Source organism: Tenrec ecaudatus, chromosome 6, assembly GCF_050624435.1.
Source record: "Tenrec ecaudatus isolate mTenEca1 chromosome 6, mTenEca1.hap1, whole genome shotgun sequence".
Lineage (NCBI taxonomy): Eukaryota > Metazoa > Chordata > Mammalia > Afrosoricida > Tenrecidae > Tenrec > Tenrec ecaudatus.
Genome location: NC_134535.1, coordinates 98,437,326 through 98,509,414, shown reverse-complemented (window position 1 = coordinate 98,509,414; position 72,089 = coordinate 98,437,326). Strand labels below are relative to the sequence as shown.

At 40.7% G+C, this 72,089-nt stretch overlaps 1 protein-coding gene across 1 annotated transcript; it reads right to left on the bottom strand.

Moving 5' to 3' along the window:
- Nucleotides 1–16,951: 16,951 nt before the first annotated feature.
- LOC142451109 (aldo-keto reductase family 1 member C4-like) lies at nucleotides 16,952–60,385 on the bottom strand. Its single transcript, XM_075553033.1, has 9 exons — nucleotides 60,302–60,385; nucleotides 44,500–44,667; nucleotides 42,692–42,808; nucleotides 42,013–42,090; nucleotides 38,123–38,245; nucleotides 31,931–32,040; nucleotides 30,505–30,670; nucleotides 20,281–20,363; nucleotides 16,952–16,994 (listed from the first exon to the last, which is right to left on the bottom strand). The coding sequence occupies exons 1-9, from the start codon at nucleotides 60,383–60,385 to the stop codon at nucleotides 16,952–16,954; spliced, it is 972 nt and encodes a 323-aa protein (XP_075409148.1).
- Between the last annotated feature and the right edge of the window lie 11,704 nt (nucleotides 60,386–72,089).

The following is a 72,089-nucleotide window of genomic DNA, read 5'->3' as shown; positions in this document are numbered from 1 at the left end:
CTGGTTAAGCCAGCTATCTTTGGTTTGGCCTCTCTGCCTCCGTGGCAGTCTGTTTGCTCGGCCTTTACTTTCACCTTCTCTGATGTGGTCCACCTTGCAGAGCCTTCTGCTGTCGGTGTTGCTTTACTGGAGCCAGAATTTCCTGACCTTTCCTCTGGACACATTGGCAAGCATAAACGTGACCCATTATTTTCAAAGGGCTATGGACGATAGTGAACGCCCCAAATCCATTTGCAGGGTCCCCACATGGATTGCGGCTCTGGTGAACCCCCTCTGACCATTGACAAGGAGGGAATGGCTTTGCCCTGAGTGCACTGGAAAGTGGATTAAATAATGCAGTTGTAATTAGGTTAAGATTTGACACTATCATTAATTTTCTCTTTTGACGTATTTTAAATTTTTGTTAGCTTGAAAGTTCACAGAAGCAATATAATTTTCATAAGCCCCCATCCCCGCAATTTCTTCCTCCGCTTTGGCACAGGTTTAAACTCTGTCTTAGTGGGATGGTGCATTCTGGATTACACAGCATCCATTCCTGCAGTGGAGAGATTTCGGTCTTAGTATCTGTGCCTTGTTCAATGTTTTAAAGTTTCTTTCTTTTTTACCAATAAGATGGCCCACGTCTTAAAGGCTTGAAGATAAACAAGCGGCCATCTAGCTCAGAAGCAACAAAGTCCACATGGAAGAACACACCAGCCTGTGTGATAGAGTGGTCCCGAAGGGATCAGTTATCAGGCATCAAAGAACAAAAAAATCATATCATTGACTGCACACCTCCATGATAAGATCGCTGAAGACAAATGGGTGCATAAGCAAATGTGGTGAAGAAAGCTGATGGTGCCCGGCTATCAAAAGAGATAGTGTCTGGGGTCTTAAAGGCTTGAAGGTGAACAAGTGGCCATCTAGCTCAGAAGCAAAAAAACCCACATGGAAGAAGCACACCGGCCAGTGCGATCACGAGGTGCCAGGGGACCAGGTATAAGGCATCATGCAAAAAAAAAAAGATATATGTGTGTGTGTGTGTATGTGTAAATGTGTGTATATGTATGTATATATACATATATATACCATATTGAATGAAGGGGGAAGTGCAGAGTGGAGACCCAAGGCCCAAGTGTCAGCCAATGGAGATCCCCTCACAGAGGGGTTCAGGAGAGGAGATGGGTCAATGAGGGTGCAAGGTAGTATCAATGAAGAACACAGCTTTCCCCCGGGTCCTGGATGCTTCCTCCCCCCAACTACCATGATCCGAATTCTACCTTGCAGGGCTGGATAGGGCAGAGGTTGTACACTGGTGCATATGAGGGCTGGAGGCACAGGGAATCCAGGGTGGATGATACCTTCAGGACCAAGGGTGTGAGGGGCGATGCTGGGAGAGCGGAGGGTGAGTGGGTTGGAAAGGGGGAACTGATTACAGGGGTCCACGTGTGACCTCCTCACTGGAAGAGGGACGGCAGAGAAGGGGGAGGGAGGGAGATTCCAGATAGGGCAAGATATGACAAAATAACAATGTATAAATTACCAAGGGCACATTGGGAGGGGGGAGCGGGGAGGGAGGGGAAAAAAAAGAGGACCTGATGCAAAGGGCTTAAGTGGAGAGCGAATGCTTTGAGAATGATTGGGGCGGGGAATGTATGGATGTGCTTTATACAATTGATGCATGTATATGTATCGATTGTGATGAGTTGTGTGAGTCCCTAATAAAATGTAAAAAAAAAAAAAAAAGACTGCCCACAAGTTATCATGGGCTAGCATATTCAAGGGACTTTTTTTTCTTTTTAAAAAATCATTTTATTGGGAGCTCGTGCAACTCCTATCACAATCCACACATCTATCCACTGGGCCAAGTACATTTGCACATTTGTTGCCATCATCATTCTCAAAACATTTGCTTTCTACTGAGCCTTTGATATAAACTCCTCATTTCTTCCCTCCCTCCCCAGTCACCCCTCCCTCATGAACCCTTCATAATTTATAAATAATTATTATTTTGTCTTATCTTATATGTCCAACGTCTCCCTTCACACATTTTTCTGTTGTCCATTCCCCAGGGACGAGGTCACATGTAGATCCTTGTAATCGGATCCCCCTTCCTACCCCACCTTCCCTCCACCCTCCTGGTATTGCCACTCTCACCACTGGTCCTGAAGGGATCATCTGTTCTGAATTCCCTGTTTCCAGTTCCTATCTGTACCCGTGTACATCCTCTGGTCTAGCCAGATTTGTAAAGTGGAATTGGGATCATGATAGTGGGGTGTGGAGGGGGGAGGAAGCATTAAAGAGCTAGAGGAAAGTTGTATGTGTCATTGTTGTCAAGGGACTTTCTAATGTGGACTTTTATACCTGGCGCTGCCTTATGACTGATCTGAAGAATAAATGTACAAGAGGTCACGGTGCACTCAAGAGGCGAGAGAATAGTCATTGACTTCTCAGCAGCACCTGCCTTCTCTGTATGATGAACATCAGCTCTTTCCCGTCTCTATTTGGTGATGTTTCCAATGTTGGCACCTCCTTTTCCTATTGAACAAATTGGGTGGGAACCAGCAGCTGCAGAGGCAAGTCACATGGTTTTGCTTGGACATTGATTGTGGGGACCCTCTGCCTTGATGGTGCTGTCTACCCAAACCTGGTTAATCTCAAGATGCTGGGAGTTATGCTGGGAAGTCACTTCATTGGGCATGTAGGTCATTTCACCCTGAGGTTGTCTAATGGCAATCCATCCATTGAGTCTTGTTTGGCTACCTTGGTCCTTACTGGAATGGAATACAGTGGCATCTGCAGCCTCTGATTCGGTGCTTATTTGCTCATATCTCTCCGTTAATCCATACATTAATCTGCAGGAAACTATTCAATTGATGGCAGAAGCTTCCTGATCCTTTGCCTATTGAGAACCGCATGTTCAACTTCCATAAAATTTCCATGCAGTTTCACTTAAGAGCATCCCCATGGCCTCAAAGGCTCAGTTCTCATTTGGGCAGTCCACAAACATGGAGCCCACTGCAGCAGGAAGTGTCCTCATAGGGAATCTTGGCTCCCTGGTGATACTTTCTAGTCTGAAGGAAAGTTTCTGACACACAATTTGCTCATTAGAAAATTGCTTGTTTTAATAAACTAATAAGAGAAAAAAGAAAAAAAGACTAAAACTACCCACAATGACGGATAGATTGGGTGGTTTTGTTCCCTCCATTAAAAAAAAAATCAAGGGCAAAAAGCGAGTGAAAAATCAAATGTGAGGATTCTTGCTTCTTTTCTAGCTATTTGACTTCTTACTTTACAATGCTTTTCTAACAGTTATATAACTGGGTGAAAGGGTTAGGGAAAGTGTAGGGCTCGTTTGGGTATTACAAGGCGATGTTGAAAAACCGCTAATCATTTATATACTTGAGAAAGGACCATGTCAACAAGCAGATGGATCCTTGGCTCTTGCTTAATTCTGGCTCCGGCCCCAAACCAAGAACAGTTATCTTTTTTTAACATGGTGCTGCTCAAGACTGATCTGCATGAAGAGATCACTGAGCGTGAGGGTGCTATAACAAAGTGTGGGGAAGAAAGCAGATGGTGCCCAGCTATCAATTGGAAGTGTCTGGGGGTTCTTAAAGGCATGTATTCACACAAGCGGCCATCTAAATAAGCCGTCAACTAAGTCCACATCAAATGAACACACTAGTCTGTGAGATCCAAAGATGATGATAACAAAATCCAAATATGACAAAGGAAAAAGTGTCAGAGCTTAATTGTGACCACCCACTTTGTAGAAGGCTATGGCAGACAATGGGAATCCCAAAACCATATGCAGAGTATCTAATCAGATTAAGCCACTGGCAGATCTCTAGCCACAGGGATTTGAAAAGCTTTCATAACAGACAGAGATTATTTTAAATTTGATTATGGTTGATGGAACCATGGTATAATATGATCCTTGCTTGTTGAACTTCTTCTTGACCCAACCTGCGTTTGTTCTAGGCTCAAATATTTCTTGTTTGTTCCACAACAAAAATGTATTCGCTGTTTTTTTAACATATTAATGGTGGTATTTTCTTCCTTACTCTTTATTTTTATCTTCATGTTATTATTATTTTCTTCCTGCTGTCTTGTTTTATTTTTGTATTTTATTGTTTCTATTTATTTTATTGTTTCTATTGGGTTTCCCAGTTTGTGAAATACAAAAGAAGTGGATGCATAGAGACAATAACTGATGCAATGATTTATGGGTGACATGGGGGTGTAGGGTTGGTGGTGGTGAGGAGATGTGGGCAACAAACAATGAATGTGGGAGGGGGGAGGGAGCATTAGAACTGATTGTGATGAAGTATGTGCAACTCTTTAAAAAAGCTATTTAACTATGGAACTGTAGATATATGAATATTATATCAAGAAAACTCAAAAAGAAAGAAGCTAAACATCACAAATGGTTACTATACTTGAAGGAAGAAAAGTGCTTAAGAGGGATTGAGTTTATGTTAATGCTAGTGGAATAATTTGGAAAAGTATATCAATAATGATTGTACACCATTACGAGTATAATCAACGGCACTGAATTATACATGTAGAAGTTGTTGAATTGGAGAATATTTTGTTGTGTATATTTTTGTCACAATTATAAAAATAATTACATGAATTACAGTGAGCACAAGGAAGAAGAAAATTTAGAATCAATTATGGTGATGATTGTACAACTCTTCATGATATGACTAAATTATTGAATTGTATGACATATGGAAGAAATGCCAATAAAACTTTTTAAAATTCATGGTTGAAGAGAATCTGATCTGTATACAGTTTTTGATTGTATGAATAAAGCTGCTATGTATATTTCTGTAAAACAGGAAGAAAGAAAGAACTAAAGGAAAGATCATTTTTAAGAGCCCTTTTTTTAATTTGCAAAGCTGTGGCAGGAATACTGTATACACCATGTATGGATCATTCCTCATCTATCATGTGCCCTCATTCAAGTTCGTTTTCCAAATGCCAATGAACCAGACACAGAATCTAGACCCAGCAGAAGGTGAAGGGGCAAGAGAGGGCTCAGTCTTCTCAGGTCTCTTGTTTACAAAAGATCACACCCTCAAGAGGTGCCATCAAGCGGAGACCTGATCGATGAGCTGGGATCACCCTACCACCAAAGCAGGTACAGATGAGCTGGGGTCCACCCAAGTATGTCAAGTTGACATAACATCTAACCATTACAGGAACCAAGGCCCCAAACTTTTAGCAGTAGTTTTGCCTCAGTCGTCAGAATATGAGTGATCACTTATTCCTCCTTGGATAACTCTAGATTTACTATTTCACATTTTAAGTTGAATAACTGAGTACCGATACCTCTAATGTAACACATGTTTGAATTTCAGAAATCTCCTGGAATTGATCTAGGCTAGATTTCCTATGATTACTTCTCTCTCTAGAACTCAGTTTTTAGGTAAACATTTTGATTTCAGGTCTGAACAAATCCAGATCCTGGAATCTCCCAAGTAGCCTATCTGTGTATGCTACAGTTTGTTAAAATCCCTACCGGAATGGCCTGGCCTTGGGACAATAATCACCTGCTTCCCAAAGTACACCAAGATATATATTTTTTCAAGAGTTGGAATACATTTTGTTTTATATCATTTTATTAGGGGCTCATACAACTCTTATCACAATCCATACATGTATCAATTGTGTAAAGCACATTGTATATTCATTGCCCTCATCATTCTCAAAACATTTTCTCTCCACCTAAGTCCCTGGCATCAGCTCATTTTCCCCTACCTCCCCACTCTCCCCTCCCTCATGAACCCTTGATAATTTATAAATTATTATTTTGTCATATCTTGCCCTGTCTGATGTCTCCCTTCACTCACTTTTCGGTATGTAGGTTATATGTAAGACCTTGTAATCAGTTCCCCCTTCCCAACCCACCCTCCCTCCACCCTCCCAGTATGGTCACTAACACCACTGGTCCTGAAGGGATCATCCACCCTGGATTCCCTGCGTTTCTAGTTCCTGTCTGTACCAGTGTACATCCTCTGGTCTAGCCAGACTTGCAAGGTGCAATTCGGATCATGATAGTGACGGCGAGGAGGGGTGGGGTAAAAGCATTTAGGAACTACAGGAAAGTTGTATGTTTCATCATTGCTACATTGCACCCTGACTGACTCATTTCCTCCCTGAGACCCTTCTATAAGGGGATGTCCAGTGTTCTACAAATGGGCTTTGAGTCTCCATTCTGCACTTCCCCGCCCCTCATTCACAATGATAAGATTTTTTTGTTCTGGTGATGCCTGATACCTGATCCCTCGACCCCTCGTGATCGCACAGGCTAGTGTGCTTCTTCCATGTGGGCTTTGTTGCTTCTGAGCTAAATGGCCGCTTGTTTACCTTCAAGCCTTTAAGGTCTCAGATGCTATATCTTTTGATAGCCAGACACCATCAGCTTTCTACACCACATTTGCTTATTCACTCGCTTTGTCTTCAGTGATTGTGTGAGGAAAGTGAGCATCATAGAATGCCAATTTAATAGAAGAAAGTATTCTTGCGGTGAGGGAGTACTTGAGTCAAAGCCCGATGTCCCTTTGCTGCCTTAATACCAAACCTGTAAATATAGGCACATAGATCTATTTCCCCATCCTCATATATAAATATATTTACATATGTATATGCCTTTATTTAGACCTCTATAAATGCCCGTTGCCTCCTGGCTCTTTCCTCTATATCCTTTGACTTTCCTCTTGTCCCACTATCATGCTCAGTCTTCATTTGCATTTCAGCAATTCCTCTTGGTGACATTACCCTTGATCATGCCCTACCAGGCTTCCTACACCCTCCTCACCACCGATTTGGATCACTTGCTGTTCCCTTGTCCCTAGGTTTTTTTAACACCACTACCTTTCCCCCCACTCCTCCTCTCCCATGTCCCCCCGGAACTGTCTGTCCTGTTGTTTTCTCCTCCACATTGTTCATCCAGTCTATTTTATTTAGACAGACCTGTGGAGAGACTAGCATGCACAAAAACAAGACAGAGAAAAACCAAGGAACATTATACAACAAAACAACAGCAGCAGCAAACCAATGACAAAAAACAACCAAACAAACCCAAAACAAAACACAACAAGAAAGAAAAGCTTGTGGTTTGTTCAAGGACTGTTTGTTGGCCTTTAGGCATATTTTCCAGTCTAGTCTGTTGGGGGACCAAGCCCTGGCCCCCAAATCCACCTTTGGCATATCCTGGGGACCTCAGCACTCAGTTCCCTTGCTGTTCTGTTGCACCTCCTTATTGTTTTGCCTCAGTGTGCAGGGATCAGATGGGGCACAATTCCCACACTGTGTCTCCAGTGTTGTCCCCAGTAGCGCTATGGGTCAGTGAGGGTGTCGTGTCTCATAGTGGAGCCGGCCATGTGGTCCTCTCTGTGGACTGGTAGCTCTAATTGGGAACATCGTCCTCAAGGCTTGGTGAGCCAGGATGTGCTCCACTCTCTCCTCCTCCCCCTTCATCTGCTCCCGTGTGCTCTGATCAGATATGTCCCTCTCCTGGAGCTGCATATTCAGTTACATCCTTTGAAATAAATTCTTCTAGGGGGAGAGGCAGGTGTCCACATAGTATTTTGTACTGGGGCCAGCCCCTCAGAACTCTCCACTGGTTCCCTACTCCTTGCCGGCATGTTGCATTCACATCTTGGGGCACTGGGTTGAAGTCTGGTCCCTCTTCCCCTGTGACAATATGAACAATACCCTCCCCCCTGGGTGGGTTAGTGCCCTTACATCAGGATATTCTATGATTTCTCTCAATAATCTTCATTAGTGACCTCTGTTTCTCTTATGCCTTTCAGAAAACTCGCATTTCCCATAGAACACATCAGAAATAACTGTTGTGATTCTGTGGGCAGGATGATCCTTAGTACCCCATGCAGGTGTCCAGAAGTGTCTTAGAGACTTCTCCTTTTCTTGTTTCTTGAGTGCAACCTACCACTATTAATAATTCAAGACCTCTTTCTGTGCTTCTATAATTCCAGGAGAAATAGGATTTTGGAAAAAGATAAATATGCACACTTATAGACTCTCAAGGCTTAAGTAAGGTCAAATCGAAGCACAGAATAAGTATCAGCATTAGATGACACAATGCTATGACAATGGAGAAGAAACTTCACTGGAAAATGGATTTATGTTAATGTGTAAGAAAAATTTTCAACTTCTCAAAAGAAGAATGCTACAGGAAACATTTGTGACTAAAACAAAGTACAAATATCTGCTGGCATTCATCCAGCCTGGGCTCAATGAGAGCAACTTCACCATGTGGGTGGACTCCACTGTACTAGCAATGTTTCAATAGAGAGTGCACGTAACTTTTCACCCACGAATTCAAGTATGTTAAATGTAAGCACAGTTATTTGTTTTCTTGAAATTGGTTTGATTTTGGATGTTTCTATTTGTTCAGAGTGAATTTCATGAGAGATGACATATTGTCTCGTAGACTGAGGAGCAAGACTCTGGAAGGTCCCTCTGATCAATGTTTACACGGAGAAATTGATGGCTTTCAACCCGTTTGTCCATTGAAGTGTGTACGAATTAAGCATATGTACCTGAATAAACCTGATTTCAAACATAGTGTAATGGGGGTTTGTATCACAAAGAGAAACTATGTTGAGAGAAAGCTCCTGTTATAGTTAGCTAATGCCAACCAGGAGTCTTTGTGAGTAGTGATTACATGTTGGACTGTCAACCCAAGGTGAGGAGTTTGAAACTGCCAGTCTATCTGCAGGAAAAAGTGGAGGGTTTCAACTCCCATAAATATCACAGTCTCAGAAACCCACTGGGGAAGTTCTACCCTTCAGACTCATGCAGCGCATGCAATGATGCCGAATTCAGGAAGATCACAGGACAATGGGCGGGAAGTCAGGTGGATCCAGTGGCGGTAGAGGCATCTCAGCATTGGCAGGGTTTCCATGTGGTTCCTCCAGCTCAGGGCACTAGTGTATTCCATGTTTTTGTCAGCTGCAATGTCTCCCAGGAAGTGAGCCAAGAGAGAGTGTCTCCCACCTCCAAGGAAAAATACAGCAGTTCCTAGAATCCTCAGGAGAAGGCCATGTCCACACAGTGGCCTCATTGGTATGACCTGATTGCCAGGCTAGACTCCACCCCTTCACTCTGAGTCCTCAAATTGACACCAGATTATGTAACTACCACACCTTATTTGCTCACAAGCTTTCGTTTTGCTTCAACAACACTGGTCACCTGTGTTCCTGATCTCTAATCCAGGCTCTTTGGTCTTCCATATCAGGAAACCATCCTAATTTCCTGAAAAACTATCTAACTAACTGAGTCAGGGATTCAGTGTAAGGCAGCTTATTACTGACAGCTCAGCAAAGGTGTTACTGTAGGGTGAGATAATGCGCCCAAATGAAAACATTAAATGCGATGAATTGTGCTGCCACTGCACACCCAGAAGAATGATTCAACACATTTTGTGGAAAACTGTAAACATGCAATTCTTTATTCCAGGTATACATCCAGCCACATAGTCATCACACAATCATTATCTTGACCTGCTTTATTGCATGCATAACCCATAGCATATTTTATCTACCAACATGCTATCCATTTCAGTAGGACGTCAGATCAAGGGACCCACTTCACATCTGCCACCATCAACTTTACAATGATCTCTGTCTCTTATCAGGGCTATTCACACCCCTTGACTGTGGTCAGAGGAGAGTCACCAGAGACTTAATCCATGTGGGGACCCTGAAAATGGACTGTAGACTTCCACTGTTGCACATAGCCTTCTGAAAGCTGGGCATTCACAATTTAAGTTATGATACCATTCCCTCCTTTGTATTTGGGTTTTATTATTTATAATCCTTGAATTACACAGTCTGCTGTGCTTCCTTCATGTGACCATAGTCGGCTGCTTGTTTGAAGACAAACCTTTGAAATGCTGGAAATACACTGAGGCTGTGTCACCGCGCCCCCTCCCCGCCCATGATCCCTGAAGACAAAACGGGTGCATAAGCAGATGTGATGAAGACATAGGATGGTGCCTGGCTATTAAAAGATGTCGTGTCTGGGGTCTTAAAAGCTTGAAGTTAAACAAGTGGCCATCCAACAGTGAAGCAACAAGCCCACATGGAAGAAGCACACCAGTTGATGCGATTGTGAGGTGTTAAGAATGGGCAATGGGCACCAGAAGATTCACAACAAAAAGTAAACAAAAACCAAAAATGCGTTGGTGATAATGGAGTGGGGTTGGAGCGGAGACCCAAAGCCCATCTATGGATAATAGAGCATCTCCCCACAAAGGGTCTCAGGGAGGGGTTGCATCAATCAGGGTGTAGTATAACACTAAATAGTCATGCAATATACCTCTGTTTCCTGAAGGCCTCCTTACCACCGCCCCTACACTATCATGACGTCAATGTCACCTCCCAATCTAGATTAGACGGGAGCATGTACATAGGCATAGGCAAGAGATAAAATTCATAACATATAGAACCCAGGAACAGGAATGGAAATAGAGATACCTAAAGGGTAGGGGGAAGGGGGAAAGAAGTGGGAAGACAGGGGGGCACCAATCACAATGAATGGCACATAACCACTCCCCCCCCACCACCCAGTCATGGGGAAGATCAACAGAAGTCAGTGGGAAGGGACACAGCAGTGGAGTGAGATTTGAAAATAATTAACAATCTACAATCTTTCAGGGGGCCACGAGGTTTGGGGTGGGGAGGAAGGAGGGAAAAAAGGAGGGGCTGATCCCAAGAGCTCAATGTCTAGAAAAGAATGATGGAATATATGTACAAATATGTCAGATACAATTGATGTATGGTTTGCAACAAGAGTTGTAAGTGCCCCCAATAAAATGGAAAGAAAGAAAGAAAGAAAGAAAGAAAGGAAGGAAGAAAGAGATGCTGGACACTATTCTTTCTGATAACAAGGCCCTATCTGGTTTCTTTTCCATACTTTGCTATAGGACCCATATTGTCAGTGAGTGCAAGCATTGAGCAGGGCCATGTCGTCACCATGGATTTTATTAAAAAAATTTTTTAATCGCACTAAGGTTAGTGTACTTTCTTCTGCATTAACTGGGTGCTATCTCCTTTATTAGGAAAAAACATGTCTCCCCTCACCCCCCTCAGGGCAGCTCATATTTTATTGTCATTAAAGCTTGGGTGAAGAAAGGCAATGTCCAAAGATGGACATGGTGGCTATGGAAAGGCTGGAAAAGACTGCTAATGAAGTGGGAGAGGATGAATGTGGTAGGGGGAGCTAGAGGCAGCCTCCCTTCTCTGAGTTTTGGATGGAGGGGGTTTTAGATGGAAACCCTACATAGCCAGTGTAAGTGGGAGCCTACATCCTGTAGCTCTAAAATTAGACTTTCAACGGACTTGGATGGGGATTTGGCAAGAGGTGGACCCGAGGAGGAGCTAAAGTTTGACAAGGCCAAGGCAGGAGTTGACAAGGATGCAGGAGTTGGGACACAGTGACGTCAGACAGGGAACTCACAGAGTACCTTAGTTCTTGGTTGGGGGTAGCAAAGCCCCCATCTTTCTCATTGATCAATTGATTTCTTCCTCGTTCTCGTTAACCAGTTTCTCTATACTGATCAAAGGAAAGGAGAACTGGTGGCAAAATGGTTACCTGTTCAGCTAACCTAAAAGCCAGCATTTCAAAATCACCAACTGCTAGGTGGGAGAAAGCTGAGTCCTTTCAGTCCTGTAAAGACTTACAGTCTCAGAATACCCACAGGACTGTTCTACCTGGTCCTGGAGGCTCGTGGAGAGTTGGAATCAACTGGGTGCGAGTGAGCTTGGTGATTGGTTTGATCAAAGGAAACATTTGCAGCAAGTTCTCTGTGGCGCCCAGGCAGGAAAGCTTACTGGCAGCTTCTGGAAAGAAATGACAACCTCTGAAGAACATAGATGGTATCCTGTTTCATATCTGGCACCTCTGTGTCTTCATCGAGCTTTACAGCAGCACCCAATCATCAGTGGTAAGTATGGAGCAGGCACATATTGGAAATACTATTGGACCAGTGGTTAAGCCATGTATCTTAAAGAGGGAGTTCAAGTCTATCCATAGAACTAATGAAGTACCTACCTACCTACCTACCTACCTACCTACCTACCTACCTACCTACCTACCTATAGTTATATATGTGATTTGCTTATTGAGAACACATGTGAGCTTTCTGAGAATTAACATTTGCAATAACTTTTATGCAAATCGAGGAATTCTAATAATATCATTATTAGATTAAATTACTGCTGAGAAAAAGATAAAGGGAGATTTTCAGTTGAAATATATGGACTTCGGGAGAAGGGGAGGTGGGAGGAAGGAAGGGGGTGGGAAACCAACCTAGGGACAAGGGAACAACAAGTGAACTAAAATCAATGGAAAGAAGGGCATAGGATGCCTAGTGGGGCTCAATCAAGGGCAATGTAGCAGTGAGGAATTACTAAACCTGAATGAAGGCTGAACATGATGGTGGGTAACTGATCACAGGATCAAATATAACCCCTCCCAGGGGGAGGAATAACAGAAAAGTGGGTGAGGGGTGACGGGGGACTATGTAAGATATGAAAATAATAATCTATAACTTATCAAGGGTTCATAAGGGAGGGCGGGTGGGGGAGAGGGGGAAGAAATGGCTCAAGTGGGAAGAGAATGCTTAGAAAAAGATAATGGCGGCATATGTGCAAATGTGCTTGACACACTGGATTGTGGTAAGAGATGTAAGAGCCCCTAATAAAAGTAAGAAAAGAAAAACTGCAAATGAGCAGAAATAAAACAAATATACGGATGTATATGTATTATATATACACATTAGTCATAGGCACTCGCCTTGAGGCTCTGGGTCTAGCCCACGAGGAACTGTCTCAGAGAGCTTGCTCAGCAGCGGTCACCATGGTGTTAATAGTCCCACTCGCTCTTTTCCTGAGGCAGCCACCAGCTGTCATGCGGCAAGTTTGAGCAACAAGAGGCCGCTCAGGCATTGACATGATTGCTGTGGACACGGTGTAGGGTGGAGGGTAGGAGGAGAAGAGCCATCCTTCAGGTTCCTTCTGGGAGCTCAGCTCCATTATGCTTTAGAAGTGCAGGCAAGGAGGCGGAGCGAAGTGATGGGGTGGATGATTGTGGATTCTTCAGTGGGACCAAGGGCACTCCTATTGTAATCGGAAATCTTTAAATATAGCAGCGGGGATGAATGAACAGCTTCTATAAGGGCTAAATTCAAATGCTGATCCAAATTTTAGGCAAAGAGCTTTGGTTTATTTCAACAGTTAACAAGTTCCCCCATGACTGGCAGGTGTGTGCCAGGCTCCCTAGTTCAGAAGACATACAGTGATGATGGCCTAACATTCTTCTGTTTTCAAATAAATATAACATCAAGTTAAATATAAATATATACACAGAATGAACTACTGTGAAAGCACAATAATTAGGGAGATGCTCATATGTTGGCTTCAGATTGAGTACTGGACCTAAATCCAAGAGAGTAGATCTGCTTCTCTCAACCCTCATGGTTTCAGATTGTGCATTGCTGGATCAAGCTATCAGGCATACATCAGAGGAGGCTTTCTGTAATTCTTCATGAAAAGATAGCATGGGGGAGCAGTTCAATCCAAGTCCGGTGGAATCATAGTATCAAACCTTACAAAATTATCAGTATGCTAATTCAGAAGTGACAAGTTAATACCTTGAAGTAGTTGGGGTTTATGTCTCTTGGCTAGACTTATCTCTTATCCTTTATAGCTAGTGACATGATTAAAAATATGCTGCTAGGTCATATGTCAATTGAAGTGCTATGGGAAGGAGTATGTGACTATTTATTTAAACTTGCAAATAAAGGAATGGATCCTGTTGATACAGTGAAACTACTAGAACATGTCAAGTATTTCAGGACTGGGGGAAGATGTTGATGGTCAGTTTTCTAAGTTGGTCAATGGAATGGGATAGTCACTAACAGTTGAACATGGACAAACTCACTGCTCTTAGTTGATTCTGAGTAATAGCGGTCCCATAGGACAAGACAGGACTGCTCTGTGGGTTTCTGAGACTGTGACTCTTATGGGTGTAGAAAGTTTAGTTTCTCTCACTAGTCTGTTCATGGTTTTAGCTGTTCCTGGTTTCGAACTGCTGATCTTATGATTAGCAGCCAAATGCATAACCACTACCCCACCATGTTTCCTTTTCCATTGATCGTTACTTGGATAAAATTTACTAAGAAGAGGGCTATTAAGAACATTCAAGGAGCACTCCAAACTGCTGCCACTAAAGTAGCACTGAAGGTGCAGCTACTAACTCATGCGCATGGCGGCATGTCCTCTAACATGATGGGTTTGTTATCGTTACCTCCATATTTCCAAACAACTGGCAGTGCTTTCAAATCACAAAAAATCTAATGTAAGCAATCATATTGGCCATTGTGAAAAAATTAACCATGATAAAAAATTCTCACTCCCTGGGAGACATTGCAGCTGACAAGGCACATGGAGCTACGCTAGTGCTCTGCTCTGGAGGAGCCACATGGAGACCCCTGCCAGTGCTGAGAAGCTTATAGCCACTGGATCCACCAAACTTCCCGCCCACTGGCCTATGATCTTCCTGCATTTGGCACCATTGCATGTGTTTCATGAGTCTGAATAGGAATTGATAGCTTTATTTTGGACATAAAGGCTAATTTCGGACTTATGGACGAGCTGGGATGTTTTCTCAATATTCAATTGCTCTTTTATATAAAGCTCTTTCTTATACACATATGAGTCTCCCTCTGGATTTGTTTCTCTAGCCAACCCAGACTAACACAATATGGAGCAAGAAGGGATATCATTACTGATGTCAGATGAATCTCAGCTAAAGTAGAGAACTCCAGAAAGATGTTTACTTGTTCCCATGACTATGCAAAGGTATTCAACTGTGGGGACCATAGTAAACTGCGGCTCACCTTGAGAAGAACGGGAACTTCAAAACACTTCATTGTGCTCTTCAGAAACGAGTACGTGCATCAAGAAGCAGTGAGGGACTAGAACAAGATCACACTGCTTCGTTTAAAATCGGGAAGGGTGTGCATCAGGGTTGTATTGTCTCATCATACGTGTTTAGTCTGCATGACAGGCATACTGTCAGAGAAGCTGATCATATGAAGAAGACTATGGCATCAGGATCGGAGGAAGGCTTAGTCACAAGTGTGCTGTGCAGATGACACAGCCTTGCTTGCTGAAAGTGAGGAAGACTTGAAGCACTTGCTGATACAGATCAAGGATCGCAGCCTTCACTATGAATCACAACTCAGCGTAAAGAAGGCCAAAATCCTCACAACTGAACTGATAGGTAAGATCATGATAGTGGAGAAAAAGTTGAAATAGTGAAGGATTTTACCTAACTTCATCCCACAATGAATGCTCAGGGAAGCAGCAGTCAAGCGATAAAAATAGGCTTGGCATTAGGTAAATCTGCTGCACAAGACCTTTTTAGAGTATTTAAGAGCAAGGATGTTACTCTGAGGATTAAGCTATTGCTAACCTAAACCATGGTATTCTCCATTGCGTCATGCATGTGAAAATTGGACATTGAAAATAAGGACGACTAAAGAATCAATGCATTTGAGTTGGTGGTGCTGCAGTAGAATTTTGAAAGTACCATGAACTGCTCACAGGACAAACTGATCTTCATTGTAAGAAGTAAAGCCAGAGTGCTCCTTAGAGGCAAGGATGGCAAAACGTTGTCTTACGTACTTTGGAAATATTATCAGAAGAAGACCGGTCCCTGGAGAAGCACATTTTGTTTGGTAAAGTGTAAGGGCTGTGAAGAAGAGGAGAGTCTTAAAGAGATGGATTGACACAGTGGCTTCACCAATGGGCTCAGGCACAGGGACAATTGTGAGGATGGTGCAGGACCGTGCAGTGTTGTCTTCTGTTGGGTCTAGGGTGGCTGTGTGTCAGAGCTGACTGGCTAGCACCTAGCAACAATAGTTGCGACATGGTTAGGTACATTATAGCTTGTTCCAAGTACATGAGTAACAGAGACCAGGCAGAACTTAAAACAAACAGTCTTTGTTGACCTATAGTTCACAAATCAAACAATTCAACATTTAATTTTTATTACTATTTTTAATAGTTTTATTAGGGGCTCATACAACTCTTATCATAATCTATGCATACATCATTTGTATAAAGCATGTTTGTACATTCATTACCCTCATCGTTCTCAAAACATTTGCTCTCCACTTAAGCCCCTGGCATCAGGTCCTCCTCATGAACTCTTGATAATTTATAAATTATTATTTTGTCATATCTTGCCCTGTCTGATGTCTCCCTTCACCCACTTTTCTGTTGTTCATCCCCTAGGGAGGAGGTCACATGTAGATCCTTGTAATCAATTCCCCCTTTCCAACTCACCCTTCCTCTACCCTCCCAGTATCGCCCCTCACACCCCTGATCCTAAAGGGATCATCTGTCCTGGATTCCCTGTGTTTCCAGTTCCTATCTGTATCAGTGTACATCCTCTGGTCTATCCAGACTTGCAAGGGAGAACAATTCAATATTTTAATCTTATTAAAAGGAGTTGTGCAATTATCACAACAATAAATTTTAGAACATTTTTTCTTTCTTGTAGTCAGAGTTAGCTCTGCATTGCCCCGCACCATGAAACTCCCCTGCCATGCCTCTAAGAAATGATTGATCTAACTACTGTTCTTATTGATTTGTCTATTCCGGATCTCATCTGAAGAAAAATGTATTAAACAAAAAGCAAAAGAGCAAAACCTTTTTAAGAGAGAAAAGGATTTTTATTCCATGCAGAAATAAGATGTGTCCCCTTTACTTGCTGAGCTAAGGATGCAACTCTACCTGAAGGTGAGTTGCCGAGCAGCAAGAATGTAGCCAGAAGTGATGGCTCTCTTCTTCAGTATCTGAGATGTCCCCTGAAATTGATTCACACACAGCGGCTTCTGGAAGAAGTCACGACAAAGATCTCTTCCTTAATACTCCTCAAAAAATGGATAATTAGGGTGGCAAGTGACACTGAAAGGAGAAAGAAAAGGCAAAATGTGGATATAAAGATTATTTCAAGGACATTACACATTTGAATTACATTGAAAATAAGGTGTTATCTCAGAAAGGTCAACAAACGGACCTGGAACTATTTACAGGCTTTTCTTTTTTGTTGTTGTTTTGCTTTGCTTTGTTTTGTTTTGTTTTGTGGAGAGACCGTGATAGACTTTTTAAAAATCAATGACTTGTTCAGAGCAAATACCTTTCTTCCACAACACAAAAAAGGTGACTACACGCATGGACTACCCTAGCTGGAATGCAACTGACATCAAATTGAATACTTCTGTGGCAAGAGAAGGTGGACAGCTTACTATTGCCAAAAAAAAAAAACCAGATCAGGGCCTGACTGGAACATGTAAGTTCATGTTATATTAGAAGAACATTAAAACAACTCTATGAAAGCCAAAATATAACCTAGAAGCCATCCCACCTAAATTTCTAGACCACCTCATGGACAGATTTGATACATTGGATGCTAATACTGGAAGACCTGATGAACCATTGTAGGCCATCAAGAACATCATCATGAAGAAAGCCAAAGGTCATTGTAAGGACAGGAAAGAATGAAAAACCAAAGTGAATGGCAGAAGAGACTCTGAAACTTGATCTTAATTGTGGAGAAAAGGTTGAAATTGTGAAGGATTTTATCTAACTTCATTCCACAATCAATGCTCAGGGAAGCAGAAGTCAAACTAAAGCAAATGGAAAAAACATGAAGTCAAAGAGCTGAAAAGAAATTTTCAAGAGCACCTTGAGGAGACAAAGCCAATATAAGGTGGAGAGATTTAGAGTTAGAAACCAAAAGGGAAAATATATTCAATATATCATAAACTGAAAGAATATATATATCTCAAATTCCAATATGGAATTATTTTATGGGCAAAATATTGAATGATGCATGAAGCATCCAAAGAAGATGGAAAGAATACACAGTCACTCTACCAAAAAGAACTGGTTGAGATTCAAAATTTCCAGGAGGTAGAACAAGAACCAATAGTGCTGAAGGAAGAAGTTCAAGCTGTACTAAACTTATTAGCCAAAAACAAGGATCAAGGAATTGATGCAATACCTATTGAAATGGTTCAGCAAGCTAAATAAGTACTGGCAGCATTCACTCATCTATGCTAGGAAACTTGGAAGACAGCAAATTTGATACTTGATGGAGGAGATACTTATTTGTACATAATTTCAAAGAAAGGCGACGCAGCATCATGCTAAAATTATGCAATAATATTCTTAATGTCACATGCAAATAAAATTTTGCTGAAAATCATTTAACAGTAGTTGTAGTAGTCCATTGTCAGCGAGCTTCCAGAGACCCCGGCTGGGTTTAGAAGAGAATGCCAGATGTATTTGCCTGAAGGCAGAAAATTTCAGAAAGATGCTTATTTGTGTTTTATTGACTATTCCAAGGCATTCGACTGTGTGGATCATAAAAACTATGGATATTCTGGAAAATGATAGATTTCCAGAATCCTTCATAGTGCTGATAAGAAAATTTTATATGGATTAAACATCAATTGTGGGAATTGAACAAGGGTATACTGCATGGATTAATATCAGGAAAAGTATGGATCAGGGTTGGATCCCTTACCATACTTGTTCAATCTGTATGGGGAATAAACAATCAAAGAAGCTGATTATATGACGAAAAATGTGGCATCAGAATTGGAGAAAGTGTTAATAACAACTGCTATATGCAGATGACACAGCTTGCCTGCTGACAGTGACGAGGAACTGAAGAGCGTGCTGATAAAGGTCAAGGATTGTAGCCTTCCACACAGATTGCAGCTCAAGGTAAGAAGCCCCAAATCCTCATAACTGTACCAATAGACAGCATCATGATGGGTGGCAAGAAGCTTGACATTTCAAGGATTTTGTCATCCTTGATGTTACAATCAATGCTCATGGAAGCAACAGTCAGGAACACAAAAGACACTTGGCAGTAGATAAATCTGCTGCATAAAACTTCTTTAGATTCTCGGAAAGATAGTTGCCTTTTCCCTCAGATGCATGTGAAAGTTGAATAGTGAATAAGGCAGATCTAAGAAAAATGAATGTGTCTGAAATGTGACCCTGGAAAAGAGTTTCGAAAGGACAATGGACGGCTGAAAGGACAAACTGAACAGTCTTGGATGAAGTTCAAGAAGGTCAGAATGCTCATTTGAGGCAAGGATGGCCAGACTTCATTTGGCATATTTTGGACATGTTGTCAGGAGAGACCAGGCTCTGGAGAAGGATATCACGTTCAGTAGAGGGGCAGTAAAAATGGAGGCAGGCCCTCCAGAAGATGGATGGACACCGTGGCTGCAGCAATGAGCTCATGCATAGGACCAACTGTGAGGTAGTTTTTCCTTGTGTTGTGTCTAAGGTTGTTGTGGGTCAGAACTGACTCAATGGAACCTGACAGCAGCAGCAGCAGCAGCAGCAGCAACAAGCTGTCCTGGAGAATTCTGTGCACGTCAATTTACACTGCTTGCATTAGGCAGATCTGACATCATTTGGGAACACATGTAGTAGGATGGGTTGTCTAGAGAAACAAATCCAGAGATACTCATATATGTGTAAGAGAGAACTTTATACCAAGGAGTAATTGTATATCAAGAAAACATCCCAGCCCAGTCCTACTCAAATCCATACATCTGATACTAGTCCATCAGACCCTCTTCAGACTCATGAAACCATATGCAATGATGCAGAATGCAGGAGGATCACAGGCCAGTGGGTGAAAAAGTCCCAAGGATTCAATGACAGCGGACGCATCTCTGGGACTCGGGCAGGTCCCAGCCTGGCTCTCCAGCAGCAAGGTAAAAACACGGAAAAGGGGGAGGTTCCCAGGATCCTCCTTATGAGAAGGTCACACCCCAAAGGAGGAAACATCAGGCTGTAACCTGACAGAATGGACTCCACCCCTACACCTTTACATCTTCAAGTTGACTCCACCCCGACACCATTATACCTTCAAGTTCTTAAAGCACATCTTCAGGAAAAGCTATCAACATTACCTCTTTGCTATCCTCACCAAAACAAACAGTAGCTCTAGACTTCTTACTTCCTCCCTGCCACTGCTTGGCTAGGCCCTTTCTTCCTAATAAGACTAAGACAAGTATATTACTGAGCGAACTTGTATGGAGCTATCCACTGATCACAGAGACATATTTAGACATAATTTTTTGAAGTAAGCCATGCATGTAGGAACCAGCACCAGTAACCATGCCTTTTGAAGTTTGCTCATGCATCTACAAAAGTCACTTACTTGTCAAGTGAGATATAGCGGAAATTTTTATCTAGGTCATCTAGGGCTTTCATGTCCTCTGAAGTCAACTGGAATTCAAAAACCTATTAGGAGAGTAAAAAAAAAAAAGAATTATTTTAAAATTATATAATTTCTATTCTGCAAAGTTCAAGTGAATTATCAGTATAAATAAACAAATTACAATGTGTATGGTACAAGATTAAGAAAAATTACAGATTTTTAAATAAAAATCAAGATTGATAAAAAATCACACAATAAACTGTAGCAATTGTAACAAATACCAGTTAAAAATGAGAGTGGAGAAATGAAGCCATTTATAATAGCAAAAATTGCATATATACCCAAGGAGAATATTTAGTAATAAGTAGAAGAAATTTCTGATGAAATTTTAAACTGCCTTTTAAAATAAAAGCATTTGTTGTTGATTCTGGCTCCAGGTGACGCATTGTGTGCTACAAATAGAATTGTGTTCTACAGAGTTTGCAGTGGCTGATTATGTTGGAGCTAGATCAACTGGTGTTTTCCTGAGTGAGCTTTGGATGAAGATGAACCTCCAAACTTTCACTATAAAATTAGGTTAATTATATATTTATGCCATAAAAATTGAATGGATTGCATATGACACTATGTTCTTATACATGAAGATCCAATATTTTAAAAGTATCATTTGTTGTAAATCATTACTTGATTATAATTCAAATATTATTATCAATTTTAGAGTGAAAACAGGATTTTAAACTAGATAAGACACTGGTATCTGTAGGATAGTTCAATACTGGGACATCCCAAGCAAGTCAAGGCTCATACTTCTCTTACCCTGGATAGATTTTCTAAGACTTAAGACAAAGCTTTTTTTTTGTTTTTTTCTTTAAGGTATTTTGTTTTGGCAGATTGATAAAGTTCAAAGAAGAGGCATAGTTGGGGTATTCTCAACATGGGAAATTTACTAGGAGACCACCATGCATTGGTTTTTGAGCCTGAAATATATATTCTACCTGTAAACATTAGCAACACCAGGACTATAAGGAATTTTCTATGTTCAAGCTTAATGATAAGCTGAGAGGGTGTGTGAATCCCTGGAGTGATTTGCATTTGCAAGTCAGATGTTGTGGAGGTTTGTGCCCTGACTGCATACTACCTGAGTGGGTTTAAGAATATTAAGCTTTGAAATTCATCTAGAATGATTCTGGATTGAAACAATGTCCAGAAGCACAGAAGAACTATTCTCTGGAATAAATCAGGCCTCAGTTATGTTCTCAAAGAATTTCCAGAAATAGAATTACAGTAATTGTAAAACAAGGAACTCACAGGTAACACCATACAATGAGTGCAGAAGCAAGTTACCATAAATAAAACACCACAGAAATGAGTGAGCAGACTCACAAAGATTATTAATAATGGAAATCAATGACTATGAAATAATTGTTCCCATTATATGTCAAAAGAGTCATATAATTGAGAAATTGAACAGAATGATTTTTTATAGAGCAAGCTGGTTTTTCATTCAAGAATTCATATGTGTACTCAACACTATATTTAAGAATTCATATATACTGCTTTGTGAGGTGTATTTCTTTCTTTCTTTTTTAACATTTTACTGGGGGCTCATACAACTCTTACCACAATCCATACACATCCATTGTTTCAAGCACCTTTGTAAATATATTGCCATCATCGTTTTCTTTTTTTAAAATTTATTTTTTAAAAATTTTGCCATCATCATTTTCAAAGCATTTTCTTTCTACTTGAGCCCTAACATCCTCTTACAGAAGGGCTGTGGGGAGAAGACGGGCCAGCCACGGTGCAGTATAGCACTGATGAAGCATACAGCTTTCTTCTGGTTCTGGTTCTTTAATGCTTCCTCCCTGCTACTATCATGACCCTAATTTTCACCAGCCAAAAAAAGGCCAGGAGATGACTGTGGAACTATCAATTGATTATATGCAAGTGCAGCCTAAAGCTGAAGTAAATGAAAATAAGTCCACGAGAGTCAAAATAGAGTCCATTTGATTAGGAGACCAACTCAAGAATAGATATGATACATTGAACACTAATGACCAAAGGCCAAATTAGATGTGGCATGATATTAAGAACCTAATGCAAGAAAGCAGAGGTCAGACAGGAAAGAAAAAAAACAAAACAAACTAAAGTGGAGTAAAGAAGAAGCTCTGAATTGTGCCTTTAAGGTGGAGTAGCTAAAGCAAATGGAAAAAACAATGAAATAATAGAGCTGGGCAGAAAATTTCAAAGAGCAACTTGATAAGACAATGCTGCATATTATAATAAAAGGGGCAATGATTTGCCCTTAAAATACCAACAAAGAAGACAAGCATCAGCATATCTCAAACTGAAATAATTGGTGAAAAATGCAAGGCTTTGAGTTGCAATATGATGCAAAATATTGAATGAAGGGCGTCAAAATAAGATGGAAATAACATCCAGGGTCACTATACCAACAAGACATAGTAGATATTCAACCATTTCAAGAGGTAGTTAATGAAAGAAGAAGTCTAAGCTGCTTTGAAGGCATTAATGACTAGTAAGACCCCAGGAATTGCCAGAATGGCAATTGAAGTTTTCAACTCATTCAACAATACCACAAAATTTGGAAGATAGCTGCTTGGGAAGCTGCCCAGAATTAGCAGAGAACTCCTCAAGAAGAAGGACATAGTTGGAGGACTCGCCCTACCTGATTTTAATGCCTATTACACAGCTACAGTGGTCAAAACAGCATGGTACTGGCACAACGACAGACACTCAGACCAGTGGAAAAGAATAGAAAGCCCAGGAGTAAAATCATCAGCTTATAGACAACTGATCTTCGACAAGGGTCCCAAAAACATCAAGTGGGAAGTGGATGCCCTCTTTAACAAAGTGGTGCTGGAAACAATGGATATCCACATGTAGAAAGATGAAACAAGACGTTTACCTCACCCCATGCACAAGAATAAACTCAAGGTGGATCACAGACCTAGAAGTTAAACCCCAAACCATCAGGACCATTAAGGAGGGAATCGGGACTAACCTCAGAGCACTGGCCCAGGGAGCACATAGGCTCACTGCAACAGGGAAGGGGACACACACAGGTGAACTGGAAATTGACAAATGGGATCTAATAAGAATAAAGCACCTGTGCACCTCGAAAGACTTCGCCAAGAGGGTGACAAGACAACCCATAGACTGGGAGAAGATTTTTAGTAATGACACATCGGACAAAGGGCTCATTACTAAAATCTACAATACCATAGTGATCTGCAAAAAGAGGAAAACAGTTAACCCCCTAAGGAAGTGGGCAAAAGAATTGAGAAGAACTTTCACTAGAGAGGAGACCCATATGGCCAATAAACATATGAGAAAGTGTTCCAGGTCATTAGCCATAAGAGAAATGCAAATCAAAACAACCATGAGATACCACCTAACACCTGAGACTAGCCCAAATCAGCAAATCAGAGAGCAACAAGTGTTGGAGGGGCTGTGGTGAAGTAGGAACCCTCCTCACTGCTGGTGGTCATGTAGATTTGTAGAGCCACTGTGGATAGCAATCTGGCGATACCTAAAGAAAATTGAGATTGATCTACCTTATGACCCAGTCATTCCTCTACTGGGCATATACCCGGTGGAAGCAACAAATAAAACACGACCAGTCATCTGCCCTCCAATGTTTATTGCGGCACAATTCACAAGTGCAAAGACTTGGAAACAACCCAAGTTTCCATCGATAGATGAGTGGATTAGTAAATTCTGGCACATACACACAGTGGAGTACTGTACAGCACTGAAAAGCATTGATGATTACATGAAACACATCGTTTTGTGGGAAGAGCTGGAAGGAATCATGTTAAGCGAGGTAAGCTAAACTCAAAAGGACAGGTACAACATGAGTCCCCTGAGATAAGTACGATCAGCATGCCAGAAATAGAAGAATAAACACCTATCTCACAATAAACGGGTGGAAGCATAGATAGTTGGAGGGAGGGCAGACCATACCTAGGTAGGTACATGAGAGTCCAACATAAAGAAGGGGAAGGGGGGAAAGTGGAGGGAGAAGCGGGGTGGGGAGAAACTGGGTTGATGGCACGGGGGGAACAGAGCACTAACCCACCCAGGGTAGAGTATTGGTTGTGTCCCCAAAGAACTGGAACATGCATATGGACCCCACCATGACACACCAAACCAGTAGGGCAATGTAAAGCGTGGAGGAATCCACAAACAGACTGGACCATACACCAGCCCTAACCAGAATTAACCCGAATCCCACCATCGAAGGGAGTGCCACAGAAAATGAAAATGGATAGTCTGGTGTGGGAAAGGAACTGACCTACCACACCATACCCAGGAGGAAGCTGAAGCAAAGGAAGGAGGAAGAATGGAGCGGAGCACACCTGGGCCCACCAAGCTCAGAGGATGATAGCCCGGCTCAGAGGGCCCAGTGTACAGAGAGGACCATATAGCCGGCCCCATGGTGAGATGCAACATCCTGCATTGACCCATGGCTCTACACGGGACAGCACCGGAGTCACAATGTGGGTTGTGTGACTGAGCTGCCCCCACCACACTGAGGTAAAACACTGGGGACATGCAATGGAGCGGTGGGGGAAGCAGAGCAAAGAAGTTCTGAGGGAGTATAAAGGATGGACTTTGGGGCCAGGATGTGTCACCCCATCAGACTCATCTGGAAAACACTCCTAAAGGTCAACAAACAGACCTTGAACTACTAACTACTAAAAGGCTTTTCTTTTTTTGCTGTCTTTTTGTTTTTTTCTTCTTTTAAAATTTGTATGTCAGTGGCTTTTTTGTTGTTAGCTTGTTGGTGTTGCTGCTGTCATCTCCATGTTCTTATGTGCCACTTTGGTGCTGTCAAAGCCATCCCCAATTTTATGCACATATTAATATATCTGCAGGTCCACATAGATAAGATAGGCTGGACAAACAATATCAGAAGAAAATAATGGGACCAATGGTCCCGGAAGGACATGAGAGTGTGGGAGGTAGGGGAAGGGAGGAGGTGTTGGCCAACCCAGGGACAAGGGAACGAGTGGCTCAAAACCAATGCCAGGGAAGGGATGAGAGGACTGGTAGGGAGTGATCAAGAGCAAGATAACTGAGAGGAACTACTGAAACCAGAATGAAGGCTGGACATGGTAGTGGGACAGGAGGAAAGTGTAAGGAAATAGAGGAAAGGAGTAGGGCATACATAGAAGCCTAAGTACAGACATGTACATATGTGAATATATTTATGATTGTGGGGGAAATAGACCTATGTGCATATATCTATAGGTTCAGTAGTAGGGTAGCAGGTGGACATTGGGCCTCCTTGCGCTCATTCATTTAATACAAAAGCACCTTGCTCAGCTAAATGGTCATTTCATGATACCCACCTTCCTGACATGATTGCTGAAGACAGACGTGTGCATAAGCAAACATGGTGAAGAAAGCTGATGGTGCCCGGCTATCAAAAGATATAGCGTCTGGGGTCTTAAAGGCTTGAAGACAAAAGGTGGCTGTCAAGCTTGGAAGAAACAAAGCCCACAGAGAAGAAACACCCAAGTTTGTGTGAACACAAGGTGGTGAAGGGATCAGGTACCAAACATCAAAGAACAAAAACCTTCATTGTCACCTTCCCCACATAAACGCTGAAGACGAATGTGTGCATAAGTAGGTGTGATGAAGAAGGCTGATGGTACCCGACTATCGAGAGATATAGCATCTGGGGTCTTAAAGGCTTGAAATAAACAAGCGGCCATCTAGCCCAGAAGCAAGAAAGCCTAAATGGAAGCAGCACACCAACATGTGTGATCATGAGGGGACCAGGTTTCAAGCACCAAAAGCAGGGGGGGGGGAATCATATAGTCGTGTATGAGGGGAGCGCGTGATGGGCACCCAATGCCCATCTATAGACAACTGGACATCCCTTGCAGAGGGGTAGTGGGGAGGAGATGAGTCACTCAGGGTTCAGTGTAGCAACAATGAAACTCACATCCTTCCTCTAGTTCTTAAATGCTTCCTCCCCCCCAACTATCATGATCCCAATTCTACCTTGCATACCTGGTTAGACAGCGGTACAGATGAGAACTGGAAACACAGGGAATCCAGGACAGATGAACCCCTCAGGACCAGCAGTGAGAGGGCGATACTAGGAGGGAAGGGGGGCGGGGTAGAAAAGGGGAACCGATCACAAGTATCTACATATAACCTCCTCTCTGAGGCATGGGCATGGGTGAAGGGAGACGCCGGGCAGTATAAGATAAAATAATAATTTATAGATTATTAAGGGTTCATGAGGGAAGGAGGAGCAGGGAGGGAGAGGGAGGGAAAAAAAGTAAAATGAGGAGCTGATTCCAGGAACCCAAGTGGAAAGCGAATTTTGAGAATGACGAGGGCAACGAATGTGTAGGTGTGCTTTACACAATTGATATATGTATGGATTGTGATAAGAGCTGTATGATCCCCAATAAATTGATTAAAACAAAAATTAAAAAACCTCAAACCAAACTCACTTCCATCAAAGTTTATGACGACTCAGAGTGACCTTGTACAGCATAGAACTAAGTGCCTCTGTAGGTTTCAGAGACCCCCACTCTTGACAGGAATAGAAAACCTCCTGCTTCTCCCTAGAAACAGATGGTGGTTTAGAACTGCTGAGCTTACAGTTAGCAGCCCAATGCTTAACCTCTGTGCCAGCAGGGCTCCTGTCATCTACTCCTAGTGACCTTAGAGGACAGAGTAGAACTGTGCTTTGCATTTCTAAGGCAGGACATCTTTCCAGGAGCGGAAAGATTGATCTTTCTCTGCAGAGAGGCTGGTGGGTGCCACTTCTGACCTTGTCCTTAGCACAGCCCCTAGCCCACTGCTTTGCCGAGTTGCTATGAGTCTGGGTTGACTTCAGGACAGTGTGTCTGGGGTTTGATTCCTGCTATTGAGTTGACTCATGGTGACTCTACAGGCAGAATAGAATGGCTCCTTCGCGTTTCTGATATCTTTACTGAAGTAGACAGTTTCATCTTTCTCCACAGACAGCTGGTGGGTTTGAACTGCCTGCTTCATGGACAGCAACCCAATGCTTAATCCACAGCACCAGCAGGGCTCCTTCTGCGTGCATCAGCAGCCACATACAGGAAATATGAAGGCTCTGGAGAACAGTAGGAGTCCACAATCCATCTGCAGAGTGGGCTCTTGTCACAGGTGACAGACTTGAAAACTTTACTATCAGATAGAGATTATTGTAAACTTGATGATGGTGGATCGAACCCCACTATAATATGATACTTGGTCAGTTGACCTCCCTCTTGGACCAACCTGAATTTTCTCATTTGTCCACAACAGAAATTTTATCCCTGCCTTTTAAAATATTGATGATATTTTTTCTTTCGTACGCTATCTTTATCATTACATTATTGTTACTATTTTTAGTCTTTTGGTTTCATTTTATTTTTGCTTTTATTATTTCTGTTAGGTTTCTTAGTTTATGAAGCACAGAAATAGTGGATGCATAAAGACAATAACTGATGTAATGGCTTATTGGGGATGAGGGTAGAGAGGGGGAGGGGAATTGGGGAGCAAACAATGAAGGGAGGGGAAGAGGCACTAGAACTGATTGACTTGCCTATAGAAGTGTATGATATGTGAATTTTAAATCAAGAAAATGGGTGAAGTTTTGCTTAGAGGTAATGAGTTTACATTAATGGTAGTGGAATACTATGGGAAAGGCAAGCCATAATTGTACAACATGAAGAGTATAATCAGTTGCACTGAATCAGACATGTAGAAGTTATTGAATTGGATAATGTTTTTGCCAAAATTGAAAAATAATAATAATTATACTCCTAATAATGAGTACAAGGAAAAATAAAATGTCCTAAAAGTGATTGTGGTGATGACTGCACAACTCTTCTTGATGTGGTTGAGACATGTGGAAAAATGACATGTGTGTGACATGTGGAAAAATGACTAATAAAACTTAAAAAGCAGCAAAGGCAAGGGAATAAGATCCCTTTTAAGTAAAAAATAATAATAACAAAGCATACTAATAGAAGCATTATTTCAATGGTAAACAACAAGGAACAATCAAATCCCCAATACAAATCCCCACTCCCGATCTCTGGGTAAATAAATTATATTCATGGAATGCTAAGCATGAACAAAGTACAGGTGCATGTGTCACATGAATGGATCTCACAAATTTAATGTTTGCCAAATGAAACTGCAGTGCTATTCTTCCTACATAAAGTTTTAAGAAGGGCAGACTGTAAAAGATGCTTAGTGATAAAAGCCTACATAGCAAAAGTATAAAAGCCATCCAAGGAACAATCAATTATTACAAACGTTAGAAAAATGAGCACCCCCAGGAAACAGAGAGATAAGCGAGTTTCAGGCAGGCTTAACATAATACGTGACAATCTGAGAGTCATCGGGAGTTCAGTTTATTGGCAAAGGAAATTCAACTATGAATTTCCTGTGAAGTACTCTGCTGCGACACAGTTCACAGTTTTAAAGCTTACTCATCGAATCAATTCTTACACTGGCAGCTGCTGGCGATGGAAACTCAGCATCTTACAAGGTAAACCTTTACTTGTATCTCTGAAACCAACATTTAAAATAATTTATATCAGCTTGGGTGATTTACAATACTGTTGAGAGCGCGCATATGCCTTTATAACCTTATGAGTGTGCTGTGGGTGAAGTTTTACAAGACAGATCATGCGTTCTCCTTCAAGAAGGGGTCCACATTTGCTATCAGAGTCAGTGCTTCACGGCTGTGACTGGTTCCTGTCTCCACTCATCCTTCTTTGCGATCTGATGCCCTTTTAAAAGAGACTATGCATGTTTTTGTGTGTAGGGACTAGATAAGAAATTGCACAGAAAAGGGTCCAACAGGAATGGTCTGGAGAAGATAGTTGAGCTATTGGGGAACTGAATAGCAGATTGGGAAGACTTATTTGTTCTTCTATATATTTTCAGGTTATATAGCTTAAAAAACATTTTTTAATGAAAAGATTTTAGCTTGCTCCAGGAACCGGGTTTCTTTCTGCAGGTACTCAGGGCAATAGAGTGCCAGCGAGACTTTAGTCTACATTATTCAGAGACCCAGCAGGTAAGATGGGGATCATGCGTTTGTGTTGTGAGTGGATACATATGAACAAAAAATAAAATAAAATCCACTGCCTTGGAGTCAATTTTGACTCATTGCAACCATATGCAGTGTTTTCCAGGCTGAAATCTTTATGGGAACAGAAGGCTCATCTTTTCTCCGAGGACACATATGGTGCAAATACAGAGACAGTGTAATTCACAGTCTTTAACTAGTTTCTGGCAAAAGAGTTCTAAAGTTTTAGAGACTGAAAAATCGTCTCATGTAATCATCTCTTTGATAGTATGCTCTTCCACAGGATTACAGTCAATTGAAATGAAAGCTAGAGATTAAATCTTTGAACTATGTGCAATCTTTTTTTCATGTAGACTGGCTTCCTTGGACAGCTAAGGTTTTATGTCAACTTGGTTGGGTCAGGGTGTTCATTGGTGTGGCAGTTACACCTCATAAGGCCCCATGAGTTGACTTAACACAGTGGATTCAAAGTCATTCAGTTGTAAGCCTCAGTAATGGAATAAGATTAGGTGAAATGCCACACCATTAATCAGGACATAACTCTGAAGCAATGACTTGCCTCTGTAAGAGTGGCCTGCATTCAGTACAAGTTAAGTGTATGCTGTGGGAACCTTCTTTGTGGATTGCTAGTTCTGGATCCAGGTTCTAGATCATCCACTTCTGCTTCTTTAGACCTGATCCCAAGGATGCATAGCCACGTGCCAATTTTGGGAGCCACCAGTGACCTGAAATTTGAACTGCTGAACTTGAGCTCCTTGGCTCTGCAGCCACTGTTCTGTCAGCCCTCACAGCTACTCAAGTCAGGAGAAGCCTTCGGCCTTCCAATTTACCTTTGGAAGTTCTGATCATCGTCTTGCTCACTTATACAAGTGTATGACCTTTTTCTTGATCTATACTTTCCCTCTATAAGGGTCTCAGTTTGGTTTTATAGAACACCGAGCCTATGACACTGCCAGCTTGTTGCTGAACAAGAACTAGAAAACCCATCTACGTGCACATAGGCATGAGCACATGGGAAATGCCAGGGAAATCAACAGCATGTCCTGAACCTTAAGAAAAGGAACACATCTGAAGGTTAGACTTATCCCTCGTGACGTCAACAGCCCTGCCCTGCTCCTCACCTGCATGTTCTCCTTGATCCTCCTCTCATTGAAACTCTTGGCCAGAACCACAACTCCACGCTGGATCTGGTATCGAAGGGCAATCAGGGCCGGGGTTCTGTTGTACTTTTTCGCAAGATCACCAAGGACTGGATCATCCAGGAGAACAGGGGCGTTCTCATCCACCCTGAAAAGCAATGCAGGAATGCCACGTTTTATTTTTCCAGGAAATATCTAAATTTCCAGCTGTGGTTTCTGGATAAGTGTTGTGCATATTACCCAGGAAGCTGTGACAATGCAGCAGAGCTCTTGGGGCCTAGGCGCCCGTGTTTAAAAAACCTTCCTGGTCACATCGGCACCCTCCTGAAGGTGAGTGGAGGCTTCTGGTAGGGCAGTGGTTTAGGAGTTGGACTGCTACCCAGAAACATGCAGTTTGGAACGCCTCGTGCGTTCTGTGGGAGATCAAATGCCTTACAAGGGCTTGAGTATGGTAACAATGGCCTTAGGTTCTTGGAATTTCTCCTCGACTTCTCAGCGCCCCCTTTTCTTTCTGTCCTCATGAACCTGAGAGTTACTTCTTCTTTTTCTGATTTTTAGACACACGAGTTTAAGATTCTGTTAGATTTTCTGACAGGTGTGTTAGTCAGTCAATAAACATCACAACTGTGACATGAAATGAAGACTTTTGACTCATTTTGGAGTTACACAGATCATTTAATGTAGACATGTATTATTGATAGGGAAACCGAATACTAGCGCTCAATATGCCAAGCTCAGAAAATATGGCTGCGATGCTTGGTCCTCTGCCCTGAGAGATCATCTAGTCGTTTGTTTCCTTGGGTTTAAGTCTCATAGTCCAAGTCCTAGATCCACAGTTCAGAGAAATTAGTGTCCACTCTAGCCAAGCTTTGCATCTGCTCAGCAGACATGGCCCAGCTTCCATGTTGCCCCTCACACCCCCTCTCTGAAAAGCTGAACACCTAGCTTCTTAAACAAACGAACATGTCAGAGAAGACAGGGTTTCACACATAGCACATTTTAATGAGCATCTGAGCACCCTTCCCAAACCGTCTGGACTTTCGTTGGGACTCGATTCTTCCCTGATTATCCCTAGGATGCCAGGTGACACCATATTTCTTTGGAACACAGCATTGAAATTGTGCACTCATAGATCTGCAAATCTTTGAGTAAATAACAATGTTCTTTTTTATAAATTTTAACTTTGTTTCCATGCTCAGGAATTAGTTTACTTTACTTAACCTGTAACCAGACCTGTATTGTAAAAGCACTGAGTTTGGGTACTAAAATTATCAAGAAGCCCTGCTACAATCTCTCTTCTCTGTTTACTGGAGGAGTTGGTAGTGAAAGGCAGGTAATAGGATGTGGTAGACGTGAAAGGCTCCTTCCAAAGGGATGTTTTAGGTAAACTCTCTGTGATTCTCATTACCAGAGTGGGGGCCGCTGGGTTCCCAGAGCACCATAGGCAACCAGAACAATATCGTTAGACTTGCAGAAATCCAGCAGTTTTCTTTGGTTGAGATAAGGGTGACATTCTACCTGTAAATGCCAAGACAGAAAGATGCCCAGTTATATGAAAACGTGTTATTACAAAGTAAGGGGAAAGACAGAAGTAAAAAAGGAGTCATCCAAAAGTTTGTAAACTCATTTGTATTTGAACTAGAAACTTCACCATGAAATAGTGATAACAAATAATTGTTCTTTGTCCACTGAAATGGTCAAACACAGTGATGGTTCAGAGAAGATATAGCTCCATCGCCCAACTGTTAGCTAATAAATATCATGGGTGCCTCAGGGTGAGATTGGTTTTCTGGAACTGTACCTGCAAAGAAGGATTTGAGCTCTGGACATCAAATCGGGACATAAAACATGGAAGTCATCAACGACTTCTGACGGCATGGTCAATGATGACGGAAAGTGTGTGATTAAGTCGGTGTGAGCATCAAGCAGAATACACATTACTCACAGCCACTTTGTCAATTCCAACGCAGTGATTCTATAGGACAGAGTGTTCATCATGCTTTCAAGTGCCTAAGTCTTTATGGAAGCAGATTGCCACATTTTCTCCTGAAGGTGTTTTCCAACTGTGGACTCCTTATTTAGCAACTGACCCCATTAACCACTGGGTCAGTAGGGCTGATTCAAAATGAATAATGACTAAGGAAATTTCTAAGACATTGAATATATAAAATGTCTAAGTCTCTAGAGATTTGACACAGACATAGAGGGAGTAAAGAAAGAAATGGCAAAGTAATTACATGAACTAAAGGTGACTTAGTGGTTACACAGTGGGCTGTCATCCACAAGTTCCAATGTTCAAATCCACCAGGGCCTCTCTGGAGGAAGATGAAGCTTTCTACGCATGTGAATCACAGAAACTCATGGGGACAACTCAACCCTGTGAAATAGGGTCTCTGTGAGTCAGCATCAACTTGGTAGTGTTTGGGCCTTTTAAAATGTTGACTATTAAAGTAATTGGTTTTTTCCAAGTGCTAGTAATCAAAAGGTTAGAGTTATATACTTTTACTCTTTAAACAATTAAATTTCATCTTGAGATTAAAGGAGGGAAATCTAGAATTACAGAAAAAAATACCAGGTAAGGATAATCCAATCAGTTAAGATAAATAATAGTCTTTATTTACAAATCTCATCAAAATAACTGATTTACACAAATATCACCAATAGATAGTAAAACACTAGGTACACATTTCTAGGAGGTATCATTTTGTTTCATAACCAATTTTGAGCCAAATATAATATTAGCTAATTACAAAAGGTGATTACTTGATTACAAAGAAGGGGTTACCCCTAGTTAGGAAGGGGTTGAAATTTGAAACCACTCATAGTGGGACAATCTGTTAGTGTTTGCTTCCTACTGGGGAGCCCTGGTGTCATATTGGTTATGCTTTGGCTGGTTAGCAACAAGGTCAGCATTGCAAATCACCAGTTGCTCCTCAGGAGAAAGATGAGACAGTCTACATCAGTACAGCATTACTGTCTCAGAAGCAGATAGGGCAGTTCACCCTGCTCTGTAGGTGCCCTAGGCGTCCTCATCATCTTGATGGTAGTGAGTTTGGTTGTGTTTTTGAGAGAGAAGCAATATAAGGACACAGAAATTTCATAAATTTTCCCACCCACACTTTTAAATATGGATTAATGAAAGCCTTCAGAAATAACTTCTAGTTTTAAGAAACCAGGACCAGGGAAACAGGTTATCAACTATCATAATACAATAAGTCTGGAATATTTGAAAGAAACCTGCTTGGGTATTGTGGGATAAAAAAGAGTTAAGGGTTGAATGCAGAGTTGATATCTGAACTGTCAGCCCCCCCACCTAATTCATAATTAAAAATGCAGATACTATACATGTAAATGAATTAAATATGAAAAAAATAATGTGACTTAATAGGATATATAAATAGGAAAAATGTGGACACATATAATCTGTTGTCAATTTGATACTTAAGAGTGAAGGGGTGAAGTTTAGGTTATAAATCAGATCATAGCTTGATGGCCTCACTTGGAGGTGCTATGGAGATAAATTGCTCGATGGAGGTGAGACACAGGCTACTTCCTGGGAGACATTCCAGCTGGCAAGACACATAGAGCTAAACTAGTGCACTGAGCTGGAGGAGCCAAGTAGAGAGCCCTGCCTGCCACTGGATCCAAAAGTCTTTCCATCCACTGGCCTATGACCGTCCTGCACTCAATACCATTGCAAGTGTTGCATGAGTCTGAAGAGGACTTTATAGATTGGTATCAGACATATAAGCTAATATCAGACTTATGGACTTGATTGGGACTGGGCTGGGATGTTTTCTCAATACTCAATTGCTCTTGTATATAAAGCTCTTTCTTATACACATATGAGTGTCTATGAATTTGTTTCTCTAGTCAACCTAGAGTAACACAACATATGAATAAAGTACTTAAATTCAATATTAATTGCCATTAAAGCCATAGTGTTATAAAAATGAAAAAACAAAGAGCTATTTTTTCTATATTAAATGTACATTTGCAGGCCTTTCTGTACTCCTAGGAAAAGAGCTCTGAAATCACTCTGGTTTACTCATTTAAAATTAAATTTTGTTTTAGTTGAAAGAAAGAAAAATGAGAGAGTGGATCACATTAGAGATCCACGTGGAAGCTGGCAGTGGGAGCAGAGACCATGAGGCTGAGCGGTGGGCTTACTAGCCCTCGATATGGATACTACTGAGTGTCAGTTGGCAAGATGATGGCTTGCTGAATGACGTTCCCTTGTGCATTTCTGAGTACTAGGAAAGCTTTGATACATTTGCCTGAGCAGAAAAGGTCATGTGGCTTGGGCAATGGACCCACGAGATGGGTCACAGAGAGGTAAACCTGTGAGCATTACTGAGAAGAGCCGCAAGTTGAAGCAAATGAGGTATACAAAGGTTTTGGGGAAAAATAGGGAATTTTGAATATGGAATAAATATTAGATGACCTCAGAACATTTTTGTTAATTTGGAAAGAAAATGATGGAAACATGATCGTATGAGAGAAAAATCTTCTTATGAGATACATGCTGAAGGAATAGTATGAATAGAATTTTATTCCCCTTAAGTGAACGTTGAAATCCTAAAGACTAAACTTAGAGATCTCACCCTGTTGAGAAAAGAGGGATGTCTTTCTTATGTTAATGACGATATGGGAGTGCAGGATGGATTCTATATCTAATCATCTCAGGTTCATGTAAAGTCAAAATATACACAATCCCTAAAGGGAGGAAGAGAAAAGCAAAATAAGGGAAAGATGAATGTACAAGATCAGTATCAACATGCATTATGGCACCTACGGAAGATGGCATAGGGTAGGAAGCACCTTTCCCTAGAGACATGATGTGAATTTGGACTCTTAGTTTCCCTGACTGTGAGAAAACAAAGGTCGGTTCTTTATGACTGTGCAATTGTGTTATTTTTGCTACATTCGCACTAGCAAAACAAGAGAGTTATGAAGGCAGCAATGTCTTACTTACAAATTACTTTTTAAATACTCAGCAAAGCAGATATATGTAAGCCACTAATTTAATGGTAGAAATCAGGGAGAACAAGATTGAAGCTTAATCAGTTCCAACTCCATCATATTGCTAAGTGTTTCTTAGGGGTGGTTTATTCTGCCTATATTAGCACGGTAAACTAATCATTTCATCTCCGAGCCTGGTAGACTTTATTAGTGTCTGATTATTGTTAGTGCACATGTGCTTCCTAGATCAACAACCTCAGACATTGGAGGGATTCCGTATTAGATATCAGAGTTAGTTATCTGTATTCAGATAGCTAAACCATGCTGGGACATTCATTCAACCCTATCAAAGCCCTTCTAGACAACATTCCGGAGTGGGTAGGGTGTTTTGTCCTGGGCACCAGGAAGTCGTGGGGAAAGAAGAACCCCTACATGGGACTCCGCCTTTTACTAGGTTCCTTTCTGAGATGCTGGGGACAAGTCCAACACCTTTTGATTTTTGTGCTGCCTGCAGGCACTAGATTTGAGGAAACAACCTGCCTTCTCTCTTGCTTCAGGAATATCCCCTTCCCCTGTGCCCTCATCGAGGGAGTGAAGAGATAGGCCTGGAGGGTGGCACAGCCCTCTTGAAGGCAGTGTCCGTGGAGAATGTGGAGCAGGAGGGATATTATTCAGTGATTACTTGGGGATTTGCCCCTATCCAGAAAGCCGAAGAACCACATGGGACCATTCAGTTACACACAGGCGAGGGGCTGAAATGAGCCATCACTGAAGGAGTGAAGCTCCACTGTTTCAGCTACCTCAGGGCTGTTTGTCTCATGGACTTTCCCCAAGGGAGTGAGACCTCCCCAGTCAACAGGTGGCCTTTTCCACCTACCCGTTGAGAAGGTGCGCTCAATGCATCTTTTATCTTGACAGATGGAGAGTAGAGATGAGGTCCAGCCACCAAAGCAAAACAAAAGAAAAAACCACCACCACCAAACAACAACAACAAACAAACAAAAAACTGAACTAAAACTAAACACCAAGATTGATGAAACCTATATTGGGGAATTTAAAATCATTTTGTTTGCATTGAATAAAAGAAATGAAAATATTTTTAAACCAAATATTCTGGCTCTTTACTCAAGTCAAGTTCTTGGAGTTGTTAATTATTATTCAGCGTTCCAGCTGTTACAAGGCTTGCAGACAATATTTTTAGGCATAGGTGGTTAAAAGCAGTGTGTGTGTTCATACTATGTTTCTATACTATCCAATAAAAATGTGTATAAATATCTTGTTTTGCTTTTCACTAACCTTATCTCACATTTAAGGCTTTTTTGAGCCAACCATTAATGACCAAAGGGTTTCTTAAAATAAAAGTGCTTTTATGAAATTCCCATCTCTTCCATATGGTCATTCAAATCTTGCTCATATTATTTTTCAAACCTTGATAATTATCTGGCTATCTTCATCATCAAGGTGTCAAAAAATTAATATTTGAAAATGTTTATTATGACATGACTTCCAACGTTCTTGGAAAAATCCTATCGTGTTTTCATTCTGTTTATCCGTGGACTCTAAGGCTCTATCCGGTATCCGCTAAAGTAATATAGACTTGAAAGACTCTGAGGTAAGTTTGAAATTTTGGAATTATAATTCTAAAAGACTACCTAAACACATCTTAGATATAGTCCTAAGAATAATTTTATGAAAATTCTAACCATAATTCCAAGTTAGTTTGCTGGGTCACTAATAAGCAATGTAACCATCAAGGACCTGAGACCTGGCTGAGTAATTAGGCAGTGCATTAATTTAGTGGCAGCCAATAGCTTCTGAGATTCTGTTAAATGCAAAATTTTGAGTCTTTGAATTTTGCTAACATTTAGTAGTAGAATTTAAGAATCATGATAGGGATTATACAAATTTTAGAAATGTCATTAAGCTCTAGATAAATAAAGAAGTCAGTCAACCGGGAGCAGGTGCTCCTGCATTTTTCCCCATTAAAATGTTTTCTAAATATCTTTTGTGCTTTAGAGATAAATGCAGGAAGGAAGAAGTTTGTTTGTTTTTTTTTCTTGTTTTTTTTTTTTTATCCAAGTGAATTTAATGAGAGTTAAAAGATGCTTCAGGTTTTATGCGGCACCCATAGGATTCCTTTCGACCATGCAGCCTGGCAGAGACTGCTCAGGGACACGCAAATATCTCTCTCCCAAGTTCTCCTCCAAAAAAAAAGACCCCCTCTCCCTCTCGGTTCCTGCCTTTTCAAGGATTCCAGGGGGAGGCGTGGTGAACCACCCCAGGTCGATCCCATTGGCTGAATTGCCATCACCTGGCCCAGGTGGGCTGATCCAGGTTTAACGCCCATCATGCCCACCTGCGGGAAAACCTAGGCTTTTGTTTTCATGCTTGGCTCTCCTGGGCATGCATCAATGGACATCCCATCCCTGCCTATCTTCCTAACATTTCCCTCCTGAAGAGATATGGACCCAAATCTTTGGGATACTGGACGACGACATCTCTAACTACTTCTTCCCTGTATGATTTAAATTGTACTGTGTAAGTAACAATGTTTTGTTTTTAACTTTTTTTAGGACTCCCAATAAATATGCTCTTAATAGAGAAGAAGAAAAATCCCTGATGGGTGGGGGAAGCTCACCTGGTTGCAGACAGGCTTGTATTTGAGCCCTGGCTTGTTCAGAAGCATCTCTAACTGCTTGTGGTTAAAGTTGGACACTCCAATGGACTTGGTCAATCCTGCATCCTTACACTTCTCCAGGGCCTGGGGGAGAAGGAGTTAGGAAAGAATCGGTTGTGTGATTTGGGTATAGGACAAATATGAGATAAAGCAGGTAAAATGAATAACTATCAAGAAATAATTATGAAACTGGCATTGATTATAAAAGTTATATAGAACAAACACAACACAGAAAAACAGTGAGAGAAAATAGAGACAACAAAAATAGAAGTAATAGTTCATACTTAGGAAACTAGAATAGTTTATTCTCAGGGGATGGTATGCTGCACACAGATGTTGGCCCATCTATCCTCAAATCGATGAAATTTCTGTAGAAGCCTTTAGTACCTAAATACCCCTACCCATCCACTTTCCCCACAACAATCTCCATCTCCGTGGCGTAACCTCCCCACTAATTGCCATTTATGTGTTATACAAGTATCTTGTATCTTTTTTCTTCTTTATGGCTGCCATTTTTTCTCTTTTCACTTGATACATAATCTATGAGGGCAGGTATTTTGTTTCAATATGTTGTCCCACCATAAACTATTAAAAAATGACTGTCTTCATTTTAAGTGTATATAAAGTAGACAAAAAACAGCAAGGTTGACAGGTTATCTTCCACTAGATTCCAGAAGGAAGTTCAAGAAGCGTTCAAGCAAATCAATTCATCATACTGCCCACCAAATTGAAAGCTGGAAACCAGGAAAGCATTGTGAGCATTGAGGAAACCTCTGAGGAAGACCCTTCTTATCTTCTGCCACGATAAGTGAAGAGATTCAGTGGACCAGGGCAGAGCAAGAGGCAAGGGATAGAAAGTAAGGTATTGAAATTAATGAGTTGGCTTCAAATGCTGTTCTGGTTGATTAAATGTCTTACTCGAACTCTGTGTCAGAGGTGAGACTGCTAGAGTTCACAATAACAGATCTTCCAGGATTCACATTTATTTAACCAAGTAAGACTTATTGTAGAAAAAATTCATTCAAGCCCTCAAAGTTTGTGAAAAAAGCCACGAGAGTTACAAATCTTACTCTCATTTTCAGGGCAGTTTTAGGATAGACATAAGATTATGCTGTAAATACTTAGACAATTTGAAAGTTTGGTCTCATATGACTTGGGAGCAAATGGTTAATAAACATGGTGAGATAGTTAAGGTTTATTGTGCCAACCTGGCCAATAAACACATGTAGGATTAATTGAAAAGCGGAGAGCTAAATGACTTGGTGAGTCTCGCTTTTCTAGTTCTTGGGTCTCTAACCAGTTACCTGCTTCAGCTGGCAAGGCTCAATGTAGCTCTGAATTTGTCCTTAAATTTCCTGTATACTTCGCAAACAGAAGAAAATTCCTCACCACCCTCCTAGAGTGTTTTAATGGTTTGAGATTGTGTAGGCTTCCTTTGAGATATATGGATTTGGGCCAGATCCAGACCATGCAGCCACTTCCCCCAGCTCTCCGGAAAGATAGCCTGCTGGACTGTGCAGCCCCTTCCCCCACCTCTCAAGGCCACAGCTGGACTGTGCAGTCCCTGCCTCTAGCGTTCCAAGGAGCTTATCTCTCTGGGCCGGGTCTGTACAGCTCCTTCCCTCAGGGTTCCAGGATGATTTACTCACAGAGCACATCCTGACTCAGACCCTGCAACTGCAGCACCCGAAGGTCTTCCTTCCCCTTCTCAGTACATACGTCCTTGGCTCAAGCCCTACATATGTCCCACTGCCTCACTGCCAGGCGCGATTTCCCTGACCTAACTCGTTGGGTCTTGGAACCCGCCTAGGGGCTCAAGATGCTCATGTCCTTTTCTCTGCTCTCCGTTCCCTCCTGGGAGGTCTTTCCCTGCCTCAGTAAAATCTTTCTCAACTTCACATTCCTGGCTAAATCCTATCTCTTTTCCCTGTTCTCCATCTCCAACCTCTCATATTGACTCCGAAAGACCCAGGACTGACAGGAGGGGCCTCTGTGCTGCCTCGGCCCTCCTTTGGCTGGTACAGAGCCCTGTCCTCTGTTTCAACCTCTCAATATGATTACACTCCCATAAGCTACAGGAATACTGCTTAAGGAGTAAAATTCTAGAGCTCCAAAATAAAAGTGAGGATATATATATATATATTTTAGTCGTTTTATTAGGGACTCATACAACTCTTATCACAATCTATACATACCTCAAGTGTGTAAAGCACAATTGTACATTCATTGCCCTCATCATTCTCAAAACATTTTCTCTCCACCTAAGTCCCCGGCATCAGCTCATTTCCCCCTGACTCCCCACTCTCCCCTCCCTCATGAACCCTTGATAATTTATAAATTATTATTTTGTCATATCTTGTCCTGTCCGATGTCTCCCTTCACCCACTTTTCTGTTGTCCGTCCACAAGGGAGGAAGTCACATGTAGATCCTTGTAATTGGTTCCCCTTTTCAAACCCACCCTCCCTCTACCCTCCCAGTATCGCCACTCACACCACTGATCCTGAAGGGATCATCTGCCCTGGATTCCCTGTGCTTCCAGTTACTATCTGTATCAGTGTACATCCTCTGGTCTAGCCAGACTTGCAAGATAGAATTGCGATCATGATAGTGGGGGAGGAGGAGGCATTTAGGAACCAGAGGAAAGTTGTATGCTTATCATCGTTGCTACACTGCATCCTGACTGGCTCGTCTCCTCCCCAAGACCCTTGTGTAAGGGGATGTACAGTGGCCTACAAATGGGCTTTGGGTCTTCAATTTGCACTCCCCCTCTCATTCACTATGATAAGATTTTTTTGTTCTGAAAAAAAAAAAAGATTTTTTGTTCTGATGATGCCTGATCCCTGATCCCTTTGACACCTTGTGAACGCACAGGCTGGTGTGCTTCTTCCATGTGGACTTTGTTACTTCTGAGCTAGATGGCCGCTTGTTTACCTTCAAGCCTTTAAGACCCCAGATACTATATCTTTTGATAGCCGGGCACCATCAACTTTCTTCACCACATTTTCTTATTCACCCACTTTGTCTTCAGCAGTTGTGTTGGAAAGGTGAGCATCATAGAATGCCAATTTAATAGAAGAAAATATTCTTGCATTGAGGGAGTATTTGAGTGGAGGCCCAATGTCCATCTGCAACCTTAATACTAAACCTATTAGTATGTGCACATAGATCTATTTCCCCATCATCACACATAAACATATTTGCATATGTACGTGCCTTTATCTAGACCTTTATAAATGCCCTCTGCCTCCCAGCTCTCTCCTCTATTTCCTTTGACTTTCCTCTTGTCCCACTATCATGCTCAGTCCCCACCTGGGTTTCAGAAATTCCTCTTGGTTACATTACTTTTGATCATGCCCTACCAGGCCTCCCACATTCTCCTCACCACTGATTTGGATCACTTGTTGTTCCCTTGTCCCTGGGTTTGTTAACATCACTACTTCCCCTCCCCCCCCAGACGTCCCTCTCCCATTTCCCCCCAGAACTGTCCGTCTTGTTGTTTTCTCCTCCAGATTGTCCATCCAGCCTATCTTATTTAGACAGACCTGCGGAGATAGTAACATGCACAAACACAAGACAGGGCAAAATCAAGTAACAATATACAACAAAACAACAAAAACAAACCGATGACACAAAACACAACAGGAAAGAAAAGCTTGTAGTTCATTCAAGGACTGTTTGTTGGCCTTTAGGGGTGTTTTCCAGTCGAGCCTGTTTAATTCGTTGTTTTAGCGATGAGTAAAATAGGCCTGGAGACAATGTATTGACCTTCTCAAGTCACGATGGTGCAAGACAAGGACCTAGTACCTTCTTTCCTAACTTCCCCATCATTGCTGTGTCTTCAAACACTTACCTCCCATGTGTCACAGAGATCCACTGTATCAATCGCTGGTTTTCCATGTTCATCTTGTGGTAAAATCTCTTTCCCGGGCTGGAATAAAATCAGTTGTTATTATAAGCGATGACACAAAATACCATCTAGGGCAGGAGCACTAGCCCTCCATCCATCAGGCAGGTGCAGCCCCTCTCAGAAGATAATGTTTGCAAAGGGTTTGGGCATGGAGTTGTAAGGAATGTCTTTTAAGGGACTTACTTTCCAGTAATCCCTTACATCTTGTATACATTTGAATAAATGTTACTTTTCTACATATAGATGAAGACTCATTTTTGACTTATGTTATTTTTATTAGCCCACTACCTCTTCTCATGTGCTTTCTTAAATGTCCGTCTTTCACCTGAAAGAGGGGTGGTGGTGGAGGAGAAACTGTATGCCCTTAATGGATTGCAATGTAAACGGAGACTGTTCTATAGCAGTAGAATAAGAATTCCTTATCCCTGTGGTCACATTATGGCCCAAGGCTAAGCACAAGAGCCAAATAGGGTCCACCAAGAATCATGAATTATTGTTTGGAAATCATCCTCAGTGTAGCAGTAGCACTGTGGTCTATGAAAAACTTAGCTCAATCACCCATTCAAGATGCTAGTCATACTGACAATGGAATAAAGTGTGTTTGAGTATGGAAATTGCTGACCTTCAGAGGTAATGGCGAGTGGATGAGGTAGAGGTCCACATAGTCGAGCTGGAGTTTTTTTAGTGACGTTTCCAAAGCTGACTGCACCAATTCTGGTCGGAGGAAAGTGACCCAGAGCTGCAGGTTAAGAACGGAAATATTGTTTGATTCAAATTTAGTCAATTTAATGAAAATATATAGAACCCGAAAACATTGGGATTGTGACTTGTTCAGCAAATGCAAGCTAAATTTGTTTGACAAGATTGTTGATTTTAAGCAACACTTGTCTTTGACATGCTTTATTGTTGGCCATCATCCTGTTGACGTTGACTCATAGTGAACGTATCTACAACATGGAGGAATACCGCACATCCCTCACTAAGGACGTCCTTTTCTTTCCTCTTAGTCTAGAAACTCCACTGAAACTTGTTCACCGCGGGGGATCATTTTGCTACTTGCGAGACTGGTGGCATAGTTTCCAGCACCAGAGCCATCCGAAAGATACCGCAGTATGATGAAATGACAAAGCAAGTGCGTTTCAATAAAATTTAGGCAATTCAATGTCAAAGCATAGAAACATGATCTCTTCAGCAAATTCAGAGCTAAATTTGTTTCTCAACATTAGTGATATTAAGCTAACCTTTTGTCATTAATGTAAACAGAGCAAACACGAATCTAGCTTATAATTAATAGTAAAAGAAGTAATCCTTAGTTTTTATTCAGAATTTTAGGTCTTTATTGGGATGCTTGAAATCATCTTGATCTCATTTTTTTATGAAATAGAGAAAAATCATTATTATATCTAAATGACATAGTACCCTTCTAGGGAACTAAGGAACAAATGAAAGGAATGGGGCCACTTGCATGTATTAAAAATAGTGATATCGAACATCTAAAATGGGTATGCTGGGAGGGTCCCTTTAGAAGCAATATACCAGAGAGTTGTCCTCCATTATTTTTACAAGGATTTTAATACTCAACTTCTGAAAAACTATTGGCATATTTCTTCTAATATTTAGATATTTCACTACTGATTGAAAATTAGATGACCACAGAGATAGGTCATGGGTTTCACATTTACCTGACCTTCTAGCTAGTGTTATTATTAGTTTGAGTGTATTGTTCGGACACTTCTCCTCTTGGTGCTGGTCAACTCTGTCCTCACTACTGGGTACCCTGGATTCTGAGACTGGTGGGAAGGGAGTGCATTTACTGAATGATGAAAGGCATTTCTCAGGAGGAAAAATGTCACCAAGTCACGATTATGTCTATCATTTGAATTGCATTTAATAAAGTAACTAAACCTCATACATTTAATATAGTTCCCAGACTCATATGTTTTGTTTAATTCTAACCTCAATTCAACCCTATGAGAGTAGAATTAGTATCCCTTTCATGTATGTAACTAGTGGAAATTATGTTTTCAACATGTTATTATGTGCTGGGCACCATTTAAGAAATGCTAAGTATATCTTGTTTAATATTCAAATGAATAAGTTATTAGTTTCAGAATGTTATGAATTCCTACCATGTCACATAGATAAGAGAGACTATAATTTTATCATAGATCTCTGTGATTCAATTGTCCCTCCAAAGAGATAGTGCTTTTAGCTCAAGCTCAGATAATAAAATATTTTGAAATCACAGAATCTGAACAGAATATTCATTGAAAAGTCCTCCCTTTTCTGTTGATTCTAGAATGAGAACATAAATATGTGAGAATGAAAGCTGTACAAATAAGCAAACTCACCAAGTTACTCAAAAATCACAAAACGAATTTCTATATCCAATCATATCACAAATATGCACACATAAACTACACACAGCACCTTGGACGTGTAGAATATGTCTTCTCTCTTCACAGTGCCGTCAGCAATCTTGCTCCGTATGGCTCGTCCAACTTCCTCTTCATTTTCGTACACGTAAGCTGCATCAATATGACGAAACCCCGTGTCAATTGCTAATTTGGTTGCCTCCTCAGTTTCAGTCTTGGGCACCTAAGGAGAAGAAAATAATCAGGAATTTATTTGATCCAGAGGTAGTTGGTGTCACGAGGACTGACCTTTACCAGAATGAAGTTTCCTCATGTCTGTGTTATTTCTGCCTGTATAGCACCTACTGATTTGCTTGGAAGTGTTTAATGTTACTAAAGAAGGCAATGAAGTTGGACAGCCCATGTATTCCTTCAGTTCAAGGAGAGCTGAAGAGTTTTCCATTAGCAATCAAGATCTCCAATTCAATGATGGGCTAAATAACTTACAGCATGATTGTTTTCATGAGTGTGATTTATTAGAGTGACAGGACACAAAATAAAATTAGGAAAGGGATAAGTCACACAAGGGGAAGTACAGGAGATCCATTCACAAGCTTCCAAGTATTCCTAGTGAGGTCACACAGAATACACTTGATTCCTACAGGGTGGAATTTTGACAACACCAGGGGCATGTTTTATTATGGGAAGATCTTTAGCCACTTAATTCCCAAGTTCTTTGCTGGAGTTTGGTCACGTAGGCACTCTCTGTTCAAACATGCCAAAATGCCACATTCACAGAAGAGAAAGCAAAGATGCTGTGCAATCTAAACACATTTTCTTTTTGTGTTGACATTTGGTTGTTGTTAAGTGCCGTGAAATTAGCTCCTACTCATAGTGAACTGATGCACAACAGAAGGCAGCATTGCCCAGTCCTTGCCATCCTCACAACTATTGTTATGTCTGAGCTCATTATTGCAACCACTGTGCCAGCCCATCTCTTTGACCATCTTCCTCTTTTTCAATGACTTTCCCCTTTACCAAGCATGACGTCCTTTAGCAAACAATGATCCCTCTGATAAGATGTCCAAAGTACATGAGATGAAGTCTTGACATCCTTGATTTGAGGCCCAAACACTCTTATAACTAAGAATAATAGGACCCTTCCTTAAATCATAGCTCTGGATGTTAGTCAGAGTCAGCCTTGGTAGCAAAACTTGCCAAGTATAACCCATCACCATGAATCAGTTCCAATAGGATGACCCCATGGAAAAAGTACAGCTGTGCCATAGAGTTTCCAAGGAGATACTCTTGACTAGAGCAGATATTCCACAAAACAGTGAGTTTGAATTGCTTACCGCTCACTTAGCAAGCCAATGCTTAATTCATGGTGCTACCAAAGATATTTCATAAGCAGAGTAGTCTACAACTAATTCTTTTGCACACAGCCACACTATTTGTATAAAAGAGTTAGTTAGAAGGTATAAAATGTGTAGTCTAGATTATGAGCATAGATTCATACCTGAAAAATGAACACTAGCCTTAAAGATTAGTAAAGTAAGTAGTACTACTAAAAACCAAGGTCAATTCAATTAGGGAAGTTATACCTACAGTGAACTTTGAAGTTATTGGTTTATCTTTTGCAAAATTTTCACAGAATTTAAAAAGAACTGAATCAAGGACAAATAAAAAAAAGAAACAATGTCTTTCATGTCTTTTTAGGTATTTCAGAAGGTGTATTTTTTAACTTCCAAAACTAAAACCAAAATCACTGCCTTTGAGTCAATTGTGCCCCAGAGCAACCTTATAGAACAGAGTTGAACTGCCCGTGTGGGTTTCCGAGGCTGTAATCTTTATGGGAGCAGAAAGCTTCGTCTTTCCACTTTGGAACAGCTGGTGATTTTGAACTGATGACCTAAAGCTAGCCACCAAAGCATAACCCACAGCCTAAAAATAAACAGAAACTAAAAGAAATCAAACACACTGCCATCAAGTCAATGCCAACTCACAGGGATCCTACAGGACAGGGCAGAACTAACTGCCCCTGTGAGTTTTTGAGCCTGTAACTCTTTTGCTTGTTGCTTTTCAACTGCTATATTGCTTGTTGCTTTTGCTTGTTGCTTTTCAACTGCTATATTGGCATACAGGTCACAACTCAATAGCTCAATAATATCAACAAGAGTTGTACAGTCATCACCATAATCCACTTTAGAACATTTTCCTCTTTCTTGTACTCGTTGTTAGCTCAAAATTTCCCCAAATCTCCCCTGCCATAACCCCCAAATCATTAATCCAGTTACTGTCTCTAGATTTACCTATCCTGGATTTCATACACAGGAAAACATATAAACAAAAAATCCTAACAGGTCAAAATAGAAAAACTTCAATAGGAAAGGAAATGCCAATAACAAGTAAAAGTTTTAAATGGGAGGTCAAATGCCAATGTGTTACATTTTAATCTAATTGCATCTGCAGTCATCCAATTTCCAATGCACTCTACATGATAGGAAGGCTAGTCACATACCTGGGATCTAGTCAGAGGGATTGCACTGGGGGCTGGATTCATGCGTATTTTAAAAAATTGTTTTATTAGGGTCTTGAACAGCTCTTATCGCAATCCATCCATCCATTCATTGGGTTAAGCACATTTGTGCATATGTTGCCATTATCATTTTCTTTCTTTCTTATTTTTTTGTCATTATCAATTTCAAAACATTGTCTTTCTACTTAGCCCTTGGTATCAGCTCATTACCCCTCTTCTCCCACCTTTCCTCCCTCATGATCCCTTGATAATTTATAAATTATTATCTTTTTCATATCTTACACCAACCACTGTCTCCCTTCACCCATTTTTTCTGTGGTTCATCCCCCCCACAGGGGGGCGGGCATTATTTGTTGATCATTGTGATTTGTTCCCCCTTTCTCCTCCCACCTTCCCCTTCCCCTTCTGGTATCACTACTCTCACTATTGATCCTGAGGGGTTTATCTGTCCTGGATTCCCTATGTTGCAAGCTCTTATCTGTACTTGTGTACAGGTTCTGATCTAGCCGGATTTGTAAGGTAGAATTGGGGTCATGACAGTGGAGGTGGGGGTGGGCAGAGGAAGCACTAAAGAACTAGAGGAAAGTTATGTGTTTTGCTGGTGTTATACTGCACACTGACTGGCTCGTATCTTCCTGTGACCCTTCAGTAAGGGGATGTTCAATTGTTTATGGATGAGCTTTGAGTCTCCACTCTGCCCTTCCCCTCATTCACATGGATATGATGATTTTTTTCTCTTGGTCTTTGATGCCTGATACCTGATCCCATCAGCACTTCATGATCACACAGGCTGGTGTGCTTCTTCCATGTGGGCTTTGTTTCTTCTCAGCTAAATGGCCACTTGTTTATCTACAAGCATTTAAGACCCCAGGCACTATATCTTTGGATAAACAGGTACCATCAGCTATCTTCACCACATTTGCTCATGCACCCATTTTGTCTTCATCAATCATGTCAGGAAGGTGAGCATCACAGAATGCCAGGTTATTCGAACAAAGTGTTCTTGCATTGAGGGAGTACTTGAGTGGAGGTCCAATGTCCATCTGCTGACTTAATAGTTAACATAAATATATGTACATAGTTCTATTTCCCTAACATTACATATAACTATATTTACACATGTACATGTCTGTATTTAGACCTCTACAAATGTCCTTTGCCTCTTAGTTCTTTCCTCTATTTCCTTTTACTTTCCTCTTGTCCCACTATCATGTTAGGACTTCATTTGGGTTTCAGTAATTCCTCTTGGCTACAATGCTCTTGATTAAGCTCCACAAGGCATCCTATGCCCTCCTTGCCATTGATTTTAGATCACTTGTTGTTCCCTTGTCCCTGGGTTTTTTGGCACCCCCATTCCTTTCCCCCACCTCCCCCTCTCCAGTATACCCCTGGAACCATTGGTCTTGTTGTTTTTACCTCCGGATTGCTAATCCTGCCTATCCTATCTAGATAGATATGCAGTGACAATAAAGAGCCCCAAAGCAAGACAAAGCAAAACATAACAACTAAGAGGGGAGGGTATTGTGTATATTGCCTCAGGAAAGGGAGGGACCAGACTTCAACCCAATGTGTCAAGATGTGACTACAACATCAAGTGTATTTTTCAATGGAAACACTCTTTAAATGGGTCAAAAGGGAGATCAAATGATAAGATTTCAAAAGGGACATCAAATTGATATGAAATCACATTTCACTCCATTATATAGGCCACAATTGACTTGCAATGCTCTGTGTCTGATAACAAGGCTACTCAGATTCCTGGACTATGATCAGAGGGGACCCTGCTGAGCTTTATCTATGTGTGGACCTTGCAAATCGATTTTGAGCTTCTACTGCCCTCTACAGCTTTCTGCAAACTAGATAGTCACAATTTAAACTCCAATGCTATTCCCTCCTTTGGATTTGGATTATATTGCTTGCAATTCTTGGATCACGCAAGCTACTGGCCTTCTTCCATATAGACTTACTTGATGTCTCACTTGGATGACTGCTTGTTTGAAGATAAGCTATTTTTTCTGACAATCAAACACCATGTAGTTTCTTGACCACATTTTGCTATAGTACCCATATCTTCAGTGATCTCTTCATAAGGGTAATCATCAAACTGGGCCATTTCTCAAGAACTAATTGTTCTTCTATTAGGGCTGGAATTACCATATAAATTAAAGTATAAGCTGGCCTGAATATCAGCCAAAGCACCTAATTTTACAACAAAACTGCATTAAAAATGTGCTGAAAAACTCAACTTATATATGAATATATATGGTAAATGTGAGCCTAAAATCTATTCATATATCCTTGGTTTATATGTGTCTCTGGTTCACTTTAGAAACATAATTGCCATTTTATGTTAGAGTATATTATTAATCATCTCTCTGGGTCATAAGACAATTCTATTGACAGAGTCATTAATTGAGCCAATGGTATAGAATTTAAAACTCAGTTGAGAAAAGGAAATTATACAAATATAGGGCGCCTATGACTTCAATACATGGATTATTGACTTGAACAGATCAAACTCTTAAGTTACTGGATATTATTTACACAAACAATGGGGCCTGGTGATAGGGAAAAACTTTCAGTAATATTCATAAACAACAGCAGAACCATGCTACCAGATTAATACATGTCATAATAAAGCAAAGAGGGCATAAAACAGTAAGTATATGATAGTCTGGCACATCATTCACTGAATATTCTTAAGGGAAGATATTTGAACCAAAGTCCAATGACTGCCAATTCTATAACATGAGCTAGCAGTCGAATGCTTCTTCTCAACCTAGGGAGTTTCAGCCTTAAAGTCCAAGGGCTATCGATGAGTTAGAGTTCAAGTCCAGTTCACTCAGTGGGGTTTCCACATTGAGTCCTTCTGCTGTGGCCTATGAAGGATGCAGTGTGCCTCAAAAGAATAGAACCTAAAGTCCCAGTAGTATATAGCACATGGTCTGGGACACCCAAGTCTAGATGGAAACTGCGTCAAAAGTTTCTAATTAGAAACATAGTGCCAAGCACATTCTCCAGTTGGGTTCTATATAAGTATTGTTAAGTATTTTTTCCCCAATGGGAGGTTGCCTCTTCCTGTTTTCCTACCAACAAAAATGTAATAGTCTTCTGAGAGACATATATGTCCTTCACCCCACTCCCTATCTTAACTACAATTTCCAGCAAGATTTGTTTATCACTCTGGTGGGAGTGTCTGTTGATTTGGGGTGACTTTAGCACGGTTTTGTACGGAAGACACTGAATGGTCTTCTTCCTCTACCCATATCTTGAACAACTGACCCCAGCAGAGGTGAGGTCTCCTCTGTCAAACAGCTGTTTAAGAGAGATATGTAGAGGGGTGATATATGGTTCATAGATGCTTGGCCTTTGCTTAGGGAACTGGGTTAGAAGATTAAAAGACCTGGGGCAGAAGCCTAATTTCATTTTGCTGTTTATCCTTGTCATAGCGGGCTCATACAATATTTGTCCTTTTGTTAATGACTAACTTCACTCAGCATAATCGTTTCCAGGTCCCTCCATGTCACGAAATGTTTCGTGATCTCACTGCTATTCTTTTAGGGATGCATAGTATTCCATTGTGTGTACACACCACATAGGGTTGTAAGCCATTCAAGTGTCACCTTTTGTAAATTGTCTGTTCATGTCATTTGCCCACCTTTTAGTTGGGGTATCATTACTTTTTTTCTCTTTTTATAATGTTAATTTTTATTTATTTATTCCATTTAGCACCTTTCTTAAACTTAGAATATCAATAACAATAACCAAATAATAAAGCTTTTTTCAAAGAAAAGGAAGTAAAATGATGTGATAGGCTAACTATTTCTTTTACTAAATTGATTTAGATGATTAAAACTGGGTCATTATTTCATAACTATTTTATACAGATTAAACTTGTGATAGACATCATTTAAGAAAACAAGGGTTAGACATAAGGCAACAATTTCGATAATACCCATTCACTAAAGCAAAACTACTTGCAGAATTAAGATATATCACAAAAAGCAAAGAAAACAAAGTAGAAAAATATATGGAGGTCTCAAGTTGTCAATTATTGGGCATCCACAGAGTTGAAGGAGATTCAAAACCTTGTCTAATGACTTCAAAGTCCCCAGCCCTGGGTTAGATGTCCTTTGCTTATTTTTATACTATGTGGCATTTCAAGGTTTAGTACAAAGACGTATTTCAGTTTCTTTAATCTGCAAAAAAGTGTTTAACGTTAAATCCAGTTCACTCAGCGGGGTTTCAAAATTGGGTCCTTCTGATGAGACTTATGAATAATGCTGTACACTTCAAAAGAACAAAATCTACAACCCAGGATCACCAAAGGCATGAAACAAATTTTGTCAAAAATACAGGATTAGCGATATTATATAATGCAGTTCTTTTAATTTAGGAGTCTACACTAGTAATGTTAAGGGTTTTCTCCAATGACACGTTGCCTTTTGATAGTTAACCCACAAATAGAAACGAAATCACCTTCTTATAGAGGTGTTGCCAAATTGTATAGATTTTAGTAATTAGTCCTTTGTCTGTTATGTCACTGCGAAAGAGTTTTTTTTTCCCCCCAATCCATGGGCTCTCATTTCATTCTTTTGATGAAGTATTTTGATGTGCATAAGTGTTTTATTTTTAATAGGTCCTAGTCATCTATTTTGTCTCCCACTGCCTGTATTTCCTTGATTAGATTTGGTAATCTGTATATGCCCTGCAATAGGGCCTTTAAGTTTGTCTCGATTTTCTCATTGATGATTCTGATAGCTATGAGGTTTACATTTAGCTCTCATCCATATTGAGTTCATTTTTGTGCATCCGGGGAGCTGTGAGTCCTGTTTTGTTCTTCTGTAGATGAAGATTCAATTTGTCCAGCATCATTTATTGAAGGTGTCACTTTTTCCATTTGATGGTTTTTGATCCTTTGTTGAAAACCAGTTGCCTGTAGGTGGATGCTTTTATATCTGAGTTTTCTATCCAGTTCCATTGATCTAGATATCTACCATTATACCAATACCAGGCTGTTTGGACTCCTGAGGCTGTGTAATAGTTTTGGAGATTGGGTTGTGCAAGAACTCCTACTTTGTTCTTTTTGAGAAGTTCTTTGCTTCTCCCATGCCTCTCTCTATGAAGTTGGTAATAAGCGGTTCCCTTTCTTTAAAGAATGATATTAAGATTTATTGGGGATTGTGTTGTATTTGTAGATTACTTTAGGTAGTTGTTACATTTTCACAATATTAAATCTTCCTAGCCAGTAACATGAGGTACTCCTCCATTTGTGTAGGTCACTTTGTGTGTGTGTGTGTGATAATGTTCTGTAGTTTTTCTTGTACAGGTCTTTTGTTTCTTTAGTTGGATTGATCCTTAGGTGTTTCATCTTTTGTGTGGATATTATAAATAATATTACTTTGTTGTCTATTTTGGAGTGTTCTTTGCTAGTATATAGGTATCTGAGTTATTTCTGCTTGTTAATATTGTATTCTACTACTTTATGAAACACCTCAATTGTTTCCAATATTCTTTTTGTGAACTCCTCAGGGTTCTCTCTAAATGAAAATCATGTTGTCTGCAAATAAAGAAAGCTTCACTTCTTCTTTGCCCAATTGCATTCCATTACTTCTTTTTGTTGTCTAAAGTTTCTGATTAAAATTTCTAGGACAATGTTGAATAAGACTGGTGATAAGGGGCAACCTTGTCAAGTTCTAGTTTTCAGAGGCAATGAAAACTGATCCCCCCCAATTAGTGTGATATGCCCGTTGGTTTTTCATATTTGATCTTTATTATATTTAAGAGTTTCCCTTCTTTTCCTATCTCTGAGTGTTTTTATTAGAAAGAAATGTTGGATATTGTCAAATTATATTTCTGCCTTTATTGATATGATTACAAGATTCTTATTTTTTATCTTGTTTATGTGGTGGATTACAATGTTTGGGTTTGTATGTTTTTAATGTTGAACCATTCATTTGTATGAACCTTACTTGGTCACGATGACTTATACACTTGATATGTTGTTGGATTCTATCAGCCAAATTCTTTTTTGGAGAATTTTTGCATCTATGTTCATCAGATATAGTGTTCTGTTTTTATTGGGTCTATACCTGGTTTGGGGATGCATTTGGGAGACTGCTGGCTTCATAGGATGCATTTGGGAGTTTGCTGTCTCTTTCTATATTCTTGAATAGTCTGTGTACAACTGGTGACAGCTCTCTTCCTTGAATACTTGATATAACTCCCCTGTGAAGACATCTGGTCCTGGGGTCTTCTTGGTTAGAAGTTTCTTGATTGCCTTCTCTAATTCTTCTTTTGTTATGCGTCAGTGCAAGTTTTCTACATCCATCTGTATTAATTTGGGTAGACAGTGTATTTCTAGGTATTTGTCTATTTTTTCTTTTATAGATTATCAAACTTGTTGGAATACTGTCTTTTGTAGTATCATATTATTATCTTTTTCTTTCATTTGGGTTTGTTGTGATATCAACTTTTTCCCCAGTTTAGAAACATTTCTTTCTTTTCCTTTGCTAAGTTTGCCAGTGGTTTGTCGATTTTGTCGATCGTTTCAAAAAGTCCATTTCTTTTTTTAATTTACAAGTTTTTATTCAATGCATTCATTTTATTCCTTCAGGGTAACTTCACTCACTCTGCTTCTTCAATTGTTTCTTATTTCCATTCATTTTGTTTTCTCCTAGCCCTCCATTCTTTGGTAAAGTAGGTCTTTTGATCTTAAAAAAAAACCAACAACAAACATTTCTTGTCTTGTTGATTTTTCCCATAGTTCTTCGCTCTTATAGTTCATTTATTTCTGCTCTAATTTTTATAGTTTATTTTTCTTCTGTTGTTGCAGGGATTATGTTGTTGCTCTTATTCTAGTTGTTGGAATTATTGTGTTAAGGTATTTGGTTTGGATTTCTCTTATTTTTTCAGATGTACAATGATTTTTATAAATTGCCCTCTAATAACTGCCTTTTCTGTGTCACAAAAGTTTTGGTATGATGTGTTATCATTATGTTTGTTTGAAGAAAATGTGCATTTTGTTGTTGGGTGGAGTGCTCTCTATACGTCTAGGAGGTCCAGCTGGTTTATTGTGTTGTTTAGCTCTTTCTTTTTCTTTGCTGAATTTGTTTCCTGATAATCTGAGTGGTGTGTTATAGTCTCCTACTATTAGTGTAGAGTTGTTCATTTCTGTTTTTGACCCTTTGAGCAGTTTATTGATGCTTTTTTTGGGTCTTTCATGGACTGTGTATATGTTTATGAAGGATCTATGTTCTGGGTTTGAGTTGTGGTGCTGACGAAGAATATTGGAAGTACAATGAACTGCTAAAAGCACAGATAGATCTGCCAGGGAAGAAGTGCAGAGAGACTATTCCTTAGGGGCAACGATGGAAGGGCCGTGTCTTACATACTTTGGACACGCTGTCAGGAGAGACCCATGTCTGGAGAAAGATAACATGGTTGGTCAAGTTAGAGGGGCAGCAAAAAAGAGGACAGCCCTCAACAAGATGGATTGACACCGTGGCTGCCACAATGAGCTCAGCATAGGAACAACTGTTGAGTCTCTGTCCACAGTGATTCAATGAATACTTTTTGGAATTGCTTGTCTTGTTTTTATTAATTCCTTTAGTTTGTCCTTGTCTGCAAACACATTTATTTCTCCCTTGTATTTGAAGGACAACTTTTGCTCAATAAAAGAGTCAAGGATGGAAACTTTTTTCATTCAGAATTTTATGTATGTCACTCCTTTGTCTTCTGGCCTGTAGCGCTTCTGCTGGGAATTCTGAGCTGCTTCTTGTCTGTTGTCCTTTGTTGGTGTCCTTTTTCCTCCAGCTGCGCCCAGGGTTCTCTCCTTTTCCTTGAAGTTGGATAGTTTCACTCTAATAAGAAATGATGTTTTTCTTTGGGGATCTTTCTTATTTAGAATTCTCTCCTTGTACAGTTATTTTCTCCTCTTTTGTGATGTTGGGAAGATTTTCTTCTATGATTTCTTTTACCGTTTTCTCTGAAGATTTTTTTGTTTGTTTCTGCTTGCAATGAGATATAAGCTGTGTCTCTTTATAGTGTTCCACATCATTCTCAAGCTTTCTTCTGAGATTTTCACTCTTTTTGTAGATTGTTTCTTTCATCAATTGTCCTCAGAGTGATGGTCTTCAAGCTCAGTGATTCCATTTTCCTCTGTTTTCATTCTATTCTTCAGGTTTCTTACTATGTTGCCTACTTTTATTATCTTATTTATTTATTGCTTCTGGAATACCTTTTGGTTTAGGGATTTTAGTTTTTCCATATCTTCCAATGTTCTCAAGAGTGCTCCTCACATCTCTTGAAAGGATCTGATCATCATTCTTCTGAATTCTGTGTCTGGTTGTTTCATGGTCTCTCCTCCATTGGTTTTGGACAACTTGGGGTTGTTTGTTTTTGTTCATTTGATTGTAGTGGTTGGCTGATGTTTCCTCAGCCTTGTGGAATAATTATTAGTGGTCTGTGGGTTGCTCGGTTGTATAGAGAGTTGTTGACTTGTGGTAATGTGGGAGCGGTCTAATAGGAGGGGGAAAGTATACAGTGGTGAATCAGCGAAAGGAGAGTGAGACAGGTAAGTAGAAAAAGTGGCAGGGGGGTTGGTGGAGGAAGAAGAGCGAGAATAAAGTAAAAATAAGCAGCCTTATTGATAGGCCGACGAATTTGTAAAATTAATGGGGAAATGTATTTTTAGAGGCACCATCAGAATTAATCTAGTTCACTGACATATATTTGATGAGGAAAAGGAGATAGCAGAAAAAGATAATAGGTGGATGTGCAGACAGAGAAGGGACAAAAGACTGGGGCGTAGGGGTGGCGGCAGGGGGAGTAGTATTCTCAGGAACGTGTGGCTGCACTGAATGAGGGAACTGGAACTGTTAGTGAAGAACTCAAAAAATATCATGTGAGTGTTGTATTAGAACAAAAGGGAAAAAAGCCTGAAGTAGATAATATAAAAGTAGGTAGGGGTTCCTGCTCTTTGATAGTGGTATTTTTGTGAAATTGTTTTTGGCCTTGGAAAGCAGGGGGCAGGCTAGAGACGAAAAACAGGTACAAAGGAGGAAGGGGGGAAAGAAAAGAAAGAACCAGAAAGTTAAGCTTGGGTATTGATTATATAGGCACCCAAATGCCCATGCAGAGCTATCTCTGTAAGAGGGTTGGCTGCTTGGATTGCCTCAGGGGACAGGGAAAACCAGCGGAGCCACGAGGAGCAGGGCTCACAGAAGTTGCTTGTGCCACAATGAAAGACTGAGTCTGTCTGCAGGGGTAACTGTTCTCTTTCTGTAAAAACGTCGCCTGCTTAGCTTTATGTCGAGATTCACCCTGACAGAAAATGCAGTGGATACCTCTTAGTGGACCTTTTGTCATAGTTGCTAAGGAGATCTTTCTGAGCCTAAAACTTCTTTCCCCCCAATAGCTTTTTTGACATGTCATCCACATATCATACAATTCAATAGTTCAAACATATCAAGAAGAGTTGTACAATCTTTACCGCAATCAATTATAAAACATTTTCTTTTCCTCCATATTCATTGTTATTCTAGTATTTTTCTTCAATTTTGGCAAAGATAGACACAATAAAACATTTTCTAATCCAATAGATTCTACATGTGGATAGCTCTTTATGGGAATGGAAAACCTTTACTCTCTTCCAACCACAACTTACTCACCAGAAATTAGCGATTCACTCCTTACAGCCCTCTAGTGTTGCCCAGCCCTGCTCCTTCTTTAACTGTCCCAGTATAAGGATATTATCTAATAGGAAGCCTCAGGACTAACTTTTAAAAAGCAACAACTGTTTTTTTTAACCATGATATTTAAAATTTTTTTAAGTTGTTAGTCAATACATATATCATTCCATATTTCCACCCCATCAAGCATTATTGCACAATTGTTACCACAATCAGTTTCCAAACACTCTTTTTCTTCTTGGGCTCTCTGACATCAATTCCCTTTTACCCCCTGCCCCATATCTGTATCCCCACCCCCACAAAAAAATCCCTTATTCTACTTGCTGTCCCTATATGTTCATCAATCCTGCATTTCATATATCAAAAAACATTAAAAGAATATACCACAAATTCAAGAGGGTGACCCCAATGAAATAACACATCTGAGATACATCCTAATATGCAAAAACAAATAAAACAAACAAAAATCAAAATACGGAAAATATGAAAACCAGATCAGGTCCAGCACACATCAGAGGAGGGAATCAAGTGACTAGGTTTTAAGTCAAGTGTAGCCCTTTGACCTTCTATACTTAGCTTTCCAATACACTCCTTTTAGGAACCACTTTGCTCCCATCCCTCTATTAAGTACAGAGGGAGATCACAGGAGGCTTATTTCCTATGTCATTCTCACAAATGTATCTTGGGGTCCCACTGCCATCCATAGCCTTCTGCAAGTCATTCTCACAATTTAGGCTCTGATGCTAGTCCCTCCTTTGGCTTTGGATTATAGGCTTTATAATCATTTGGTGACTGATGATGGCGTGCTTTATTCCATGTGGACTTACTCGACATCTCACCTAGATGGTTGCTTGTTGGGAGACAAGCTTTTAAGATCCCAAACACTATTTTGTCTGATAGCAGGGAACCATCTAATTTCTTCACCACACTTTGCTATAGCAGCCATATCTTCTGTGTTCCCTTCCTGAGGGTGAGTATTGAGCAGGGCTATGATGTAAGAACTAATTGCTCTTAAGTTGTGCTAGGATTTAATGGGAGCCCCAAACCCACTCCTTTTTTGCTTTTTTATCTGCCTCTGGATCCCTTTCAAAACCTCCTCATTAATTTATGGTACAGAGTCTTATAGCTCATCCCTCTGGGACATAATGATGTTCTGTTAATATTACCTTTGATTAGCCCCTGGTACTAATTTTTTAAAGTGCTATAACAACAACTTATACTGTGAATTGGGTGAAGGTTTTATAGGGAAGATCAGCTTAATATTCAATAATTCATATGCATTTTCTCTCGTCATTTATGGTCATAGCCCAATATCACTACCTACTTGTGTTTCCTGGTTCCATTTCTCCTTCATTCCTAACCCTTCTGAACTTTGTCCTTCAGTAAATACTGGCCTTGTGATGTTAAATGACTGATGATGCTAAGGTATATATACCTCACCAGGCTATTGTTCATTTCATAGTCCAGTTCACCTTAAAAACCAGCAAATGACACATTGCATTGGGTGAATCTGCTTCACAAGACTTCTTAAAGTGTGGAAAAGCAAGGATGTTACTTTATGAGCTAAAGTGTGCCTAACCCAAGCTGTGGTATTTTCAGTGACCTCATCTACATGTGAAAATTGGACATTGAGCAAAACCTATGAGGAACAGATGCGTTAGAATTATGGTAGTGGCTAAGAATATTGAAATTACCATGAACTACAAATAGAGCAAACAAATCTGTCTTGAGCTAAGTGCAGACAGAATTCTCCTAAGGATGACAAAACTTTAACGTGTGTACTTTGGACATGCAGTGAAGAGAGATCAGTTCCTGGTGAAGGAAATCATGCTTGATAAATAGGGCAGTGACAAAGAGGAAACCTTTGGAGTGACACAGTGGGTGCACTGATTGCTCAAACATAAGAATAATGGTGAGGATTGAGGAGACTGGGTGGCCATAAGGTCACTATGACATAAGGTCACTATGAATTGGAACCGACTTAATGGCATCTTTCAATAGTAATCATCTGGTCCATTCTCTGGGTGAACTGCGTAAGTTCAGTTCCTGATATGGAGTGTTTTAAGGATCATAGTCTTATGCGGCTCCACCAGTCTTTATTTGACCAGTAAACTCGTTCTCTTTTTGATGCTGAGTTGTGCTCCACATTTTGCTCCCAGTCTTTCCTTTCCCAACATGATCCTTTTCAGAAGAGTTGGTAGTGATCACACAGGCACCATTTAGTTCTTCTGGCCCCAGGGTCATGTAGACTGGTGTTACCATGGTCCATTAGTTCATTGGACTAATTATTTTGATGCTTCTTCAATTTTCATCATTCTCCTTTCTCTGGACAGTAGAACAGTAGTTGTACCTTAGATGGCTCCTTTAAGATCCCAGTTATGACTAATCTCAATAGGATGGGAACATTGCTTTTGCGGACTGTTGCTAAGTGCCACTGAATCAGGTCCATCTCATAGGGACGTTTGCACATTGGAATGAAACACTCCCTAGCCCGGCACCATCCTCACAACTACTGTGATATGCCAATTGATCTTAGTGTCCCTGAGGCCTCAGGCCCAGAGACTCACTGTCTAAAGGCTGTGTCTAAGATGTTTTCATAACTTTACCCTTGTATGTTCGACCACGTTCATAAGTATGCTTGTATCCAAAGTAAATACATATGTAAAAGTATTCTCTGAGATATATGTATATGTTTGTATATATATAAATAATCTCAAAGATATATATGTGTGTGTGTGTGTATACTTCTACTCTCTATCTCACATCCATTCAGCCTTCATTCTATCCATTCATCTGCTCTCTATCCAAGATGACTTCATGTCTATCTACTCATAGATCACTGTTTTTGTTCTGTTTTATTGGGAGCTGTCACCTGTTTTTCATAATGTTTCCAGAATATTTCCTTTCGGGTAACAGATGAAAAAAGGAAGACCCAAAATTCGAGCCACTGATCCTTTGTCACACAGCTAGGTCTTCTGACATGTTGGGATGCAGATTCCTTGCTCTAGTCTACCGACCTCATTTGGAAAGGGATAAAATCTACCTATTTCTTTCAAATCTAAGGTACATTAGCAAGGCCCAAAAATTCAAGACGTAGCCTTCTAAGAATGTATGTAATATTTTCCCTAAAATGACATCATATTTCCTTTCAGAATGAGATGTTTAGCAAATGAGAGACAGATGAGGGGAATTCAGCTCTGGCCAGGCACTTCCATCTATTGCCTGGTGCTCAGCACCTAAATTGCATCTCTCTCCAAACATTCATTTCCCTGGGGTCCTCTGACCTCAAAGACCGCTCTGCATTATGTATCACAGGGAGGAGGAAATATGCTTCGAATCAGTTAGTTAGTCTCAATGCAACGCAGCTGTCAGACCATCTCTGACAGATGCGGAAAATCAACTATTCTGACAAACACGTCGAAAGCAGACGGAAACCCAGATACCCAGTAGGTGGTCCCACCCCAGACCCCAAAGCATGGAGGGGAACCTGATAACGTTCTCACATAATTATCTATGGATTAGCTGTAGCCTGGTGAAATTGAGGTCTCAGTGAGTCCCCAAGAATCACATAAAAATGAGTTATGACAACCAGGTCTGCTCCCTCTCACCCTCACCCACACCCTCAATTGCTCCGTCTCTGTGCTTACCTCTTTGGGTGCATAGGTGCCAAATCCCAGGACGGGAATGAAGTGGCCATCATTTAACTTTACACGCCGGTGTTTGAGATCCATCTTTGGTCACTGTTCTGGCTAAGCACAGCCTGCGTTCTTCCTCTGCTTTCCCCAGTGCTATGAGCAGCCAAAGGTCGTAATCCCTGGGCAGGTCAACTGCTATCAGAGGGAATGTGGGAGGGGCCAAGGTTAAAGCAATATCTCATTAAGTAAACATAATAAAGTCCCAGATTCTGAAGAGAAAATTTGCTAGCCTAAGAGAAGAATGGTTTCTTAAACATTAACAATGAGCAATTATTTTTGATAAGAAAGTAGGTAACCTGGAGAGGCTTAGGTGGAGAGCAAATGTTTTGAGAATGATGAGGGCAATGAATGTACAAATGTGCTTTATACAATGATGTATGTATGGATTGTGATAAGAGTTGTATGAGCCCCTAATAAAATGAGTTTTAAAAAAAGTAGGTAACCTAGAAGGTGAAAATAAAAATGATCACCTAATTTTTTTATCAAAGGTGATTCATAATTATTATTTTTTAATAATGATTTTTTAATGTTAAAGGGCCCATTCATATCTTGGGCTACTAAATTTTTCTCTTCAGATTTTCCGCACATTATTGTTAGTGAGCAAGACCCTCACCCAGACCACTCACTGAAACAGAGATGGAAACAGTAAAGCTTTATTCAGACAGATTCGAATCTGGGCCCTCACCAGCAACTGAGGCAGGCTCAGTCTGTAAGGCGAGAGCCCCAAACAGCTTTAAAGGGAAGTTATTATACATCCTTGTGGGGCCTCTTGCCAAGCAAAGGGAGGGGGGAGGCAAGTTCTTATGTGAAACTGGCAAAGCATTCTCAGAAAAGTGAAACAAAACAGTTTTTAAGTCTAACAAAGTAAGCTCTACATTTAAGGCCAGTTTGTCCCCAATGGTCTGCCAAATGATACTGTAGGTAGGCTAGGCTGCTTCTTGGAGCGTAAACATCCTGGGCTGTTTCAGGCTGCAATTTAAAAATGTTTCCTTTCTGACCCGGGGGTGGGGGGGGTGGGGGGGTGGGGGGGTGGGGGGGTGTGACCTGCCTGTTACTGTTACAGGGCACAGTGTCACAGTTATCTCAAACTATAAGAAGATATTCCCGGAGTCAGGATTGACATGTTGTTAGATGAGCAGCCTCCACATATGAATTCTCTTTATTTGTTCTGCTCATGGCGATGCCCCTTCTTGATCATGCATCACTTGAAACACATCAGTGTCTCTAACCACACCCACGTGCCATACATGCACATGCACACAAACCTTTAAAATAAATGATCCATGCGCTCTTTTTGAAAGTTGTTAGCCCTTAGTAAAGAGTCAGAAGCAGAAATTAAAAGAAAAATTGCACTTTCCTCAACTTAAAATGATATTTCCTTCTGTGTTCTTTCTTTTGCAGTGAGAATATCCGGTTTTGACAATGCTTTGAGAATTCCTAAAAAGGGCTCTGGCCTGGCCCTTTCTGGGGGTAAAAATGACTAGCAGGTTTTCAGCATCACCTTGTAACACCCCAAAGAGGTGTACAGTTTCTCCCCCCACCCCTGAGTTATATAACTTTTAGAAAAGTTTTATAAAGTAACTGTTGGGGCCAGGTCTGGCCCACGCAGCCACTTCCCCCAGCTCTCCGGAAAGATAGCCTGCTGGACTGTGCGGGCCACTTTCCTCCCTCCAGGCCACAGCTGGACTGTGCAGTCTCTGCCTCCAGCGTTCCAAGGAGCTTATCTCTCTGGGCTGGGTCTGTGCAGCTCCTTCCCTCAGGGTTCCAGGATGATTTACTTACAGAGCACACGCTGACTCAGACCCTGTGACTGCAGCACTGGGAGGCCTCCCTCCCTCTTATCAGCACATAGGTCCTTGGTCAAGCCCTACATATGTGCCACCGCCTCACTGCCAGGCACGACTTCCCTGACCTAACTCGTTGGGTTACAGGACCCGTCTGGGAGCTTTCCCTCGCCTGAATAAAGTCTCTCTCTAGTTCTCACTCCCCACCGAGCCTTGTCTCCTTCTGCGCCTTCGTCTCCGACCTTTCAGTAACAAGCTAAGAATGGAGGCCAACAGCTAGACGAGAAGAAGGACCCCCATAGCTGACTTACCTCTTCCTGTGTCCCTCCTTTTCATCTGGAAAGAAGGAGGGAATAAAACCTGCTGGAATTCTCTCTCACTGTGGGTGGTTTTCTTTTGTTTCCACTTTTCTCTCAGTATTTTGAAAACAACCAATTTTCCAATGAACAAATTATATCCTGGGAACCTCAGGGGGAATGCCATTCCTTTGAACCTAGAAAGTACCCTTCCTGCTGCAGTGGGCCCTGATTATGAACTTCCTGGGTTCGCAAGGCCATCGAGACACTTTTAGGTAAAATAGAACTCATGGGAAGCTCATAGAAGTTGAGCACTTGGTCCCCAAGAAGCAGAGGATCCGGAGGCTTCAGATGTGGAGTGGGTAGTTCACTAGTCTGTTGGTCCAGCATGGATTGGTAGAGAGCTGTAACCAAGTGAGCCTCAAGTCAGGGAGTGGCCTTGTAAATGTCACCTATTCCAGAAGAGACCAAGATAGAGGAACAAGAATGACTGAATAGAATACAGTTAGAGAACTTCACCTTGAAATGGCCTACATCCCTGATGGAATAGTTTCCTAGCACAAGAACCCACAGGAACCTGGAGGTCGCCATGGGTTTGGGCAAACACATCTTCATCAAGGTTAAAGGTCCACAGGATCTGTTTCCAAGCAGAAACCATGTGACTTGCCTCTGCAGCTGCTGGTTCCCACACAATTTGTGGGAGCCATTAGAGGACAAGACGGTACCACCATTCAGAACATCAGCAAACAAACCCAAATTCGCTGATTCATAGTGACCCTCCCCCCCGGTGGGTTTCCCAGATTGTAACTGTTTACAGGAGTAGAAAGCCCAGTCCTTGACCCACAGACCTGCTGATGGTTTCAAACTGCCAACCATGTGGATTGCAGCCCAACACAAAACCACTTCACCACCAGGGCTCCTTTTCCACAAGCAAAGACAGGCTAAAATGGATGTTTACGGTATAGAGAAGGTTCATGCTACCGAGAAGGCAATGATGATACACTCCACTCCTGAACACTTCAGCCTCTTGTATAATTAGTCTGCAGATTCAGCCCAAGGAAGCCCCAGATTTAAAAAATTCACAGAAGAAAATCCTTTGAATATTTCAGCCTATAGTGACTGGGTTAGGCTGGGTTGACTAGAGGAAAAAAATCCAGGGCCACTGACACATGGATGAGAACGGTGTTCATATCAAAGAGTAAGTGCATCTTAAGAAAACATCCCAGCCCTCCAGATCAAGTCCACAAGTCTGATATTAGTCCATAAACCTGATACTAGTCCATCAATCCATCTTCAGACCCACACAGCCACATACAATGATGCAGAATCCAGGACGATCACTGGCCAGTGGGTCTTATAAATTCAATGGCAGTCGACACATCTCCAGGGCTCTGGTGGCCATCAGCGTGGCTCCAAGTGGCTCATATGTAAACAAAAAGAAGAAAGAAGGTGGCTAGCGTTCTGATTTTCAACATTTTCCCCAGCGAGCTCATGGTGTGTCACTTGCCTACCTCGTTCAAGAAGCTCCAGCAGACTTAAGATAGACCCGGAGTCTCTCTCAGTGTCTGAGGTTCCAGCTGTGTTGATGTCGGCATTAGGTTCTGTCATATTCATTCCCGTTCATAGCAACCTTATGTCCAACAGAATGAAACCCTGCCTGGGCCTGCAACACCCTCACAACTGTTGCTATGTTGGAGCCCATGGCTTCAGCCACTGTGTCAATCCACCACCCTGAGGCTCTTCCTTTTCTTAAACAAAAAATCGTTTTATTAGGGGCTCATACAACTCTTTTCACATTCGTGCATACATCATTCGTGTCCAGCACATTCGTACATATGTTTCCCTCATCATTCTCAAAACACCTGCTTTCTACTTGAGCCCTTGGTACCAGCTCCTTGTTTTCCCCCTCTCTCCCCGCTCCCCTCCTCCCCCTGAATCCCGCTCCCCTCCTCCCCCTGAACCCTTGATAATTTATAAATTATTATTATTTTGCCATATCTCACACCATCCAACGTCTCCCTCACCCACTTCTCCACTGTCTGTTCCCCGGGGAGGAGTTTATATGTAGATCTTGTCATCTGTTCCCCCTTTCTCCCTCACATTCCTTCCACCCTCCCAATATCGCCACTCTCACCACTGATCCTGAGGGGTTCATCTGTCCTGGATTCCCTGTATTTCCAGTTCCTATCTGTGCCAGTGTACATCCTCCGATCTAGCCATATATATAAGGTAGAATTGGGATCATGATAGTGGGGGGGGGGGGCTGGTTTATTCACATATGTCATGGAATGAGGTTTGGATATATATGTCATGTTTTACCATCTCTTTTATACTTCAAATTTGACTGTATGTTAGACCTTACTGCTGCAGGGTGATCTGTGCTTTTCCCGACAATGGCTGAAATTGGAGCACATGGCAAAAAACAACAAAACACCAAACCTGAAGTCATCCATGTTTGCTAGTTCGTTGGTCTTCTTATATGGAACAAAAAGTAAAGAATTCACAATACCACCATCAAAGCATGCGTTTCAAATTTATGTTGGACTTCGGCTTTCAAAGTAATTTCTTTACAATTAAGCCGCCAGCAGCTGAAGTCCCAGGTCCGTTGATTCTTTCTGGGGAGAAATCGGCACGATGCCTGCATCGGAAGGGCTCCTCTGGGGTGAATTTCAGAGGTGGGACAGACCTCCATTTCAATCCTGGAGGTCAACTGTAGAGAGGAGATCCCATGCTTGATGAAGAGGGAAAGTGGCTGCATAAAAGAGGCAGGACTGCCTGCTCCAGGACATAACATGGAAATGCTTGCCAAGTCCTGAGTTCAGAAGTTTTGTTTTCTTTCTGAGATGAAGAAAATATAAAAGCACCTAAAGGTCAAGGAAAATATTCTTCTGATGACGGGGAAGCCCGCACTCCCAGACGCGGGACTCGACGGCTCTGCGAGGCGCACCTCACTCCGCCATCTTGGCTCCTTCTCGAATTCATTTATTTTATCATATTGTTTTTGTGCTTTCCTGAGTTAGTTTATCTTCTCTTCTGTTTTTAAATTTTTATTTATTTATTTATTTAAAACGTTTTATCAGGGGCTCATACAACTCTTATCACAATCCATACAGACATCAATTGTGTAAAGCACATCTGTGCATTCATTGCCCCTCTTCTGTTTTTTTGTTTTTTTTCTGTAGTTCTTTCAAAAATTTCCTCCATCATTGAAAAATATGTAAACATCATTTTTCGGAGCTTCCTTTTGGGAATATATCATGCCTTTTCTTCATCTGAAACATCTCCTGGGTATTTTCTATGGCCACTTATTTATGCCATCTTTTCTCAAGTTTTTCTTTCCAACAATTCCTATTTGGAATAGACTATTCCTATATGACCCATTCACCTTTGAATCTTCAAGAGCTAAAGTAACTGCACAGAGAATTGTATTTATTATATTGTCACCCGACCAACAAACAGAGACAAATATGAAAACATTTTTTCAGAAACAACAGGCAATCTCAGCACCTGAGTTTAAAAAAAAATCAAAACAACAACAAAAAATCCCCACATTAAATGGAGAGGATACTGATTTTTCAGTAAATGGTAATGGGAAAATAGAATCTTCATGTGCAAAAGAATTAAACATGACCTATCCTTCATACCATATACAAAAATAAACTTGAGATGGATTAAATGCTTAAATATTGTGTTAGGCCAGATTGTCTAGAGAAATAAATCCAGAAGACACTCATATGTGTGTGTGAGAACTTTATATCAAAGAGTAATTGTATATTGAGAAACTATCCCAGCCCAGTACTGATCAAGTCCATTAGACTGACATTAGCCCATATGTGTGATTCTAGTTCATAAATTCCACTTCAGATTCATGCAACATATTCAATGATGTCAAGTACAGGAAGATCACAGTGGGCAGAAAGTCTTGTGGATCCAGTGGTGGTGGAGCATTTCAACACTGGTGCGGGTCTCCATGTGTCTCCTCCAGTGGAGTGTCTCAACAGTAGGAAAATGAAGTAGAGAGAGGGACTCCTCACAGGTCTCATCAAGTCTCTCCATGGATTCTCAACAGAAAGATGAAGGCAGAAAGAGAGAAGAAATTCCATGAATCCTCATGAGAAGGCCATGCCAACAAGGAGACATCATCTGGCTGTGACCTGATTGACAGGCTAGACTCCACTCCTTCACTCTTAATACCCTCAAATTGACACAAGATTATGTAACTACCACAAACAGAAACCCTAGGATTATAAAGTTCATTGGTGAGAAAGTAGAGACAAAGTAAGGGCATAAGCACACTACCAAACAGAAGGGAAAACACCTGTACTACAGAAGACCAAGACAAGGACTGGGGTCTCCTAAAAATATGACATTTATGTACAACAAAAGATTTCATGAAGAGAGTAAAATGACCCATAGGTTGGGGAAAAATTGGCAATTATATATGAGTTAAATGTCTCGTCTCAAAAATCTATAGAAAATTGCAACATTTCAATAAGAAAAACCCAAATAAACTCATACACTGCTAGTGGGGTTGAAAACATGGAGTACAATTGTGGAATTTGACATGGCACTACCTAAAACAACTGGGAATAGAAATATTATACTACCCAGTTTCTCTCTTCCAGGTACATACCCACAGAAGTAAGAGACACACATAAACCGATGTTTGCAGCATCGTTCACAATAACAAGAATCCGGAAACAGCTCCAGTGTTCAACAGTAGAAGAATTAATAAATAATATTTTACACACAAATTCAATGGAATAGAATGCATCTTAGAAAACACTGATGAAACCACAGGGCACTTCATGACATGGATGAACCTGGAAACCATGATGCTGAGTGAAGTTAGTCAATCATGAATGGACAAATATTGCATGAGACCACTACTAAAGGATAAACACCAAGACAAAGACAGACATCTGTTCTCAGGTCATGTAATCTATAATCCAATCCAGTCTCCCAAGCAACAAGGCAGTGTGCTTGTCTAATGCTCATGATTGATACCTCCATAGAGGAGGCCACACCCCATCAAGAGTCACTTTCTCATGTTGTGGGGAGAGTGATATAACTAATCATTTCCTATCATATAACATTGTTCTGTGGTCACCTCAGACCACAGACAATAGACCACTCCTACAAATCAACAGACACTCCTATAAGGGTGCCCAGTGAACCTTAATGGAAATTTAAGTGAGTGGGTGGCAATATGTCTGTCTTGGAGAAGGTGAATTCATGTCTGTTGGTGGGTAAACCAGGTGGGGCAACTTGCCATTGGGAAAAATGCTTAACATTAATTCCATAGAGGACTTCCCACCCCCACCAGTTGGAGAGTGTGCCTGATATTATGTTTCAAATTGGGCACTGTTGACCTAATTGATATCCATCCCTTGATTACCCAGGTCACGTGACACAGACACAAGGGACTTGAGACTGTCTTTCTAGGTGCACAATGTCTTTCATAGGCCACACTAGAAGGATCTGTTTTGGATACCCACTATGCAACTGGACGTCACCTTAAACTCACCTGTAGCAGATTAAAGGACTCTGTGATAGTTAAGGTTTGTTGTGTTAACCTGGCTGATGAACACAAGTGGGAATAATTGAAGGGCAGAGCGATAAATGGCTCAGCGAGCCTCACCTTTCTTGTCCCTTGCTCTCTGATGGTCGGACCAGTTGTGGCTGCCTTACCTAGTTCTCTGCCTCAGCTGGCAAGGCTTACTTCCTGCATGGCATCCCTGAGGAGAAGCCACATGGACCTACCTTGATGCAGCTCTGGGTGCTGGAGAAGCTTCATGGAGACCCCTTCCAGCGCTGAGATGCTTACACGTTCACTGATTCGGCTTTCCTCCTACATTCGGCATCATTGTGTGTGTTTTGTGAGATTGAGGAAGACTTTGTAGATCAATGTTGGACATGTGGGCTAGTTTGGGACTTATGGGCTTGGACAGCACTGGGTTGGGATGCTTAATATACAATTACCCTTTATATAAAATTCTATGTTTTAAAATATGAGTGTTTATGAATTTTGTTTCTCTAGTCTACCCAGAAATAACTCACCTAGCATAATGTCTACTCAGTATATACCTCAAAGAATAAGAGACCAACAGATATATGCATACCCTAGTTTATTGCAATACTATCCACAATAGCAAAAAGACAGATTTAACCGAAAAGCCCTTTTGTGGATTAATGGATAAATAAACTTTGGCTCATATGAGGGAATATTATGCATCTGTAAAAAAGTAATGAAATTTTCAAACACCTGATGACATGGACAAATTTGAAAGACATTATGCTCAGCAAAGTTAGTCAATCTCATTCAGACAAATGTTGCATGGGACCATTATTATCAAAGAAAAAAACACCACTAAGAAATGTAGTTTTCACATCAAAAGTAGCAGAATTTGAAGTCCATGGGAGGGAGTTTTGGTAGGAGGGAGGAGGGAAAAAGCAGGGTTGGAGACAGAGGAAAGAAAAAAAAAAAAGAGAGAGGGCAACATACACTGGGGGTTGGGGAGGGGGAAAGGAGAGGAGCATTCTGGGATACTACCAGTATTCCATTTCTTGAGCTAGGTGGTAGTGAGCTTGAAATTTACTTTCTAAAAATGAATTGAAATATACAGTTGTATGTTACATACTTTTCCTATATGGATCCTCCAACTGAAAGAAAATATAAAAGCAAGCAGCCGTATAAAGACAAAAGAGGCTTAAGACATACACAAACCATAAAACAAAGTGATAAAAGTAAGTTCATTTTAGTTGGTAATTCCAGTAAATATAAATGGCCTAAATGCTCCAAGGAAAGGCAAAGAGTTAAAGAATAGCTAACACATCCTACTGGGAATTTGTAGGAGGCCTAGTGCTACAGTGGTCACTTAACTGCTAACTTAGCTGCTAAGAGAAATTTTGACATGTCGAATCTACTAACCACGGTGTAAGAGAAAGATATCACATTCTGCCAATTGTATTTATAAGCAAGCCCATTGTCATGGAGTTGAGTCTGGCTCTTAGCAACTCTGTAATACACACATATGAGAAAACACTACATATTTTTCAATGTACAATTCAATGTCATTAATTACACTCACCATATTGTGCAATCATGAACAGTATCCATTTTCAGATATTTGTCATCAGCCTAAAGAGAAACTCAGTGCCCTGTAAATAATTGCCCCCTGTCTTCTCCCTTCTACAGATATGGTAGCCTTCAATCTCTAAATATTTGCTTATTACTTAAGCTTATAATGTTTGCTTGTTTTCACATTTGTCTATTACATCAACTGGACTTTCTAATACTGTTGGATATTGCTTTAGTCAATTAATTTAAACCCTTCTTTGTTGCACCCCCAAGAAAGATCCATGTGCATGACCAAAGAGAATCAAGAAAATCCCCCAGGTTTAATGAAAGCAGGAAAAAGATATTGAGAAGATGCAAGACTTAGGAGCTCTCTTGCCAGTGTTAGAGAAACTATCCTCTGGTCCCGAACAAGTGTCTGTCTCAAAGGATATTGTCCTAACTTTTCAACAAAGGGTCTGATATGAAATTTGGTTTCTAATGGCTAGATGATTAAATGTACACCCCTAAAAAGATAGAAATTGTGAGAGTTCCATAATCTCCTGTCAACTTGAGCGAAGAGGTGGAGTGAAGACTGTCAATCAGGTCACAGGCAATGGTGCCTCTGTGCTTGTATGCCCTACTCCAGGATCCCTCCCTGGAGGTGGGACACTCTCTCTCTCTCCTTCACATTTCTGTTGAGAAGCCACATGGAGTCACACTGATGCCAGTCAATGTCCTGGAGCTGGAGGAGCCATGTGGAGACCCACACCAGCACTGAGATGCTTCCACTGGCACTGGATCCACGAGACATTCCACTCACTGGCCTGTGATCTTCCTGAATTTGGTGTCATTACATGTGTTGTTTGAGTCTGAAGAGGAATTTATGAACTGGTATTGGACATTTGGGCTAATATCAGACTTATCGACTTGATTTGGACTGGGCTGGGATGTTTTCTCAATATATAATTGCTATTTTATATAAAGCTTTCTTATGCACATATAATGGTCTATGAATTTCTCTACTCCTCCCAGGCTAACACATGGACTGACACAAAAATAAATGTACATTTTTGGGAATATATTCCTTAAAATCAACATATCCGATTTTAGTGCTATTTTACATTCACTATTTTCAAGGGATCTTTAAAAACATATGAGAATTGGATTTACTAAATGTACTAGCTATTTTATTAGTGGCTTAACATGAAATATTTCAGGCTTAGGATCATTTTGTGTTGTGTATTTATAAATCCACCTTGTGCTTTATTTCCAACAGGAAGGTTAAATATGTATATGAAATTAAATATTACAACCTAAGATAATTTGATATTAAATGTCTAGGGAATTGAATTATTCAATTACTTTTTAAATTTTCCTACCCCTGCATAGCCCAGCAAGGCCATCACTGTGACCTGGACACTCATATATAGCTCAAGGCCTGACCCTCAGCTTGGGCTTTTTGTTAAACACTATGAAAACTTTCCTTTTATTTGCAAGTCATAAATATCAAAAGAGCATTTGCTGACATTTCCTAAGCAGAGAATGTGCTCTACTCCCTAAGGCCCGTTACATAACACTTGAGTTCTAACCCCCAAACTGGCTGGTTCCCTTCCACCCTTATGGTCGGTCAGCCATGCCACTTCCTTAAGCTCTATCATCTGTTAAATGAGAATCTTTGTATGCTTGCCTTCTTTTCAGTGTGTGCCTCATCTTCCCAACTATGCAATAAGTTTTCCTGAATCTCAAAAGCTAACTAAGGAATCACTGATGAATAAATACCTGCCAGTCAATACTTTGCTAGAAGCTGAAAATTCCTCTCTCAGTCCCATTCCAGGAATGCCTATAAAGTTGTTTAGAGCTTTCTCCCACTATTTCCAAAATTTGATGCTCAGGGTTTCTGCCTAAATGAAACAAGGAAACAAAATACACAAATAATAGAGACCAGAGTGGATAAGCATAGTTAGGGGGAAAAACTTTATTATCTTTTCCCAAATGTCAAGAAATTAGTGCCTTACCTAGGGGACTGATGGGGTTATGTTTGAGTTGCCAGGCCACGTGGATTAAATCAGAGGTGTTGTCTCTAACCACCAGCATCTGAGATGCTTTCTGCAGTCTACCCACATGAAGGGACTTGTGGAAGAAGTTATCACAAAGGCCTCCTTGTTAATACTCCTCAGAAAATGGATAATACGGGTGGTCCACAGCACTAGAATGAGAAAGTACAACGCATGATGTTGACTCAAAGACTACTAACACAACAGAGGTTTCTGTGAAAGCAGCACTAGGTTGAAAGTCAAATATTTTATTTCCTAGCTGCTTGATAAGTCTACCTTTCTCACTTCAATAAGCATGATTTTATAATAAATATTTTAAGAACATAATAAATAGCTTAGATTATATTTCCATGCCTGGAATTTAACATAGAGAGATATATAGATCTAGAGGTACAAATATATTCCCCACCCCCTTTGGTTAAATCTGTCAACAAAGAACTATCCTGTGAATTTTCTTTTGACTTCCCAGTGAAAGGAGAAACCGATTCTATGTTGTTTTAAGTAAGGATAAATCCAACTTCATGATCAACATATAATTAATTAAAA

What these genes read in the sequence shown, in the direction of transcription:
- LOC142451109 (XM_075553033.1), bottom strand. Translation starts at nt 60,385, where the DNA reads ATGGATCTCAAACACCGGCGTGTAAAGTTAAATGATGGCCACTTCATT. An exon ending in ATCTCTGTGACACATGGGAG is followed by an intron (nt 38,246 to 42,012) that starts GTAAGTGTTTGA and finishes CTTCTCCCCCAG; the next exon opens with GCCCTGGAGAAGTGTAAGGA. An exon ending in GGATCAAGGAGAACATGCAG is followed by an intron (nt 20,364 to 30,504) that starts GTGAGGAGCAGG and finishes CTCTCCTAATAG; the next exon opens with GTTTTTGAATTCCAGTTGAC.